Source organism: Magnolia sinica, chromosome 7 (assembly GCF_029962835.1).
Source record: "Magnolia sinica isolate HGM2019 chromosome 7, MsV1, whole genome shotgun sequence".
Lineage (NCBI taxonomy): Eukaryota > Viridiplantae > Streptophyta > Magnoliopsida > Magnoliales > Magnoliaceae > Magnolia > Magnolia sinica.
Window position 1 is genome coordinate 16,938,599 of NC_080579.1, and position 72,089 is coordinate 17,010,687.

General features: G+C 39.0%; 1 protein-coding gene and 2 long non-coding RNA genes across 3 annotated transcripts; 1 reads left to right on the top strand and 2 right to left on the bottom strand.

The window, feature by feature from the left end:
- Window positions 1–13,603: 13,603 nt before the first annotated feature.
- LOC131251144 (uncharacterized) lies at window positions 13,604–15,753 on the bottom strand. The gene is made up of 4 exons (XR_009173610.1): window positions 15,587–15,753; window positions 14,341–14,702; window positions 13,974–14,216; window positions 13,604–13,862 (listed from the first exon to the last, which is right to left on the bottom strand). It is a non-coding gene; the product is annotated as an uncharacterized LOC131251144 (long non-coding RNA).
- Window positions 15,754–41,330: 25,577 nt separating this feature from the next.
- On the top strand, window positions 41,331–44,031 carry LOC131251145 (glutathione S-transferase U8-like). Its single transcript, XM_058251678.1, has 2 exons — window positions 41,331–41,698; window positions 43,197–44,031. Exons 1-2 carry the CDS (start codon window positions 41,384–41,386, stop codon window positions 43,557–43,559), a joined length of 678 nt encoding a protein of 225 aa, XP_058107661.1. The 5' UTR covers window positions 41,331–41,383; the 3' UTR covers window positions 43,560–44,031.
- A 6,019-nt stretch (window positions 44,032–50,050) lies between these two features.
- Window positions 50,051–51,228, bottom strand: LOC131252004 (uncharacterized). The gene is made up of 4 exons (XR_009174094.1): window positions 50,755–51,228; window positions 50,433–50,651; window positions 50,257–50,331; window positions 50,051–50,157 (listed from the first exon to the last, which is right to left on the bottom strand). It is a non-coding gene; the product is annotated as an uncharacterized LOC131252004 (long non-coding RNA).
- Between the last annotated feature and the right edge of the window lie 20,861 nt (window positions 51,229–72,089).

Consider the following 72,089-nt stretch of genomic DNA (forward strand, 5'->3'; position numbering starts at 1 on the left):
GACCTGATCGAGATTCAGTGACCGTTGGATTGAGTGTGGTCCGCCACGGCTGATCTGAAGATCCGGTTGGTACGAAAACTCAGCTTGACCTAGATCCATGGTCAGTGAGCTTAAGTCCGACCTTTCGTGGTATTTGGCCCACCAGAAGTGCTTCGTTGGATCGTGAGAGGTTGGTTTTGGTTATACCCTAAGTATACCTTGGCCCTGGGGTTATTTTCATCAATAATAGGCCTATTTATAGTCCTTAAAACCCTAGCTCTCTTTTCCATACGAATTTCCTAACCTTACCTAAGAAAGAGAAAGGAAAAGAGAGAGAAAGTGAGAGAAGTTGGTGAATCATCTTAGATTCTTTCCGGTTCTTCTTCATCCTTGAACCTTCACTTTGAATCGTTATTCTGACGATTCTGAGTTCATCTTTAGGTAAGTTAACCTAACCCTAATCTGTGTTAGAGCTTAGAATAGTCTTGGTATTGTTGTATCTCATTTCTATTCTTGCTTTAGGGTATTCTATCGTCGTTGACGATGACAACTCGTCTGAAATCAATTCAGTGTTCTTTTCTGGCTTAAGGTGCAGACTTTAAGTGTATAAGTTATGGTTTTCAAGGCTTTCAATGCCAGTTAATGATTTATTCTTGCTATGGATGAGATTTTACATGCCAAATGTTATGTTTATGTTGCGTTCCTGATATGCATGTGTTATATTGAGATTTGTGTATTCTATGTGTATGTATAAAGTACCGTATGCGTATAAAATATGCACTTGTATTTGCCATGAGTATTTGTCATGTATGTATGCTAGATGTATGTATGACAATTTCTTGGTAAAAGGAATTGTCCAAATGTGTGTATTTCAACATACGTCATATATGTTGTATTGTGTATTCTAAGTGTTTGTAGAAATGTCTGAATGATCTAAAGTGTGATGTTTCAACCTAATATGGGCGTTGAGAAGCGATTCTCAACTCTCCCACTAGTGTGTATGATTTCCTTCTTGCTAGTTACATTCCTTGTTGTTTAAGTTCAAGCATTACTTATGCTTACATTTATTTTAAGTTGATATTCTTCAAATACTTGAGTACCTCATGATTTGAGTTGTTATTCCTTTACTGTTCTGCATTCAATCCGAATATCTGTTGTAGTGTAATGTGTGTGGGACTATGCATTAGTCCAGGAAATCGGTAATCGGCCTTAAGGTTGTGGCTGAGATTGCTTTCGACACAACGGACGTAATTAGACGAACCCAAGCCGTATTAGAGTTAGCGGCAGTGGTTTGACCACGCGGAGTGTTTGTGCACTCTATGTCGTTCTACTCAACGTGCGCTCGTGCTAGTCGAGTTCGTCAAGTAACCCGATTGTCCGATGTATGTTCACCATGTATGGACGCTACTGCTTGAATCTAGGGTACCGAACTTACTAATGAATTCATATTAACCATGGTACCTTGATCCGCTAAGACTCATTAGCCGGACATGGTGGTATGGGACACTGTGGTCGAGCTGTCGGCCTACGCTGGGGTGACGAGCCTCCCCGTAGTGACCAGTGAGCAACCAAACTCGTGAGCCGATTATGGTGGTATGGGACACTATATTCGTGCTGTCGGCCTACATTGATTGGTGACGAGCCCTTTGTAGTGACCTCGAGCATGCCTGGATACCGCATTGAGGTGACGAGCCTTGGTGTAATAATGATGGTATGATAGGTGTGCATTGATTGGTGACGAGCCCTTTGCTACGACCTGAAACCATATGATCGTATGAGATATCTAGGACTGACGACCCTAGAATGGATGACTGTTTGGATGGTTACATGAGGAAGGTATCTTAGCTTCCCAATTCTGCTATATGAAAAGGACTAATAACAACTTGGTAATCATATCCATGCACCGCATTTGCATGTGCTTTGTAGATGTGGCGCACTTTGAGGTGGTGTCATGCGTAACGTAAGATGAAGACGCTGAGGGTGTACGCGCGAGGGCACGCGTCATTCTGCATACATCCTTGCATTAACAAGAGTACTTAGGACTTGTTTAATTGTTCTGCTTTGTCATTACTGCTTGATTGAACTGATAACATGTTAACCTGCACCTTATTGTTCCACTGAGTTGATCACTCACTCCCACATTCTGGGGTGGTGTTAAACACCCACCAGACTCTGTCTTAGGTTCTGATGTTGCAGATGTTGATGCGACTTCTGAGGCAGAGCGGGAGATGGATGATGATGAGGTTGCTTTCTCTTTTATGCAGTTTTCAGACGGATTCTAGCGAGCCTTGTTCTGATGCGCGGGATTCTGGGATTATTTTTGGGAATTAAATGATGTAATCTAATACTTATAATTTTGATAGTAACACTTGTCAGAACAACCTGGTATGTATATGTACTTCAGGAATTTGCACTTGTACATATATATTTCTATAAGTCTTCCGCTTGCTTTCTTCACTTATCCCTGAATTATATCTGTGCTTTGGCTTAATCTATTCCATGTTTTATGCACTAATATAGACAACATACATCCATCATTAAATATGTTGCATAAGTGATGTTTTGGAACTCGGGAGCTGAGTTATGCTCGACCCCCGAATTTCAGGGCGTTACACCTTAATTGAGAATTAGGTCAATAGAAGTTCATATTTGGTTTTATTCTTACATTTTCCAATTCGATAGCATAAGACTCCAATTCTAATCGTGTTACTTGAATCAAGCAAGAGGGCTCCCTGATTACTACAAGTGGATCCTTGACACCCTAGTTCCCACCTTTAAATTTTTAGTTTTAATTACTCTATTCACAATTACTCTCTCAAATACTTCAGAATTAGTTTCACATCTTCTTCTAGTTCTACTGCTTATTAATTTCAGAAACATATAATTTTCAGTCCCTGTGGATTCGACCTTGGTCTTACTGAGATTATTACTACATCGCGACCCTACACTTGGGGTTGTGAACACTGAACATGTGAATGGTTGTTTCGTCACTAATTCAGCCACTACAACATATAATTAGGGTTATAATAATATGTTCTGGCTAATGACTTCTTTCGTCTCATTGATTCTTACGTTAAGGCCTCATACTGAGACACCTTCCTGGTAAAGTCATAAAGATCTATTAATTCCTTCCCCATAAGCTTCTTTTGAAGTTTGAATTCCAGTCCATCTTGAGCTAACTGGATAAATTATGCTTCGTCATGACTACATTGCATTGACTTTTTACCCTCTTAAACCAAGTAATATAATTTTCAATTGATTCTCCTAACAACTATTGAAAACAAGCAAGATTGGATATGAAAATTTCTCTGTCCTTATAAAAGAATTGAGTACTAAAATTTTCTTCCATTTCTTGCCAATTTTGTATGGAATTTGGTAGAAAATTGAAATAATAAGAAAAAGCTACTCCAGTGAGTGAATTACGAAATAGTTATAATTTATAATATTCATCATTAGCTAATTCTCCACATTGTACGGTAAACTAGTTTATGTGTACTACGGTCGATTGACCCATATCACCTATAAACAACTAAAGTTAGGTCGATAATTTCTCGACAATGGATATTGCTGATTGATCCAATCAGTATATGACTTATGATAAACTGGAGTAGTAGTACAACCATGAACTTGGGCCTACTACTTCCTGAACCAATTAAACAATTTGGTTACGCTCCTAGTATTGCTGTGCAACAATTGGAGGTACTTTTGGACCATCCCAATATTGTTCTTCATTGTATTGTTGATTTCTAGGCAAGGGTTGCCCATCGGGCATTCACTGATTCGCGGCTTCATGAATTACATTCATATTCTTACATTTAAGACAGCTAAAATCTATTAGTGGTAGTGAATTTCAAATGTCCTCAGCAGGAATATGTTTAGGATGTTTGAAATATACTAATATCGGTGAATTTCGCACATCTGAAATTAGACCAGGGTGGCGTATTTCACTGTAAAGAAAATATTTGTGGCACTGGCTGGACTGGTGGTATAAGTGCCCGATTCTCACTAGAACTTGTATTGGCCTGTTGATTGAAGTATAACATGTGTTGTTTCAATGAGCAAAGCCACTAATCGATTCATACTCTCGATGTAGTCGACTAACTACCTATTAAAGTCCTCGGCTTAGACTCGTTAGTGTTTAGCCTGAACTCGCGATAACTCTATAATGTGTTAAATCCACATTTGCATATAAACCACCCCGGTTGACATAATCTAAAGTGGTTCAACCCGATATGTTGATAGTCTATTTGAATTTAGTGTGACAAGAACCATACTGGGTGGTGGATTTCCTTATTCAAGCACCAATTGAACTTTCAATTCCTCATTGTGAGTAGAAGGTTTGTTAGCTACAATAATGGTTGTTGAAGTATTATGATCACCTCTTCAGCTAACGATTTCGTGAAATTACTACGCCAATAAGTATACTGGTGTCAAAAGTGTTTATTTTGCACAATTGGTGCAAATAGAATATTAATGAAGACCAAATGTTTTATCTTATCTCACCAGGCATGACAAAAAATGTTGACACTTTAGTTTTCCTTCTATCACGTGTAGTACACATGGGTGTGCCAAAATCAATATAGTGGCTCAATCCAAACTGATCAACTTCGACCCTAAGCGCCGAAATAAGTATATACGTCCAATATGAATGTATATGACCAGATTCTAAGAGGATTAGTTGCTTACTCAGCTACTTACAAAATTTGATAATGATTAGGTGATAATTAGAGGGTGGGGTTCTTCCTCCGAAGATGAGTTACTTTGTGTCTTTCACAAGGACTTTCAAAATACTAGTGCAATAAAAAAAGAAGAAAAACTTACAATCAATCATTAGGAGCAACTGCAAAAATGTGTTTCTTGAAAGAACTGCGTGATATATAATAAGGAATACATCCATTATATGAGCGTAGATTTTGATTACAACTAAAGAGTATAGCCAAGAATTACTGCTACTAGATTATTGTTATTCTTAAGATAAGTTAAGATGAAAGATAAATTGATATATTTGGTTTGATTAGTTATTGTGTTGGGTTGGTTGTTATTTTTTCTGTTGAATTCCTTTGCTATATATGGAGTTTTATTGCAACTTATTTTTTTGGATTATTCTTCTATTACTACAACGGTTATTGCAGTAAAAGAAAAATCTTTCTAGATCCTTCTTTTGTTACATTTCTTTTGAAGACAATTCCTCTTCTGTTGGTTAAGACTTTGTTTGACCGCCTTTGTATCTTGAACAGCTCGATCACATTTGTCTCTTTACTTAAAACTCGACTGCGACACTCCATTGACCATCCCCTAATGTGTAAAATTGGATTTCGTTGATTATAATTCTGCAAAAGCACTCAAAGTATCTTGAAGATCTTTCCATCAACTTCCTATTTTTCATGTGATGCCACATCTCACCCTCTTATTTGCTTTCCCAGAATGGCTAGAAATAAGGTACAACATAAATTCAACGTTGGTATCATTTGAACCGTCAATTAACAAGAGGAAAATAAATTATCTACAACCGTAGGAAATGATGGTTAGGGTCATATGTTCACTCTGAGCTTTAAATTATGCTCCATCCAAGGTAACAATGAGCAGATGGACAGTTCCCATCAATCCATTGTCTCTCCATGTGGGCCCATAGAGGCAATGCATGCTGATGGAACATGACTCAGAGCAAAAGCATATCCAAATATTCTAAAAGTTGGTGTTTCGGTTGGACTTGATGTTACCAAATCCCTTAATGAACCAACCAATACACTTTGTCTTGCTCCAACTGACAACAAGCTCGGTTTGTCCAGGCCTGCGGCCAGAGGGGCCCAACTTCTCATAAGCTGCGCAAGCTCCAGTTGTTTTCCAGGGAGGTCGATTGGTGCCACCAAAGTGTAAACTGATATGATATAAATGGCAACTGTGCACCAAAGAGGGCAGGGTCACTATCTAATACTCACTCAAAAGACGAATTCAAATTCTCAACTCGCCACAAGCAGAAAAATTATGCTTTCCTGTATCGTGACTGGTCTACATTATCACTGACATTGTCAGCACTACTGTATTAAATGTTGTGTGATGATGAGATCCAATTAGATTGCAACAAACAGGATTTTACTGCTTGTGACAAGCAGAGGATCCCAATTCGGTGCTTCTTGATCCGGTTTGGTACAATGAGTCACCTTACTTGGGATATTCAGCCGATGCTAACACAGGCAATTTGTGACTTGATTCTAAGCCAATCCAGTCCATCCAAGTTGCCAAATTTAAAAACTTTGATACCAATCTATATATGGATCCACAGAAGAGAAAAACATTACTTTAAAACTCATAATACTGATTCTATTTACAATTACTCTTCTTCTCACTTCACAGGGGAGTTCATTCAAGGATTGGAAAATGAAATTAGGGCGCACCCGCATTTCTGGTCTTAGCAATCCAATCCGCCACCTCATCACTTTCAATGTATAAGTGACCCATGTTCGAATTCAACTCCTGTCAGCTTTCAAAACACTGATTTCAGTCCAAAAAATCAATATACTAACATGAATTAATTAATCAACTGAGCCAACTTGGACTAAAAGCCAAACCATCCATCTCATGACTCAGACCGAGTTCAGGTCTGACTCAGTATGGCCACTATGGTACATGTGTTAAGGTATTTTCCTAGAAGACGATTGGGGTCTACTATGCACTGGAAAGTTAGCCAAACCTAGCTAAAAAGTAGCAAACCCAGCTAAATTTAGAGGTATCATAGATTTAAAAAAACATTGTAGTAAGGTGTCTGATTTGACGTCACGTGCCTAGTCACATGACTCCTATAAAGTAATACACGAGGTGTGCAAGGAAGTCAGGGAAATATAGGTTAGTCAAAGCAATATCACATGATCAGCTGCTTCCAAGTTCCAACCTCTTACTAAAATGGAAGATTAATGATATAATTTTCATTTTCCATCTTGGGATGGAGAAAACCATCAAAGAATATGATTATAATTAATCCAAGCGGGGTTTTGGACAATGTTTTGCTAAAAATATCGGTAATGCCACTGTGATGAGCATGTGGTGCACATATGCCTTGGATTAGCTGGACCCGGATCCAGCATTGTGGGTGCAACCTTGACTATGGGGCCCACCTTGATGTATGCATTATATATCCATGCCGTCTATCTGTTTTACCAGATTATTTTAGGGCATGGTGCAAGAAAATGAAGCAGATATAAATCTCAGGTGGACCGCACCATAGGAAAGAGTGGTCACTGAACATCCACCATTAAAAACTTCCTAGGGTCCACCATAATGCTTATTTTCTTTCGATGAGGTCACACAGACCTGGATGATGGGAAAATACAGATAGCGACTTGAACCATGACTTTTGTGGGCCCCAAGAAGCTTTTACCGTCGAGAATTCAATCCCTGCTGTGTGGTCCACCTGAGATTGCTTCATTTTTGGAGCATGCCTTAGAATAAGTTGTCCAAATGGATGGATGGCATGGATATACAATGCATACATATAGGTGGGTCCCACGGTTAGGGTTGCACCCACCTGGCTGGATTTGTGACACAGAGAGATAGAAATAGTATTGGAAATTAATTCAAAAATGTTTTTTTTTATTTCCCTTATTGAATGTATGTATAATTTTTGGGAGGTTTATTAGTCTATATGATGCATAAGGTGGGCCCCCACTATGAAGATGACCATATGCGAAAAATGGGGCTGGGTCCGATCACCAGACGAGCAACATGCATCCATCGAATGCGGACTGTCGGCACATATATATGCATAATGATCTGAACCACGCATCCCACAGGCTCAGTACTCTTCGATTGGCTGTTGATCGAAAGCTTCTTTCATACGATGATCTGACCATCTGGTCTTTCATGGTCTATTTGTGCACCCTCGATCAAAGGATTAGTGATCCGTTCGATTTTGTTCTGTGGACCATCCATCATTGGACCCATTGAATGATCGGTTCTGGTCCAGTCCATTCATGCCGCACGTGCAGCAATGACATGGAGGCATGGCCATCCTTCGAAGAAGTAACTTGCAAGGATTAATGGGACGCGGTTTGGCTAGTGACCGAACACAAGCCAGCTAGCTGATGTCAAAGCTCTGTGGGCCCCACCATGATGTTTGTGTTTTATCCACGCCGTCCATCCATTTTTCCTGCTCACTTTAGGCGTCGGATAAAAAGGTGGAATATATCCGTGGCTCAAGTAGACCACACCGCAGGAAACAGTGGAGAAAATGATGTCAACCGTTGAAACCTTCCTAGAACACACATTAATGCTTATTTGTCATCCAACCTGTTCATAAAGTCACAAAGACTAATGTTTATTTGTTGTTACTTGGATGAAGGGAAAACACAAATATCAGCTTGATCCAAAACTTTCGTGGGCCTAAGATGTTTTCAACAGTAAGCATTCACTACCGACTGTTTCCTGTAGTGTGGTGCACTTGAGCTTTAGATCTATTTATTTTCGTGATCATGCCCTTAAATTATCACTTAAAATGGATGGACGGCATGGATAAAATACATACATCATAGTAGGGCCCACAGAGCTTTGACACCAGCCAGGTGGCTGGCCATCAGTTCACCAGCCATACCCCATCCGGATTAATGGCATAACTGTATATATCAATAAAACAGTACCCAAAAAGGAAATCCTAGGTTAGCACATGACACACATACCATCCTTTTTAAAATATGACATCACATATACCCATGCACATATCTTACTAGTAAAACAACTTTCAAAGATCCCCATAAATATCAAACTCCACCACCCTTCTTTTTTACTATCTCTTTCTATTCCTTTTCACTCATAACAATGCAAACTTCTTCCAAAACTACAGCTTTTTCTCTTTTGGCTTTGATCGTAATACTCTTTCTTCTATTTTTTCAATCATCTCCACTCCATGAAAGAAGAGAAAGACGATCAATCCTACCAAGGAGATTGCTTTTGTCTCTGACTTCAACTTCTACAAGTCTCAGGAACTCTCATGGAAAGGCGAAAGAATCCAAGAAAGCCGTCGAATCCAGCTTCCGAAAGGTCCCACCGAGCGTGCGGAATCCGATCCAGAACAAATGAGATTGGTTTCTTCTTCTTGGCCATTTGAGATTTGTAGTGAGTGATTTTTTCTTTCTTTTTTTAAAAACTTTTTAGTCCATGGTAGGAGGATAAGAGAGAAATGTGTATTTATAACATTTTATAGAAAATAATGATATAATTACACTGGTTTTGTAGCAAGACTCAATTATCTTGAATTAATGGAGATGAGGTTATTTGCTTGGATTGTTTGATTGAGGTGCTTATGTATGTTGATCCAAACCGTTGATTTGTGTGGCCACCTTATGGGTGGGCCAAATCTCGTAAAGGAGTGGGATTGGACTCGGGATGAGTTCTGATCAGTGGCCATAAGAAGGAATGATCCACCCACTCGAAATGGGAGAACTCATAAGAATAAGATGGTCAGTGCATGCCCATACACTTGGTGGCCCAAAAGATCTATGGTCCTGATCAGCACAAATGGTTGCCACGTGTAGGGGCATAGAACTCTTCTTTAGTAGGTAGAGATGTGTCAACTGTTTGAATCATCCATCTCAATGGACTGCTCAGATGTTGGAGGCTTTTTTTTTTTTTTTTGTACACTGTGGTTCACTGGATGAGTCGAACAGTATGATTTTATGGAATATGAAACCTACATTGGGGGCACTACTTGATGGATGGTTCGGATGTTCCACACGTGCCACGTGGGCATGCAGGATTAGCAAACCTATTCTCTCTTTACTTCACGCGCGCGCCAGCATAAACAAAGCAGACGGTGCTGAGTTGCCAGTACATACATACAGTACGAAGCGCATTATTTCATTGACAAAAGCTTTGATACTCTTGCAGAGTGTAATGGATGATACACAGGTACTTTAGCAATTGCACACGTGGCATACTATTATTCAAATTAAACTGTCAAAATTATGGTAAATAGTGTATATGTATATAAGCCAAAATTTAAGCTTATTTAGCTATCTGAATATCTGATTGGTGGACAGTTACTGGATGTAAAAGTGAAAAATATCCAATGGTCCTATTTTCAAGAACAAGTGTCCGGGAATCAGAGGATAGGATTATTCAACTAATCTGATCTTAAGATTTTAAGTTTTTCCCAGTGCGCTGCACAATCTAGTCGGTTTTATTAGTAAATATACCCCAAGTATTCAATTTCGGAGTGCCTGCGTATCAAGATCCACACCACCCTGAGTATCATGCAACTCTCTATTTCATTCAAAACTGAACAGAACAGTTCCAACTCCACTCTGTCATTGGCATTTTGAATTGTCTCTCTGACGTGTACAATCTGGTTCCCACGTGCATTGCACGTGCATTCTGAATAAGCATGCTGCTCTTGTCACGTGAATTTCACGTGATTGCGCCCTCAAGGAATGGATGCATCCTTACGCGGGAGGGTGAGGAGTGACGACTGAGGATGGGTGCAATTTGGAAATTTAGTAATGAGTTGGGGAGCTCTCAAGTCCAACCGGTTGTACCATACGTTACTGTCCATGGCAGATAATTTCTAATCTTTAAAAGCGAGTCTAGCATCCAACCCGTCCGATAGGTTGGCCCCACAATTTTGATTATCTTGTGCAAAAATCAGCCCCATCCAACCATCTGGTGAGCCATAGCACAGAAAATAATTCTTAACCATTGATAATTAATAAAATACAAATGTAGTCCACAGGATGAGTGGATGTGAATGTTTTTTTCACGAAATATTCCTCATGATAGGCTAACCCATTGAGCGGGTTAGATGTCGCACGGATATGATACGTTGGATGTTGTCCACTGATTGGATGGGCTTATATCATCCAAACGGTTGAAATTTGGGCTGGACCATCCAAATTGTGGATTGCGTTGCGGATGGAGCGAACCTCAAAAATCATACTTACAGTTACTGGAAGATCTTAAATATCTAATTTTGACCGTTGAGTTTGAACCACTGAAAAATTTCTTTTTAACCGTCTTTTTCATGCTGACCAAACTGGTGATTGAAGCCCGATCGGTGTGATTTTTGGGCTATGCTCCATCCGCACTGGGTCTCATGATTTGGATGGTCCGGATTGGCATACACGTATGCCATGTGTGTGGTGGATGAGTGACCCTTATTTATAAAAGTTGGGTAAAACATATCCAGCATGACTCAAAAATCACTTGCTAGCGCTGCTCTTACGTGGCGACGACTTGTGCAGTGTTGCACATCTCTTTGCTATTTTGAGACATGTCCCGTGCATGTGATGACACATCTGATCAACGGTTTGGATTACGTATGCGGCCACCACATGCACGGTGGAGATTCTAGAGATGATGGATACATAAATTAAGTGCATTGTATAGCCCTGTCGATCTACATAAGAGTGCATGTGCCAATATCGTACACCTGCAAAATCCAAGCAGTCCATGAAGTGGGCCACACCATGCAAACTAGTGGCCCAAAAATTGGGCCAGCTCGCCCACTAGGTGGGGTCATAGTGTTTAGTAAACTTGCCTGACTTTAGGGCTAGACCATCTAACTGTGTGGCTCACCCAACAGACTCAGATCTTCCACGTGTGTTCTTTTAAGATTTTGCATCTTAGGTCATGAATTGAATAAGTATTGGATCTTACGGTTCTTTGAAGATCTGCCAAACTGAACCGAAATTACAACTGTTCTATAGCTCTTTTTTGAACCAAATAACTTGATATATGGGTCCAAAATAGTGTGAGGAAATATGTGGTGCCAGTTTGGGAGCTGGAGACAATTCTGTGGAAATGGGGACGCCGTTTGGCTAGTAACGCTAGCACTAGCCATCGATGCTATGTGGACCCACCATATTTTTTTTTATTGTTTGTTTGTTGCATGTATGCTATTCATCTATTTTTCCAGCTCATTTTATGGTATGAGCCTAAAAATGAGGTAATTTCAAATCTCAAATGGACAACATCACATGAATTAATGACTACTATTAAACTCTTCTCAGGGGCACAAAAGTTTTAGATCAAGCTGATATTTGTTTTTTACCTTACCTTAGGAGGTTTTTAATGATAGACATCCTGTGGTGTGGTCGACCTGAGATTTAAATCTATATCATTTTTGGGATCAAGCACTTAAATGATCTGGAAAAATGGATGGACGGCAATGATAAAACACATATATCATGGTGGGGCCAATAGAGCGCCGACCACTAGCCACCTGGACAGTGGCAGGGTAAGTAGCCAAACTGCTTCTTGGAAATGCATGCTTTCTAGAAATTAAAATGACTATGGAATTTTTGCATCCATTTCCTTAGAAATTATGGTTTTAACAAAAAATGTATGCTTTTTAGTAGTTAAAATGTCTTCGTTCACTTTTTCTTCCATAGAGCGGGGCAGTTCAGGACTGGGGGGGATCACGTGTTGTCGTTTGTGTGATATCCAACCCTTCTAACAGTTGGCCCCATCCATTATAATGATCAAATAAACAAAAAGTCAAGTATTGCTTGGGATGCAGGTGTAATTAAGGGCTGAAAATTCATCAAGCATGGGCTATGATTCGTAGGTCCTCATTGACATCGAATTTTAACCTTTACTGCCCTTCTTGTATTTTCTTTCTTCTCTCTTGTTCTTTCTATTTTCTACCTATTTGCCAGTTGTTAAGGTAAACCAACATTGGTTGATGATTCAGATTAGAGATGGGAGTTTTAGTTAGATCCGTAGCTGTAAATTTTAATAAGTGCAGATCTTAAGACAACGAATGAATTGAGTTTATGTTTTATATGCTTGAAGCGTTCCTACATTTTTCTAGGCATACGTGTTGAGGGAGCTCAATTACATCGTAATTAAGCCATCCGTTGATCACTTTGTTCATGACCTTTTGGATTCTGATTGCTTGAGTTGCTTACAAGGTGTTCAAGGATTATATATTACACATATTTCTTGAGATATCTTGTTGAGAATCATTATCTTGTTAAGAATTATTTCCAAGTTCTAATTTAACCAGGTACTTACTAAGCAAGCTTTGGTTGGGTCAATTTAGAAAAGTAGTTAGTTAAAAAGTTTTATTCTTAAAGTTGTAGTGTTAGTAGAATTAGAAAATAAGAAGTCATCTTATATAAAAGTGAGTTACAATGTACACATACATATGTAAGAATTCTACCTCTTCTCACTACAAGGAAAATAGGCATTACCGGCGGTCAAAACCGCCCCTAACAGTCCAAAAACCGCCGGTATAATAATTACCGGCGGTCGGGCGTCGCTGTATAAATTACCGGCGTTCGTTCAATTTTAACGGCGCTTTTGGCGGCCGCCGCTAGTAATTTACCAGCGCTTATTATCATTTGCCGGCGACTCTGCTGACTGCCGATAAACTTAAAAGCGCCGGTAGAAACCACGAAAGCGCCGCTAAAAAGGTATATAGAGCCAGAAAACTGTACGAAACGCCGCTAAAAACTTTAAAAAGCTGGTAAAGTTACGAGGAACAAAGGTAAATTTTGCAGCAAATGCCGCTAAAAATGTAACAAATGCTAATGAGAGATTAAAAACGCCGCTAAAATCTGTTTAAAACGCCGGTATATCATTTATGTTGTAAAAGAAAAAATAATAGAAACAATTAAAAATTCTGCTAGCTTGAATCTTTTAAATCAAAAGAGCTTTACAAGCTTAAATTAGCATTCAAACACAACCTATAAATCATTTACAACCAGCCTCATTTACAGGGGCCTGAGAATGAAAGGTTACATAATGGACAGAAAATTTACAGATTAAGACACAAGGAAAAGCAGAAGGAAAAAAATAAAAATCAACGGACTTCAACGACGCCCGAGGCGAGACTTCTCAAATGCACCCCAAGAACCAGAACTTATGTCATATAGAGGACCTTTGTCAGCACCACCCTGCCATGCATAGAGGTCAGGTAATAAAACAGTATGTACACTCATAATCTGAGTTACACTATCTAAAATTAAATTTTTAGTCATAAACATTTCCTGCAAAAATAACCATACCGAATGAAGTCCATATCAATCCCTATATGAAGCAGCAAAGCCCCCCTATGTTACCAATGCTCCACCTTCAGTTACCAATGCAAAGACAAAAGTTTACAAAATAAAATAACCAAAAAACAAATTTGATATAAAATAAAAGGAACCAATAAATACGTGTAACTAGTAGATGGAGGAGAATAGCTATAGAATTTTTTTTATAAATATGTGGATAGATTTTTCTTCCTTTTTTCTTCAAGGATAAAACTGCATCATAAGCATCATAGCATGCAACTCAATATGAGCCTTTTTATAGAAGCATTAACTAGCATGCAACTCAATATGGATGGAGCTGAATTCAGCACAAGGAAAGCCATATAGTGGCTTGTACCTGATGAGCAGCTTTGATCATGCATCCATGTAAGCATTGTGGACCCCTGAGTCTACACTCTATATAGTTACTTCCACTTTGAATAAACATCTTACAACCAAAGATAAATACATTATACAAGTCAAACATTATGGAAACCCTTCGTTATATTGAAACAATGAAGATTGGTAAGAAAAATAAAAATAATAATAATAAGCCAAGGGTGTGGGGCCCTTGCTTTTGGTGATCCTTACATGGAGTGGACTTGCCTGATTTTTGGACCTTGGCATCAAGAAGTGGGGAACCACTTGATGGAAAGCTTGGATATTGCACACCTTCTATCCAGGCCTGTGTTGGATTGTAAGAGAGCTAGGTTGCACAAGCTCGAAGCTTTCCGACTTTAATGCATCTGTGTAAGCATTCGATATAAAGATAATTAGTGGTTGAGGTCCATTTCTTGGCTCAAGCAATTATGGACAAGCCAAGCACACATGATTGTATATTTTGATGATCTAAAACATCCCTCTGATGGATCCTTATGTATCTGGACAGACTGAAAATTACTTTGGCAATTGCATTTTTATCATCAGAATAGTATCCCTCAAACAGGGTTAAAAGCAAAAATGGTTAAAGTTCATCAAATCTATAAGGTGTAAAAACACATAATGATGAAAGAAAAGTTTAAATGGTTAGACCAGCTCTACTTTTATCCAAAGGGGCATCAATGGTATAGTCTTCAACCATACATCCACGTGTGCCCATTCATCGATAGAGAAAGATGGTCCCACAAGTGAGATCCACACAAAACGTTCTTTATTGAGGTAATTCATCCAACAGTTGGTATGCATGATGTACAACATGTATTATACATTGTTCTATCTGAAGGATTACAGAGTACTATTTCGATTTTCAGTTTGTACAAGTGAGCCCATTGGTCAGTGACCAAAAATGTCACTAGCAAGATTTGGTATAACAGACAAATTCCCAACAAACAAAGGACAAAAAGGACAAAAGAAATTTGGACCATGCACGTGTGCCAACTCTACACATGTGAATGACCATGGATGCAAGTCCAAGAGTAGCATTCCTTCAGATAAAGTTGTCTAACACCCCTAGTGAAGTACTCCCAAGTACAAAACCTACTACAAGCACATGCATACACTCATAAAGGTAAAGGATTTATAGAACTTCGCTTGATCCACATCAAGAGATTTGTCAAAACCCCGTACAAATAAATAAATTATTGCTTTGCAATTGATATTTATACTCACCCTGTTTGGTAGACAGCTTTTTTTTTCTACTTTCGGAAATAGAATAGTACAACTCTATAGTCTTCAAAGGTTGGGCTAGCTTTGAGGACTTTTTACTGGGATTTGGCAATATGAAGCCTGGTCCCTTGACAGCCTATCCAATAGATCACCACCAGGCCATTCCTTATAGCCCATGGTGAGTTCACATGGCTCCAGCCTAGCTCATTGACAATATTTCTAGGGATGTCAAGAGACCAGACCTATTCAAAATTTTGATTTCACATGGCTCCAGCCTGGCTCATTGACAGCCCCAACCATTTCTAGCTCTCTCTTAAAAGTTAAAACTGGAGGTCACTTCAGAATTAACCAAGCAGTATGGTTTTCTTAGCTTTAACTTTTCAGAAAGCAAGGATCTTACAGTAGTTTTCGAAGAATGAAGAGGTTATTCATAAAATATTTTGGCTGTCTGGTTGTTGCCTGAAATGAGTTCATCTCATTTTTAATTAACTGTAAATTTTTTATTTTTTATTAGACATATGGTGCTCTAATACATAGTGAGTTCATGTTAACAATAATTCTGTATTAGAGTTCCTAATCTCTAAAATATAATTACTGTTAATGAAATGAGATGAAATCATTTTTAGGCATGTAGCAAACAGGGTTGAAACTGTTAACAGAATCCATGGCCATAGATCAATCGACTTAACAGCCACCAATCTCAAATTTTCAGATTTTAGAATTCATTAAACTACACGATAGTCCATTTCAAAAGCTTCAGGATTGATTCTTTTGAGTTCATGTTTGAATGCAATGAAACCATGATGACAGAACTTAATAAACGTAATCAACAAAGAATCACCTGAAAAGTATTCTAAACTACCATCTTTAATTTACCCAATTCATTTATCAGATCTCAAATACCCACACAAAAAATCTGTTGTGCCCGAATGATGAGCATGTGCCTATGTACAAGTTTCTACAGTTCAATCGAGCAGAAATGTGTACTGTGAATGGTGGAGATTGATTAAAATCTACAATGAAATACCAAGGAAACTCTTATTTTTCACTACATCAATGAAGTTTAAAGCATAACATATCATCCATAACTAACCGTCCTGACTGGGAATAGAAACAACCTGCCATTGGAAGCATAAAAACCTCAAATGTTTTTATGGATGGCGTCATAAAAGGTTCCTACTTACCTTGGCTGTCCAACATAAAAAATCCTTCTATGCACTTCAATTACGCCCTGCAAAAACCAAAACAAGCTTAATCAAAACAAGTATATTGTGCAGTTCACTACTGCCAAGTCACAATCCCAAGATTAGATTGGCTGAACAATCCTAATCTCTGATTCACAGACATTTGTTTGCCAAAATAGGACAGTTGGAGATTTTCCATTTTCACACCAATACTCCCTGGTCAGTCACTAATCTTTGTTTGAATTTCTTTTTCTTTATTTATTTACATCACCATCACCATCATCCTAGCCTCATCCCACCACAGAAATAACAGGAAAATAGATGAAATACCCCAAGCTTATGAACTCCGTAATGTTGACATCAGGTGCAAGAACAAGCTATCATGAGGTGGGTCCAATTGCACAGTTGCTCTAGCCTAAAATCAGGCTGGTCAGCTCATCAGGTGCGTCAAAATGTTAGAAACAGGTAGTCTTCTTGGGAATATATAGGCTTAGAGAAAAGAAACTCAAGGCTGGAGATTTTCTAGCCTTGAAGAGGTAAGGCTTACAAAGTTGAGCAAGAATACCAATGGCTACCAGAAAACATCCACCAACAAATGTAATAGATAGCATTCACAACAATGAAGAGCTCCTCTGCCACAAAATAAAACAGCCATCTAAAGATTAGATGCTGATGTTAACAATGCATATTTTTTCAATGTCATTATACAGGTTCCACTCATCACTCAATGCTCAGACCTTAAGAAGAAGAAGAAGAAGGGAACTTCAATACCTTACTCTTTGATAATTTTGAAATTTCTGAAACCAACCCAGATGAGAGTTGTTTGTTAGGGAGGGTGTACAGATCTTCATAATATAAATCCAGAATTTTAGCCAATCCAACCTGCAAAAATCATGAGTTAGCATTAAATCCAACAAACAACACATTAAGCTTTCATGAGACTTCAATCTTTTGAAATAGCATTTTATTTGCAAAAGAACCATGCAAAAGTTTATAAACTGAGCTGAAGTCTCTCATCAACACTTGTTCAAAATTCACAACATGATGCATAGCAGACAACAAATTTTCACCTTTGACCACTAAAAAGACAATGCTAGAATTCTTTTTTATAGGTTAAAAAAAATGCCAACATTCTCTTGAATAGTTGCACAGTGCATGAAGCAAAGCAACAACAGACTTAGGTGTGGGAGTCAGGAAGTGTCTACTTCAAAATGTTATCAAGTATCAGCATCTAGGAAGTGGGAGCAGGAGCAGGAATTTGAAGCGTGACTCAAAGTGGGAAGAGCACCTGGTTAGAACTCAGAAGAATTGTGTGGATGTGACCATACCAAAAGAAGAACAGAGTAAAGGGAACTGCAGAAATAATCAACCATGCTTTTGGAATGAGACGGCCCTTGGATTCATCCTTCATGTCAAATACAGACATCAAAATCCCTACTCATGATGGAAAAATAGATTATTATTATTTTTCAATAAAGATCGACACAAATTTGGTGCTACAGGCAGATTACAATACACATCAGATGACCCATTTCTTTTTGACAGTCCAACCTTTTTTTTTTCTTTTTAAAGTACATCAGGACAACAAACTCAACTGATTTTCTGCTCCCACTTAAAAGTTAGACAGTTCTTTAAAACTAGTAAAATCTGATAAGGATACAGAAAAACATATATGAAGTTACTAGTGCAAAAGTCTACCTAAAGAGAAAACCAATTCACTGAACGCAATAGCTAAGCTATTGCAGTTGCATCCACCAGTCTTGGGTTTGAGTCACTTGACCAGTACTAATGCCCATTTCAGAGTTATCTTAGTTTTCAATGTCTTTCTAAGAACTGAAATAGCACACTACAGAAAATGTGAATGTCACAATTTGGTGAATCCTGGAGGGAGAAACATCACAGTTGAATGCACTTACAGACTCGGTATTGATGATTTGAGTATTTTTATATTACTATTAGCTATTCTTGGTTAGGAGGAATGGATGTTTTGAAGACCAAGGATATTGCTAGATTGCACGAGTTAATCTAAGAGCCTAGCAAGTGACAAAAAGAGCTCCAGTAATGGGTTCTCTGATAAAATGGCAAATTCAACTCCTATAACAAGACTTGGAGAGATGTTTTGTTTTTTTTTGTTTGTTTTTCTTTTTCTTTCTTTCTTTCTTTTTTTTAAGGGGCTCCGTGCAAAGGAGTGAGTATTAGGTTTCCATTTAACAACCTCCATAAGGCCTCATGAGCCTTATGTAATCACAAAGAGAGAGACAGGAGACTTGGATTGAGTAGTGAAGCACAAAGTAGAGCAGAGATGTCGACAACATACGGTGTTGGAAAAGCTATGTGAACCCCACTAGGATGTATGTGTTTAATCCAATTTCATCATTTTGTCAGCTCATTTTAGAGGCATGGGCTAAAAAATAAAGGAAATTCAAATCTCAGATAGACTACGTTATAGGAAACAAATTTGAATGAAATAAAAACACAAATTTTAACTCGATCCAAAACTTTTGTAGCCCTTACGTTTTTAAGGACGGATGAACGGAAAAAACAAATATCAACTTGATCCAAAACTTTTGTAGGCCCAAGAGAAGTTTAATAGTGAGCTGCATTTACCATTGTTTCATATGGTGTGGTCTATTTGAGAATTGGACCTGCCTATATTTAGGTTATGTCCTAAAATGAGCTAGTAAAATGGATGAATGGAGTGGATAAAACATGTACATCATGGCCGGGCTACAGAACTTTTCCAGCACCGACCAGTGCCCAAATCAGTGCTGTGTTCCGTAGATAGGAAGAATAACATGTGGTATGAGCTGAAAAGCCATAGAAACTTTCAAACAACCCAATTAATTAATCTTTTACTTAAGAGTTGGGTATGAGCTGAAAAGCCATAGAAACTTTTGATCAAGCATTCTTTCTTACTCGGCTTCTGCAAGTCTTGCATGTATTGATTCTGGACTTGAAATCTTATTGACGCTGTCAACACAAACAACACAACCAAAAGATGATATTTATTACTATGAACAGTATATAACTAGATAGGACTGTAAATCAGTCATACTTGCTCAAAATGATTCAAGTCTTCACATAAATATTCTGGCATTATTTCGCAGTTATGTGGTTGAACACAGACACCAACTGGTAAAACTGGCAACTGCAATGCACATAGAGAGGGAGAAGTTGTGAAAGGTAGGTCTCTTTTGTTGGAAGGAAGACAATGATGCAGCTTTGTCATACAGTACCTAAATGCACTTTCAATTGCTTAAAGACCCATTTCATGCCCTTCCATATTACATGGTTTAATATTTAGTAATGTCTCAACCCTAACCAACCAGTAAGATAGCTTCCAAACTCCAGTGGATTGTTTCCAACCTGTAATCTGCATGTGACATCCAAACTGTACAATAGGTTGGCCACACCTCAGGATCCCCTTGTGAAAAAGAAAAAAAAAAAATCAGCCCCATCCGCTCATTAGGAGGTCCAGATTTGTATTGTTGCTATTTATCAACAGCTGTACTTTGCTTTCTATGGCATGGCCCGCCAAATGCTATTTCCAAGATGTTTCGATTCGTTTCACCAAATCCCTCTCAATCTTGGCTTTGATCCTCAAAATAGGCCCAGATCTAGTAAAAATTAGCTTCCAAGCTTCTTCCATTGTTGATATGAAGAAGGGTGGAGAGACAGATATTGAAAGTAAGAAGTTCCAAACACGACCTTTATGGCCATATTTTGGTACCAATACAGGCAGTGTCAGCTTGTATATATGGGCCATTTTCTCCCCTGTGACCAGTTTATCCATGTATCATGTGTTGGGACGAACGATACGAACACGATGCATCCATATTGTAACCATTTTTAATAAGCTCGATCATGGGTTAAAAGCATTTCTCGGTCAATGGCATATCATACCATTCTTTAGATAACCAAATAGGAGTAATTTTTTGTTTATGATACATCTAACCAGATTTGGACAGTTTAGTATGAATCACTTGTATGTCATGCATGCAATTTCTCAGTAATTTCTTAACTGCCTGCATATCATCCATCACTCTATGAGATAGTATCAAAGTATTTCTCAAAGCTATAATGATATATTGAGCGCACATCGAATTCATAACATGCAATCATAAGAATTAAAAATTCGAATAGATTGAGATACATTGTACTTCAATCCACATAAAACGCAGAGAAATTATAATTAAAAAGTACCTCAGGGTGTGCATTGCAGAAATCCAAAAGGCGGGCACGGAACATCTTCCTCAAAAAAGCGTAGCCACTTCCTGATTTACGGTTACCACCATTTTCGAATGCATCCAGTTGTAGGTTGATTTGAAGCTCGGGCTTCATACAAAGTGTCCTCTCATCATGCACAAGGATCTTCTTTATACTAATCGCCTTGGGTAAGATGTACTTCAATTGTGCTAAATGACGATGTGAAAACCTCCTAAACAACATTTAAAAATTAAAAAACATAAAAAATAAAAAAACCTCCTAAACAACATTTAAAAAAAAATATATAAATAAATAAAATAAGGGAAGGTGATTTATACACAATGCTTGGCCAATCAACTGGCCAGATGGATACCACCTTTGGGCAATGCAGACCATTTATCTGGTGATCCCAAATAACAGAACAGCAATGCCGAAAAACTTCCTCCATTGAACAATCATAACTGTGCAATTGGTAGCCTGCAGGATGATGATTTTGACAGCATACTGCATTTAAGAGGTAAGAAAGAGGCTTGAGACATGAACTTTCTAACAAAGATTGCTTATTTATCAAAGAAAAAAGATAGTATCATCAGCGAAATAGACTGTAACATGTCCAACTCCCCTAGTACAAATTAGCATGAATTTTACCAAAGACTTTTTTTCTAATGCCTCTACTCAGAACCTCTTCAGCTATGATGGAGAACAATGGGTATGATGCATCCGCTTGACAAATACCTTCAGTAAATTTGAAATATTCACATAGGTCACCATTCACCACCACTGAAAAGAAGCAGTTGACAACCACTTTATAGATTAGGCCAGCCAACTTGACAGAACCAAACTCCCTCATGATCGTAAAGTGCATCCAAACAGTCATAAGGTTTTGCCTTATCATGTTTAATAATGACATTTCCAATGCTAGAACGCTTATTCCAGACTTTAAAAAATAATAATAATAAATGTTTGTCCTATACTAGTTTGGAATACTTGCACCCAACATGTTAGTCAACAAAATTACAAAGACTAATAGTGTGAAATTTCCTAAAATCTGGCGAGCAATTATATTTTGGAATAAGAGCAACAAGAGGAGGTAAACACGAACCTCCATGGAAAATTTCCCAAACCATATTGAAAACATCCATTTTAATGATATTCCCACAACTCAGAAAAGAATCCGCCAGAATGATGGCCATCTGGACCCAGAGCACTATTCCTATCCAAACTAAAAACAACTTCATGAACTCATTCTTACACTAAGACATTCATAGATGAAGGCCAACCGCCAACAGTAAATAATTCTAGTTCATTTGCTAAATCTCATCTAGAGATTTCAAACAGATCTTTCCCATTAGCAACCAAATTATTGCATCACAAATATGCAACTCGACACAAGTAGTTTAGCCTCCAAATATCAAATCCCTGAAAGTCAAATAACATTGGAAACAGAAAGTGGCAAAAGTCCAAATTCAACCACAAAAGGGCCACATGCCCACCGATCAAATGGTTAGGACGGTACATACCTGGATCATGGTATGTCCATGGAGACCACCAGATCAATGGTCCAGGCCATTTAGCCGTGAAACAATATGTACAATGGTGAAGGACAGCAAACTTATCTCATCCTGTCTCATGTGAGACCCAAAACAAGCTCATGTTTTAAGTGTCACACACTAGCCTTCCCTTTCGGTTTACACATATGCATTCCTTACGCTTACAGAATTCTTTTTTTTTTTTCCAAGACAGTTGCATGGAACTCTAAAAATAGAAAATGTAAGGACACTGACACAGGTTTTGATCTGAAAAGTGTTGTTCGACTTCTCTTTCAGTTGACACAATCATACAGCCCCAATATTGTGACATTTTTTACAGATAAACCAAAAATCATTAAGAAAAACCAGGACAAAAAGAAAAGAAAAGAAAGATAATCCTAGCCCCTATGGCACTAAGGAGATCCTCTTTCGCCTGTCTTATATTACTCGATCGACCATGATAATCGAACCGTAATGCAACCAATTAAGGATAAGATAATATTTATGCCTTCGTCAAGGACGATTGAAAGATAATCCTGGCCCCTATGGCACCAAAGAACCACTCCGAAGCTTCTAAAGTGGAGGGGAGCTCTCTCTTAACCACTCAGGATTCTGTGGAGGAATTCAAGGAAACCAACGAGGTGTACATGTGGTAGTAAAGGGTGAGGAATCAGAGCCCTTAGACATTCCTCTGAGTTTAAGGCAGTTGCTGAACGAATTCAAAGAAATCTGGCACAGAGAGTTACCCGATGGATTTCTTCCCATGCAGGACATCTAACATCACATAAACATCATCCATGGGGCTAGCTTGCCCAACCGCCCTTACTATCAGATGAGTCCAGAAGAGTGTGAGATACTTCATAGGTAGGTGGAGGAATTGATCCATAAAGGCCTTTTGAGAAAGGGAACATGAGCCCATATGTTGTGCCAACGTTGTTAACGCATAATAAAGATGGGAGTCGGTGCATATGTGTCTACAGTTTGGCAATTAACAATATTACCATTAAATATTGGTTTCCAACTGTGTTCTCTAAAATAGATTTGATGAGCGGGAACCATCAGATTCGTATCTAGCCCAGTGATGTGTAAAAAACGACATTTAAGACCAAGAAAGGGTTGTATAGGTGGCTGGTATGCCCTTCGATCCATCGAATGCACCAAAAACTTTTTTGCGTCTGATTAATTACGTATTGAAGTTGTTCATTAGCCATTTTATGATAGTATATTTTAATGACATCCTGATATATAGCTAGAGTGAGACAGAGCACCTGGAACATCTCAGGTAGGTATTACAGGTCCTGGTAGTTAACAAGTTGTACCTCAATTTAAAAAAGTGCAGTTTCTTAATGGACAGCCTGTTGTTTTTAGGTTTATTGTGACATTCACGGGCATTCGTGTAGATGATGAAAATTTGCGACCCATTCCACAAGAATCGACAAACATTCATGAAATAAGGAGTTTCCATGAGTTGGCGACCTTCTATCGTTGATTCTTGCAGAATTTCAACACTATAGTCCCACATATTACAGATTGCATAAAAAATCAGTAGACTGATAAGGCTAACAAGAGTCTTGCTAAAATCAAGCATTGATTGTCCACAATACCGGTCTTGGTTCTTCCCAATTTCAACAAGTTGTTTGAGGTTGAGTGTAACGCCTTATATGTCATAATTGGAGGAATCTTATCACAGGAAGGCAGGACAGTAGCCTTTTATAGTGAAAAGTTCAATGAAGCCTAAAAGAAGTAGTCGATATATGAGCTTGAGCTGTACGCAGTTGTTCAAGCACTGCGACATTAACGGCATTATCTAATTCAAAGAGAATTTATTCTTTACACTGACCATCATCAAACCTTCAATTCTATTAATAGTCAGGTTAATGTGAATCATGTGCATGCTATATGGGTTACATTTTTGTAGGAATTCACATTTGTTTTAAAGCACAAATTAAGGAAGCAGAACAAGGTGGTTGATGCACCTAGTCGTCATGCATCACTACTTATTACAATGAACAATAAAGTAGTTGGCTTTGACTATTTCAAGGAACTGTATGCCAAAGACAAGGACTTCAAGGATGCATGGATGAGGTGCCAAGAGGGTCATCCTGGTGACCTATATATGAAAGATAGTTTTCTCTTCAAAGGGAATCAATTGTGTATCTCCTAAAGTTCTCTTAGGAAGAAGATTATTCAAGAGCTACATGGAGGTAGCCTTGATAAACACATTAAGAGAGATAAAATGCGGGCTCTTGTTAATGAGCGGTATTACTAGCTACAATTGGTATGTGACGTGGGTAAAGTAGTGTAGTGTTGTTGTGTTTGTCAGACCTCCATGGGTTAGTCACAAAATATGTACCTCTACACCTTGTTACCTGTGTCTGACGACCATTGGGAGGACGTATATATGGACTTCGTGCTTGGTCTCGCATGAACACAGCGCGGCATGAATTTGGTGTTCGTGGTTATAAACGTTTCTCAAAGATGTCGCACTTTATCCCATGTAAGAAGACCATCGATGCAATACACATAGCGAATCTATTCTTCTGAGAGGTCATACGACTACATGGGGTTCCCAAGACCATTACTTTTGACTGTGACATTAAGTTCATTAGCTACTTCTAGAAGACTTTATGAAATTGATTTAGAACACAACTTCAAGTTCAGTAGTGCCTACCACCCATATACTGATGGGCAAACCGAAGTTGTGAATCGCAAGTTAGGAAACCTCAGTCGATGTATTTTAGGTATCAAATTGAAGTAATGAGATTTGGTCTTGTCTCAAGCGAAGTTTACATTTAACAATATAGTGAACCGCTTGACAGAGAAGTCCCTGTTCTAGATTGTTTATGGTCGAGTGCCCCGCCACACACTTGACTTAGTTCCTTTACTAAAGCTCCCGGTCATAAGCATCACAGCAGAACATATGGTGGGCCAAATTATAAGCATTCATGCAGATGTACAAGCCAAGTTGCATGCCTCGAACAACAAGTACAATGAGCACGCCGACAAGCGTCGATGATAAAAAGTGTTCGAGGTGGGCAACCATGTTATGGTCCATCTATGTAAGGAAAGATTTCCAACCAAGACCTAAAACAAGTTGAAGAATAAGAAGATTGGACAGATAACGATCCTCGTAAAGATCAACGATAATGCTTAAGTTGTTGATCCTCTGGATGATATGAAGATCTTGCGTACTTTCAACGTCACGAATCTGACCGAGTATCATGAACCAAAGTGGGACAAGAACTCGAGGATGAGTTCTTTTGAAGTGTAGAGGATTGATGTAGAACAGGTCACAGATACTTTCATGGCCAAGATGGACCAAAGAAGGCATGATTGGAGGCGAAAGTGATCAGGACCATCATAACCTTAAAAAAATCGTATCTCGCAAATCAGAATGAGTTTTTTAATATGTCATATATGATTTTGTGGTAGGAGAGGCTACTTTAGCCAACCAACCTACTATGCCAGGTTGCACCATGCCAAATTTGTGAGATTCCATCGTATCAACAGTTGAAAGTCCCTTTTAATTTCATTTTTATTATAAATAGTTACTTTTAGTTCAATCATAACTCTTGATCCTTTGAGTTTTAGGAGTCATGCTCAACATGAAAAGGGCTTAGAAAAATTAGGAGAATAACATGGTTAGGCTAAATTGGACATTTACTATTTTTGGCCGAAAACCATGAAGTCTAGTGGAAATCATGACCGTCTAAAAATAATAAGTTTACTATTTATAGTAAGTTTATTATTTATAGTAAGTCACGTTTTCCGAGAGTTTGGGTCTAAAATTTCATGTTAAGTTTAAGTTTATTACATACAGGATTACAATTCATTTTTTTATATATCATCAACCAAATTATGTTAAATTATTAGAAATTACTTCTGTTTTCATCCCGGATGGATTCAAAGAATCTATGTGAAGAGTTCAGAGAATCCTTCGATTCAAAGTTGTTATCCTTGAGGATAACCGTGTTGGACCACCGCATCACGTCCTTCCCAATGTCACGGTGGGCCCATAAAGATCCTGACAGGACCGTCCATCTCTATCTAGGTCCTGGTGGAGTAGTATCCAATCCGCGTCCCTCGAATTGGATAGTGACCCCAACATCACCCAAATATGGATAAAGACACCCACTGTTCAAATGCTTTCTAGGCCACGATCATGATGTTAATTTATTTGCAATCCAACATATTTATAAAGTTCATATAGACTGAATGAAGGGAAAACATAAATATTAGGATACAAACTTGGACGAAGTAAAAACATAAATATTAGTTGGATCCAAAACTTCTGCACTCAAAAGAAGATTTCAACAGTAAGCCTTCAATCCCCACTGTTTCGTGTGGTGCGGTCCACCTGAACTTTTGATCTGCCTTAATCCTAAAATGGGCTGGAAAATGGATAGGCAGTGTGGATAAAATACGTATATCATGATCAGGCCCACGGAGTTAATTTTCTATCAGCGAGTCGGCTGATGTTGGTTTCACCACCTAATCTGAGTCCGTTGACTTCCTATAAGATCAACGACTCCAAAGAGCGGTTTACCAATTCCAGAATAGAAAATATTCAATAATGCTCTGGCAAAGCGTGATGGATAATACGCACGCTGTTTAGTATTTAGAAATTGCAAGCGGCGTATATAATTGAGCTTAGTTAAGTTGTCCACCTAAGAGTCCCAGTTAAGATTTGCAATTACCAAAATATATTCTTATAAGTTAACTATGGGATTGATGGACATTTAGTTGGACGGTTGAAAATGAAACACATGCATCATGATGGGCCCACAGAGCACCCCCAAAACAGATTGGCTACCCCCACCCCCAGCAGCAGCCAATGGCTGGTGGTTGGTGCTCTGTGGACCCTACCATGATGTATGTGTTTCATCCATGCCGTCCATTTATTTTTCTAGATCATTTTATGATGTGATACCAAAAATGAGGTATATCCTAATCTCAAATGTACCACATTACAGGAAAGAGTGTTGAATGAACGTCGACCATTAAAAACTTTTTGGGGGCGATAAAAGTTTTGGATCAAGCTGATATTTGTTTTTTCCCTTCCTCTGGGTCTGTATGACCTAATAAAAAGATTGGATATAAAATAAACGGTACAGTGGGCCTTGGGAGGATTTTAATGGTAGATATCCAATCAATATTGTTTTCCTGTGATGTGTTCCACCAGAGACTTATATACCTCTCATTTTTAGGATCAAACCCTAAAATGATCTTTTAAAAATGGATGAAACAAATAGATGAAACACATACATCATGGTGGGCCCACAGAGCACCGACCACCAGACACCGGCCTGGTGGCAGGGGGAGTAACCAATCCGTTTCCTCAGCCACGGGGCTGGTGGCAGGTGAGTAGCCAATCCGTTTCCGCGAAGACAACGCTGCCGTTCCCCGATCTCCTAGTTGTACGAACGGTTCAAAGGAGATCAAAGTTACATAGGCCCCAAAAATGATGTATTTATTATATCCACACTGTTCATCCATTTTCCAATATAATTTTACTCCATGATACCAAAAATGATTTATATCCAAATCTTAAGTGGACCACACCACAAATCAAAGTGGGAGAATGATTCTAACAGTTAAAACATTCATAGGCCCACCATATCGTTTATTTTCCATATATTCTACTCATAAGATCACCAAGACCTGGATGAAGAGGAAAAACAAATATCATATTGATCCAAAACTTCTGTGACCCCAAAAGGGTTTCAATGGTAGACGTTCAATCCCCCACTTCTTTTAACAAGTGTGGTCCATTTGATCATTGGATCTGTCTTATTTTTTGGCTCAAGCCTTATGACGAGATCAAAAAATAGAAGGATGGTTGGGATATAACACATACCTTATGATGGGACCCTCCGAACTTGGTGACGTCAACACACCTCAGGTGGGCAGTGCGTAGTACACCAGCCAATCCGCATCCGGAAACTCTAGTATGTTTGGACGCGTATTTCCCGTGAAAGCATTTATGCCGGAAGTTGCTGCGTCCAAATCCTAACTGGGTTTTTTAGAAATCAAATCCATCGATTGATTTTCTGAGCTCATTTAAAGACATGTGACTAAAAGTGAGCATATCCAAGACTCAAGAGGGCTTCAGTAAAGAAAAAAGTGAGAATAAAAAGTCAAACTTCCTTGGGTCGACAGTGATGTTTACATTCCATTCATACCGTTCATAACGCTATTCCTACTGGGATGGATAGAAGACACAAATATTATACTTATTCAAAACTTCTGTGGCCTCACAAATATTTCAACTGTGAACTATCAATACTCACGTTTTCAATTTCAGGTCACTTGAGGATTAGATCTGGGTCAGTTTAGCCTCTTATCCTAAAACGATCTCACAAAACGGGTGAACGGGGTTGATTCCTCACAAACATCACGGTGTGCCCCAGCCAAGTTTACAATGCAGTAACTTCTTACCCAGGAAACATCGCTTAACTTTCCCACCCACCTTTTCCAGTGCCGTCCACTTGAGTCTTGGATGCTGCTCCATTTTTGTTTTATGTCTTGAAATAATCTCAAAAAACGGATGTACAGGTTTGATTTCTCAAAAACATACGGTGGGCCCAATTAGGTTTTCAGCATAAGAACTTCTTGCGAAAGGCTTTTGCAAGGAATCCGCGTCCAGTAGTGGGCTTTATCTTGCATGACCAGAGAGAGAGAGAGGGAGAGAGAGAGAGAGAGAGAGAGAGAGAGAGAGAGAAATTCATTGATACTCTGATAGGTATGATGGAGGATACTCGCAAGCAGTTAGATACTGTCTAGAAATTAAATACTGTACTAATTAATTCAAACTAACCATCCAAATTAAGGGCAGACATTTAGATTCCCAAAAAAAAAAAAAAAAATTCTAATATCTTGCTATTTAACTTTACTAGATTGCAGGACATATATTGGACGGTTAAAAATGAAAAGTATCTAATGGTCTTATTTCAAACAACGTGTCCCTGAATAGAGTGGTTCGCCCAATATCATTTTTAGAATATAGCTTACCAACAGTGGGTTACACAATTTAGTCGGTTTAATTTCAGTTAATAGAGCGGTGTGCATCATTTCTATGTGCATGTGTGTCAAGCATCATCAGCAGCCAGAGTATTAATCAACTCCTCAAGATAAGTCGTCCACGAAACTTAGCATAGAAGAAACCCATTCCATGATATTTAATGACAAATGCTCCAGTGCTCTGTGAGACTTATAAGTTATAGTGCTACTAGTTCTACTGGGATAGTTGGACAGTACAAACCATTGATCCGGGCTGTTCATTAGGTCCACATCACATTTCATTAGCTATCATTCAAACGTTATAGTGATCAGACAAACCTAGCTAGCCATTTGATCAATTCTTTTAATGTGGACGTATGGTCAAGATCATTCACAATTCGATCCATCTATTTGTTAGGAACCATCATGGAATGCTTATAATTCTAAAGAATCACTTTCCTTAGGCAATTTTATCCATCCCAACCTTGGCTTGGAAAATAGATGGCTATAAAAGTAAGTCCAAATCAAGGATAGATTGGATCATTCAATCAGTGAGATTTTTTGCACTGTAACTTATGGAAAGAAGACACAAATATTATACTGATTCAAAACCTCTGTGGCTCCACAATATTTCAACTATGAACGTTCAATACTCAGGTTTTCAATTTCAGGTCACTTGAGGATTAGATCTGGGTCATTTTCGGCCTCCTGTCGTAAAATGATCTCACAAAATGGATGAATGGGGTTGATTCCTCACAAACATCACGGTGTGCCTCAGCCAAGTTTACAACGCAGTAACTTCCTTCCCAGGAAACACCACTTAACTTTCCCACCCACCTTTTCCAGTGCTACCCACTTGAGTCTTTGGATCCTCCTCATTTTTTGTTTCATGTCTTGAAATAATCTCAAAAAATGGTTGTATGGGTTTGATTTCTGAAAAATATCACGGTGGGCCCAATTAGGTTTTCAGCACAGGAACTTCCTGCGAAAGGCTTTTGCAAGGAATCCGCATCCAGTATTTGGCGGACACGGATTTCCTGTGAAAGGCTTCCTGCGCTGGAAACCTAGGTGGGGCTCAACATGATGTTTTTGAGAAATCCACCCCAGCCATCCATTTTCTGAGATATTTTTAAGATTACAGGCCAAAAATGAGCCATAACTAATACTCAAATGAACCTAAAATGTGAGTATTGAACGTACACAGTTGAAATATTCGTGGGCCACAGAAGTTTTGAATCAGGCTAATATTTGTGTTTTCAGTTCATCCAAGTAAGAATAACGTTATTAACGGTATGGATGTCATGTAAACATCACTTTCTACCATGGAAAGTTTTCAACGGTAAGAATTTTCCAACCCACCTTTTACTCTAATGCGCCCCACTTGAGTCTTGGATCCTTCTCCGTTTTGGTCCTTAGATCCTTCTCAGTTTTGGTCTCAAGTCCTAAAATGAGCTCATTTTATGGATGTACAGCGTGGATTTCTTAAAAATATCACATTGCCCCAACCAGTTTTCCAACGCAGGAACTTCCTGCGACAGGCTTTCGCAGGAAATCCGCGTACGTAGTTGGAATCCGCGTACGTAGTTGGCTTTATCTTGCATAGAGAGAGAGAGAGATTGATACTCTCATAGGTTTGATGGAAGATACACGCAAGCAGTTAGACACTATCTAGAAATTAAATACTGGCGTACTAATTAATTCAAACTAATATCTTGCTATTTACTTTACTAGATTGTTGGACATATATTGGACGGTTAAAAATGAAAAGTATCTAATGGTCTTATTTCAAACAACGTGTCCATGAATAGATTGGTTCGCCCAATATGATCATTTTTAGAATATAGCTTACCAACGGTGGGTTACACAATTTAGTCGGTTTAATTTCAGTTAATAGAGCCGTGTGTATCATTTCTATGTGCATGTGTGTCAAGCATCATAAGCAGCCAGAGTATTAATCAACTCCTCAAGATAAGTCTTCCACGAAACTTAGCATAGAAGAAACCCATTCCATGATATTTAATGACAAATGCTCCAGTGTTCTATGAGACTTACAAGTTATAGTGCTACTAGTTCTATTGGGATAGTTGGACAGTACAAACCATTGATCCGGGCTGTTCATTAGGTCCATATCACATTTCATTAGATTCAAACGTTATATGTATTGATCGGACAAACCTAGCCATTTGATCAATTCCTTTAATGTGGACATATGGTCAAGATCATTCACAATTCGATCCATCTATTTGTTAGGAACCATCATGGAATGCTTATAATTCTAAAGAATCACTTTCCTTAGGCAATTTTATCCATGCCAACCTTGGCTTGGAAAATGGATGGCTATAAAAGTAAGTCCAAATCAAGGATAGATTGGATCATTCAATCAGTGAGATTTTTTGTATCATAGCCCACGAAATGTGTTCTAGACTTAATTGATGGTTCAGATCGATTGATTGGACTTTCAAGCAAGAAATCCAACTAGGAGCACTATAACTTATGGTGCTCTCAGAACACCAGAGCCTTGCTCCTATCCAATGAGAAATTTACGACTGTGGACCCTACCTTTTATCCATCGGATATCTTGAAACACTACAAACTTAACATACGCAGTTGGACCTCTGCGTACGGACGACAAATTCCAGGACGAAAATACCCCTCCTTTTCACGGAAACGGATTGGGTACGCCTCCTGCCACCCGCCCATGGCGGATAGTCAGTGGTATATGGGCCTCTCCATGATGTTTTCTTTTCATCCATGCCGTTCATATATTTTTTCAGATCATTTTATGGTATGAGACCGAAAATGAGGTATATCCAAGTCTCAAGTGTACAACATTACAGGAAACAAGGTTGAATGAGCATCAACCATTAGAAACTCAGGTGGAGCCCACTACGATGTTTGCGAGAAATCCTCCCCATCTAAGTTCATTCATAGGGTCACAAAGACCTGGATGAAGAGGAAAAACCAATTTCATAATGATCAAAAACTTTTGTAACCCCTGAAAGGGTTTCAATGGTAGATGTTGAATTCCCCGCTGCCTTTTACAGTGTGGTCCACTTGATAGCTAGATCTATCTTATTTTTCGTCTCAAGCCTTAATATGAGCTCGCCAAATAGATGAACGGTTTGGATATAACACAAACCTCATGATAGGACCCACACATGCAATACAGTAAAAAAAAAAAAAAAAAAAAAAAAGCTACAGACTGCCGCGGCAGTCCAGCAGTTCTTTTTTTCTTTTTTTTAAAAAAAAAAAATTATTGAGAGAACTTTTTCTCCCTTGCATTTTTCTCTAATACATAATTATATAAATATGTATATATAAGCATATAAAAATATTTTTTATCTTTTAATTCATTTCTTTATTCATGTATTCAACAAGCATATCTCCTAAATTAAAATGATTTGTTTTTTTTTTTTTTACACACGCACACACACACCCACACACTCACACTAGTGGAATTTCACCACCTATGGATACTCAAACGCTTGACCGGGTGTTGAAACTCCTAAGAGTCTACCACCCGAGGGAGAGTAAGGATCCAAACTAGAATGATTTGCTTGGGCAAGCATGAAATTCAACGAGGCAAACATGAAATTCAACGGGGCAAACATGAAAATGAGAGAGCAAGCATGAAAATTAGCGGGGCAAAAATGAAAATGAGAGGGCCAAACATAAAAATGAGCGAGGCAAGCATGAAAAAGAGCAGGGCAAACATGAAAAAGAGCAGGGTAAACTAGAAAATCAGCGAGGAAAACATGAAAGCAGCGGGGCAAATTAGAAAAACAGCGGGGCAAACTAGAATATGAGCGGGGCAAACTAGAAAATCAGTGGGGAAAACATGAAAATCAGCGGGGGAAACATGAAATGCAACGGGGCAAACTAGAAAATCAGCGGGGGAAACATAAAAAGCAGCGGGGCAAACTAGAAAATCAATGGGAAAAAACAAAACAATGGGCAAACTAGAAAAGCAATGGGCAAACTAGAAAATCATGGGGAAACATGAAAAGTAGCGGGGCAAACTAGAAAATCAATGGGAAACATGAAAAGCAATGGGGCAAACTAGAAAAAATGGGCAAATGAAATATGAGCGAGGCAAACTAGAAAATCACGGGGAAACATGAAAATCTGGGGAAACATGAAAAGTAAGCGGGCAAACTAAAAATCAGGGGAAACATGAAAATCAATGGGAAACATAAAAAGCAATGGGCAACTAGAAAATCGAGGAAACATGAAACGCAATGGGCAAATCAAATATGAGCGGGCAAACTAGAAAATCAACGGGGGAAACATGAAAATCAGTGGGGGAAACATAAATAGTAGTGGGGCAAACTAAAAAATCAGCAGGGGAAACATGAAAATCAGCGGGGGAAACATAAAAAGCAGCGGGGCAACTAGAAAATCAGCGAGGGAAACATGAAACGCAGCGGGGCAAACTGAAATATGAGCGGGGCAAACTAGAAAATAAACGGGGAAAACATGAAAATCAGTGGGGGAAACATGAAAAGTAGCGGGGCAAACTAAAAAATCAGCAGGGGAAACATGAAAATCAGCGGGGGAAACATAAAAAGCAGCGGGGCAACTAGAAAATCAGCGAGGGAAACATGAAACGCAGCGGGGCAAACTGAAATATGAGCGGGGTAAACTAGAAAATCAGTGGATTGTTTGTGTAGAACGTATACTAGTGACGTTGAGTCTCATTTGTCCACATCATTTCCAAGGACTCAAGCTAACAAGATATGTCGGATTTCTCTCTCCCAAATAGAATGCGTGCTATGCTACATGACTTTTTAAAGGGGTAGTCCTATATTTTAGCTTGGTTTTTTAAAGAAAAAAAAATGAAGTTCTTTATGATGAATAATCACGTATATAATTAATAAAATCATAGATACAAAAAATAAGTCTTATATTGAAATATAATAAACTAATATAATAATGAAAATATTAGCATGCATACACCCGACCAACCCAATCAACCCGTCGAGCCCTCTTGTATTGGGCTTGGGTTGAGAATTCCCAACCTAAGATTGGGTTGGGTTAGGTCAAGGTTTAGGTATAGGAACCTTGGGTTGGGTTAGGGTTGAGCACCAACTGGAACCAACCGGCCTGACTTTCAGCCCTAATTTCATGTTTGCCCTACTCAATTTCATGTTTTACCCGCTAAATTTCTAGTTTTCATGTTTGCCTCACTTAATTTCATGTTTGCCCCGTTGAATTTCCAGTTTGACCGCGAAGTGATTGAAATTGACCACGAACTGAATGAAATGGATTTTCGACCATCGACCAGATGGAATTTTGGAAAATAACTAGGTTGGTTGGCTAAATTAGCTTCTCCTACCCCAAAATCATATGTGGTACGTTAAGTAAATCATTCTAGTTTAGGAGATATGCTTGTTAAATAAATAGACAAAGAAATGAATTGAAAGATAGAAAAATATTTTTATATACTTATATATACATATTTACTTAATTATGTATTAGAAAAAAATGTAAGGGAGAAAAAGTTCTCCATGTAAAAAAAAAAAAAAAAAAGGTCGGACTGTCGCGGCACTCCCCTGTCAAACTCTACGCATTGAATCGTGAGAAATTTACGACTGTGGACCCCACCTTTTAGGAAAACAACCTGTACACTACACATGAGAGGATCTAACAGAGCCTAGCCATCAACGTTTAACTTCAACATAGGCTCTCCATTGAAAAGGACTGAGAACCAGCAATTTTCTCAGCATGCCTCCATCAAGGAAATCCATCTGTCACTAAAACCAAATCACATCATTACCTTCTTGAGAAAAACCCAATCCACCCTATCATAGGCTTTCTCAAGGTCAAGCTTGAGAATGAGATTGCCGCCTCTAGCTTTCCTGTCAATGTTGCGCACTGCCTCAAGCGTCATTTTCATGTTTCCCCCGCTGATTTTCTAGTTTGCCTCGCTCATTTTTATGTTTCCCCCGTACGGACAAAAAATTCCAGGATGAAAATACCCCTCCTTTTCACAGAAATAAATTCGCTACTCCGCCTGCCACCCGCCAATGGCGGATCTTCGGTGGTCTGTGGGCCCCACCATGATGTATGCTTTTCATCCATGCCATCCATATATTTTTACGGATCATTTTATGGTATGAGACAAAAAATGAGTATATCCAAATCTTAGTGTACCACATTACTAGAAACAGTGTTGAATGAGCGTCAAACATTAGAAATCCTCCCCCGTCTAAGTTGGGGCCCACTGTGATGTTTGTGAGAAATCCTCCCCGTCTAAGTTCATTCATAGGGTCACAAAGACTTGGATGAAGAAGAAAAACAAATTTCATAATGATCCAAAACTTTTGTAACCCCTAAAAGGGTTTCAATGGTAAACGTTCAATTCCCCACTGCCTTTTAGAGTGTGGTCCACTGGATAGTTAGATCTATCTTATTTTTCGTCTTAATCCTTAATATGAGCTCGCCAAATAGATGGACGGTTTGGATATAACACAGACCTTATGATGGGACCCATAAAAGCATTAAAAAAAAAAAACAAACATATAGGCAGCCACGGCAGTGCCACCGAACCGACGGCAGTGCTGGAGAAGTCTGGCAAATTTATTTATTTTTTTGGAGGAGAACTTTTTCTCCTTTACATTTTTCTCTAATACATAATTATGTAAATATGTATATAAGTATATAAAAATATTTTTCTATCTTTTAATTCATTTCTTTATCTATGTATTTAACAAGCATATCTCCTAAATTAGAATGATTTTTTTTTACACATGCACACACACCCCCACACACTCACACTAGTGGAATTTCACCACCTATGGATACTCAAACGCTTGACCGGGTGTTGAAACTCGTAAGAGTCTACCACTTGAGCAAGAGTAAGGATCCAAACTAGAATGATTTACTTAACGTACCACATATGATTTTGGGGTAGGAGAAGCTAATTTAGCCAACCAACCTAGTTATTTTCCAAGATTTCCTCGGGTCGATGGTTGAAAATCTAGCGGGGCAAACTAGAAAAACAACGGGGCAAATAAGAAAAATAGCGGGGCAAACTGAAATATGAGCGGGGCAAAGTAGAAAAACAGTGGGGCAAACTAAAATATGAGCAGGGCAAACAAGAAAAACAGCAGGGTAAACTGAAATATGAGTGGGGCAAACTACAAAAACAGCGGGGCAAACTAAAATAGGCCTACACTCATGGGCTATATAGCCCACTATGCAGTATGTGTGAAACCACCTCCCTCTATCAGGTTAAAACACTTATTTTCACCATTAGTTATAGGGTCCCACTGACCCTAATTCACTAGCTTCTTTTTCTTTTTCTTTTTTCGTTATAATTCCTACGGCATTTTGTGGGTCCCATTATAAGGTATGTGTTATATCCAAACCGTCCATCTATTTGACGAGCTCGTATTAAGGCTTGAGACGAAAAATAAGACAGATCTAGCTATCACCTAGATCCATAGCTCAACTGGCAGACTGAGTGGAAATACCTCGTTTTAACGCTTGAGGTCTTGGTATCGATCCTAAGAGCGGGGCAAGCATGAAAAAGAGCGGGGTAAACATGAAAATGAGCAAGGTAAGCATGAAATATGAGTGGGGCAAGCTAGAAAAACAGCAGGGCAAACTGAAGTATGAGCGGGGCAAACTAGAAAAACAGTAGGGCAAACTAGAAAAGTAGCGGGGGAAACATGAAAAACAGCGGGGCAAACTAGAAAAACAGCGAGGGAAACATGAAAAACAGCGGGACAAACTAAAAAAATAGCGGGAGAAACATGAAAAACAGCGAGGCAAACTAGAAAAACAGCGGGGGAAACATGAAAAACAGCGGGAAAAACATAAAAAACATGAAAAATAGTGGGGGAAACATGAAAAACAACGGGGGAAACATGAAAAATAGCGGAGCTCATGTTTCCAACTCCTAGTAAAAATAAATCCTAGAAACTAGAACTATCAATAATAATAGTCCAACACTATCGTCTCCTTTCAAAATAATAACATCATTCTCAATAAATTCTTCTCCTAAAACCTAGGACCACAACTACCTACTTTATTGCTAATTAAGTTCTCAAAAAATTAAATTCTAAGCCTTATTTTTATGACTTGCCTAAGGCCCCCAAAAATGTTGAGCTGCACTTGTTTAAACCTGCATCACTTTCGTGCTCATACTCTAAAATGAGCTGGTAAAATGGACAGCCACCTAGCATGGATAAAACACATCTATCATGATGGGCCCATAGAGTTTTTCATGTTTCTCCCGCTGTTTTTCATGTTTCCCTTACTGTTTTTCTAGTTTCCCCCGCTGTTTTTCATATTTCCCCCATTATTTTTCTTATTTTTCATGTTTTTCATATTTTTTCCACTGTTTTTCATGTTTCCCTTGCTGTTTTTCTTATTTTTTCCGCTGTTTTTTATGTTTCCCCCGCTGTTTTTCTAGTTTGGCCCGCTGTTTTTCATGTTTCTCCCGCTGTTTTTCATGTTTTCCCCGCTGTTTTTCTAATTTGCCCCGCTGTTTTTTATGTTTCCCCCGTTGTTTTTTGCCTACTATTTTTAGAGATTTGATTGTTTTTCATGTTTGTTTTTTCTGCTGTTTTTCATGTTTGCCCCGCTATTTTTCATGTTTCCCCCACTACTTTTCTAGTTTGCCCCACTGTTTTTCTAGTTTGCCCCGCTCATACTTCAGTTTGCCCTGCTGTTTTTCTAGCTTGCCCCACTCATATTTCAGTTTGCCCCGCCATTTTTCTAGTTTGCCCCGCTGTTTTTCACGAAAATACCCCTCCTTTTCACAGAAACGGATTGGGTACTCCTCCTGCCACCCGCCAATGGCGGATCGTCGCTGGTTTATGGGCCCCATCATGATGTATGATTTTCATCCATGCCGTCCATATATTTTTCCAGATCATTTTATGGTATGATACCAAAAATGAGGTATATCCAAATCTCAACTATACCACATTACAGGAAACAGTGTTGAATGAGCGTCAACCATTAGAAACTCAGGTGGGGCCAACTGTGATGTTTGTGAGAAATCCTCCTCATCTGAGTTCATTCATAGGGTCGCAAAGACCTGACGAAGAGGAAAAACAAATTTCATAATGATACAAAACTTCTATAACCCCTAAAAGGGTTTCAATGGTAGATGTTCAATTCCCCACTGCATTGGGTTGGGCTTGGGTAGGATATATCGGGTTTGATCTTAAGCTTGGGCTATACAAACACCAACCCGATAAAACTTAGGTTGGGCTTGGGTTGAGGTCTCAGGTTATCCGACCTAACCCGAACTCGATCAATATATTAGTTACTTATAAATTATAATTGAGTGTGGATTGTTTGTGTAGAAGGTACACTAGTGATGTCGGGTCTCATTTGTCCACGTCATTTCCAAGGGATCACACCACGGGAAACAATGGGCATAATGATTTCCACCGTTGAAACCATAATGGGCCCAATAGTGATGTTTGTTTGTTATCAAACCTATTCATAAGATCATACAGACATGGATTAATAGAAAAAAACAATTATAAGCTTGATCCAAAACTTCTATAACCTTTAAGAAATGATCAACAATAGAAGTTCAATTAAAAATTTCATTTGGTGTGGTCCATTTGAACATTGAATAAGTTTAGATTTATCGGCTTAAGCAATGAAAATATCTATTAAGTTCGCCCTGCTAATTGTCTAGTTTGTCCCGTTGAATTTCATGTTTGCCCTGCTCAATTTCATGTTTGCCCCGTTGATTTCCTAGTTTGCCTCGCTGATTTTGTAGTTTGCCCCGCTGATTTTGTAGTTTGCCCTGCTGATTTTCTAGTTTACCTCGTTGATTTCATAGTTTGCCCCGCTGATTTTCTAGTTTGCCCCGCTGATTTTCATGTTTGCCTCGCTGATTTTCTAGTTTGCCCCGCTGATTTCATAGTTTGCCCCGCTGATTTTCTAGTTTGCGTCGCTAATTTCATAGTTTGCCCCGCTGATTTTCTAGTTTGCCCCGCTGATTTTCATGTTTGCTCGCTAATTTTCTAGTTTGTCCCGCTGATTTTCTAGTTTGCCCCGCTGATTTCATAGTTTGCCCCGCTGATTTTCTAGTTTGCCCCGCTGATTATATAGTTTCCTCCGCTCAATTTCATGTTTGCCCCCCTCAATTTCATCTACGACTGAAAGTTGGGCGGGTTCAACTCGAACGACCTGTGACCGACTCGACATTAGGTTAGGCTCAGGCAGGATATATCAGGTCCGATCTCAAGATTGGGCTATACAAACACCAACCCGATAAAACTTAGGTTGGGTTTGGGTTGAGGTCTCAGGTTGCCTGACCCAACTCGAACCCAATCAATATATTAGTTACTTATAAATTATAATTGAGTGTGGATTGTATGTGTAGAAGGTACACTAGTGATGTCGGGTCTTATTTGTCCACGTCATTTCCAAGGACTTAAGCTAATAAGATATATCGGATTTCTCTCTCCCAAATAGACATGTATACACTCGACCAACCTAATCAACCCGTCGAGCTCTCTTGGGTTCAGCTTGGGTTGAGAATTCCCAACCCAGTTAAGGTTTAGGTATAGGAACCTTGGGTTGGGTTAGGGTTGAGCACCAACCCGAACCAACCGGCCCAACTTTCAGCCCTAATTTCATGTTTGCCTTACTTAATTTCATATTTTACCCGCTAAATTTTTAGTTTTCCCCACTCAATTTCTTGTTTGCTTCACTTAATTTCATGTTTGCCCCGCTGAATTTCCAGTTTGACCGCAAAGTGATTGAAATTGACTACAAACTGAATGAAATGGATTTTCGACCATCGACCCGATGGAATCTTGGAAAGTAACTAAGTTGGTTGGCTTAATTAGCTTCTCCTACCCCAAAATCATATGTGGTACATTAAGTAAATCATTCTAGTTTAGGAGATATGCTTGTTAAATAAATAGACAAAGAAATGAATTGAAAGACAAAAAAAATATTTTTATACACTTATATATACATATTTACTTAATTATGTATTAGAGAAAAATGTAAGGGAGAAAAAGTTCTCCATGTAAAAAAAAAAAAAAAAAAAAAAGTCAAACTGCCGCGACACTACCGCCTATCCGGCGGCACTGCCGCCGATCCTGCCGCCAAACCGGCGGTAGTGCTGCCGGCCATCTGTGATGTTTTTTTTTTTTTTTTTTTTATACAATGTTACTTTTGTAGGTCCCATCATGAGGTCTGTGTTATATCCAAACCATCCATCTATTTGGCAAGCTCATATTAAAGCTTGAGATGAAAAATAAGATAGATCTAACTATCAAGTGGACCACACTGTAAAAAGCAGTGGGGAATTGAACGTCTACCATTGAAACACTTTTCAGGGTTACAGAATTTTGGATCATTATGAAATTTGTTTTAGCACTTCATAAAGACCTTTGTGGCCTTATGAATAGATTGGATGGAAAATAAATGTCATGGTGGGCCCTACAAAATTTTTAACGGTGAAAATCAATTTCCCCGCTGCTCTCTGTGGTGTGGAACAGTTGATCTTTGGATATGATTTTTTTTTTTTGGGATAATGCTCCGAAATGATCTCGAAATATGGATGAACGTTGTGGATATAATAAATACATGGCTGTGGGGCCATGTTACTTTGATCTCTTTTGAGCCGTTCGTACAACTCTCGGTTGGAGGAGCGTCAGCGCTCGTCTTCGAAAGGAAGGTGGGGGTATTTTCGTCCTGAAATTCCGACTCCGTACGAGGAGGTCCAACTGCGTATTCTAAGTTTGTATTGCTTCAAAAAAACCACTGGATAAAAGGTGGGGTCCACAGTCGTAAATTTCTCCTATCCAATTCCTCTATAAAATGCACCATCTTCTAGGAGAAAAAGAACACACTAAAATAACATCATTTTTTGAGTGAGTGCAAAGGAGCAATGGCTGAGGTAGCATTGAAGGTGTTTGGTAACTGGGGGAGCCCTTTTAGTCGTAGAGTAGTGCTAGCTCTCAAGTTCAAAGGCATTGAGTACGAGTACATTGAAGAAGATCTCTCGAACAAGAGCCCATTGCTTCTACAATACAACCCTGTGCACAAGAAGGTTCCCGTGCTCTTGCACAACGGAAAACCGATCGCTGAGTCGCTTGTGATCCTTGAATACATTGATGAAATATGGAAGGAGTATCCAATACTGCCGGAAAATCCTTTAGAGAGAGCGACGGCACGGTTTTGGGCCAAGTTCGTCGATGAGAAGGTACGAAGGATTTAACACCAATACTGGTAGTTTGTTGCTGGTGAATGTTAGCAGCGTCAGATCATTTCTAGACACTCATAATGTTCACCAACAACCAAGCTTCCCTGCTAGTTTCCAATTTATTTATGGTTTTTGTTTTTGGAGAAATGTTCACTTACAATGTTGTATGTGAACTTTCACATGCAATTCTTTATTTCCAGCTTATGTGGTAATTGGTGTAGAACATCTAATCCATGCTAAATATTAAACACATGGTAAAGATCACCTTAGGAATCGAATCAATACAATCATTATGTGGACAGTATGGTAGAACGAATCAGACCGTTGGCTATGTGTTGATTGGGACGAAGTACGCCACCTGATGATTGGACCATTTTCCAATTGGACCATTCTCCACACACACACATACGCACACCACAGTGGAATTTCACCACAATTGGCACTGGAACCCATGACTTCGAGTTGAAATTGTTGTGAGTCTGCTACTGAGGCATGAGTAAGGACCCAAGAATCCATAATCTAAAAATAAGTTATACGTAAGTCATGCATAATATATGATTGGATTGGTGAGTTCTATATATATGCTGCCCTGGACCTTTTGCTATGATACTATATCAAATAACCATTTGCTCTAAAAGCTCGAGCCAAATATTTTTGTTGGAGACAAACTGTTGCATGGTTTGGGTATTCCATATCAGTAAGTAGACGTGAAAATTCACATACAATGTTAAATGTTAATAACTTTTTATATCTAGGTTTTATTTGGGATTAGCGAAATGAGACTATGGATTTGATAAATTGGCCAACTTGCCACTGATTTTGCATTGAATATAGATTTGGCAAATTTCAATTTCTGTTGTTTAGTAACTAAGCTACAAATGCCTGGATTTCGAAGCCTTTGTAGTATGTCGGGATATTCATTGTAATGGAATAACTTTTCTTTTTTACTTTTAAGCTCCTTTGTGTATTTCCAAAGTCTTAGTTATTTGGGGAATTTAGATTTGCCCCAAATCCATGAATCTAAGGGCTGCGGATTTGGGATTTGTGAAATCCACAAATTTGACAAATGCTCAAAGAAAAAAGAAAAAGAAAAATGAGAAATGAAAATTAAATCTATGGATTTCACAAATTCCTGCCTCAAATCCTCACCCCAAACAACCCTTAGAAGTTAAGGGAAACAAACATAGTGATCCAATGTTCGATTGCATGGTATCAAAATGATTCTAATGATCCATGGTCGACCATAGGTGGGACCCCACAAATGAATGGTCAAGATACAATATACAGATAGGTGGACCATAAATTGGATGGTTATGATTGCCTAATTGTTGTGATTTTTAGCATGTAAGTAAGACCACAATATGGGGGTAGACAGTGCGTTTCAACAATGAGGTTATGGGTTCGACTGCCCATGTGGTTTAGGTGTATTTTAACAAATTCCATTATTTTATGTATTATCTACAATCTTCAAACACCATGTTTGTTATGATTCTGGCAGTGCATGTTGGCAACATGGATGGCTTGTTGGAGTGAAGGGAAGGAGCAAGAGAAGTTCATTGAAGAGTCCTTGGAGAACTTAAAGACCTTAGAGTCTGCTCTTAATGGGAAGTTTTTTGGAGGAGATTCAATAGGATTGGTTGACATTACTGCTTGCTACATAGCTCATTGGCTTGGAGTACTTCAAGAAGTAGTAGGACTCACATTGGTGGATGTAGAGAAGTTTCCCATCTTATGCAAATGGATTGAAGATTTCATGAGCGATAGTGTGGTGAAAGAAAGCATGCCCCCTAGAGAAAAGTTACTTGCATTCTTCAAAGCTCGTAAAGAAGCTATCTTTGCAGCCAAAGCACCTGTCTACTGATGTTGCCTACAATGGACGGTTGATGCATCATCCTAGTTAGTGATGTGTGAAATAAATAGAATAAAGGGGTAAGCTACAATGTAGGTATGTCAGAATTAAATTATGGTAAATCATACATGTAGACAGATCCAGGCCGTCTAAATCATGTGGACGTAGTGGATGGAGCATATATATATATATTATTTTATTTTTAAAATGTGGATTGGATAATCCTAATGTTCCGATTGGTGTCGGATGGGTTGTTAGTACGAAGATAGCCACTGATCCAAATTCAATGGGTGAAATTAGGGAGGAAAGATTGGATCATCATTATGGATTTTGGGCTATGCTCCGTCCACAATAGGGCCCACAATTTAGAAGGTCTGGATCAGCATGCCCTCTCTTTGTATTTTGTTGCTTGCATTTTTGCAATGAATGTAATGTGTTTCTTGGATTTTGTAATCTATTGAAGTCTTTGAAGACTGATGATGGATGACAGCTACCGACTTCTGATATTAAATTACTTAAATTATCTAGAAGTCTAAGTTGACTAGCAATAGGAAGTAGACCTCACAAGCTGATATAGTTTTAAATCAGAAATACTTTGATAATCTGGCCCAGTGTGATAGATGATAAGCAGGCAGTTGGAAATTACACGGAAAGCTCTTCCATGGTATACAAATAATTCAAATAAAACCTTCTAAACTATGGGCACACTTTTCTTTTTATCATGAACAAAAAATTAAACATTAGATTACTGGACATTTAACGAATGTTTAGAAATGAAAAAAATATCTAAGGGTCATATTTAAAAAACAAGCCAAATAGGGTTTAAGATCGTTCAACCAACCTTATTTTTATACTACAACTTAATAACTATGGGTTTGAAATTTTAAGCGGTTCTTGGCTTAGTATTTGCATTGCATACCATTTGCAAGTGCATGAGTATCAAGTGCCATAGGCAGCCAGAGTATGAAAAAAGCACCCCGTCAGCACATCGTAAATAGAGATTTTAGTCCGTTTGGTTGAAAGGAGAAATCAGAACTTTTAAATTTCGGATGTCTATATTCATAGAATAAACCGGCAAATTTTGGGTCTTTAACGCATTTGTCTTTTAAGATGAAATTCAGAAAAGGAGAATGATCACGTACCTGTTGTACCTTATTTTGTACGGTTTCGGAAAAAGCTAATAGAATAGTGACATATGGCATTAGACTAGAGATAAGTTTTTTAAAAGATTTTATAAGATATTTAGAGTAATTTCCGCAGAATCATAACTACATCAATTTAATGCTACATGTCATTAGGTGACCGGAAAATAGTGTAGCCAAGGCATCGAGGAGTGGAATGTAGTCAAAGAGCAAGAAGTGATTGAGAGGAACATCACTTGGTAGAGAGAAGAGAACAATAAAAAATAAAAATGTAACAAGAGAGAGATATGGATGTTACACCCGGTGAGACTCAAACAAGTACTTGGCTATCATAAATATTCATTTTGCACCGGCCGTACAAAAAGACAAATTTTGATACAATGGTAGGGCAATGATTATACTTACCAGTGTAAAAGTTATGTGGAATCATGTGCCGACAAGGTGGTCGAAATGCTTCTTTAGCAAGTAATGCTACAGCTAATGAATATCATGTTTGTAAGGTAGTCGTAGATTTAGCAAGCACTCGAGCAAGTGAATCCATCACCCAGTCTAGTGCTTATTCTACCAAATCCAGATAGATCATTGACATCTTGTGTTGAACCCTTTGAGATTCTGTCAGCCAAGATGGTCAACATGTAAAGGAGAATTCAGCACACCGCGGAATTCACATATTAAGAATGAAACCTTTAATAGATGGATGGGTAGCCATGCCAAAAGCATGAATCGATTGATGGCTATGTTTGCTAAAATAGCACTTATCGCACCTGACCAATAAGTTGACACTAGTTCAGTTGGAAATCTGGCACTACTACCTCCGGTATAGCCAATACTACAGGCACCTACTCTACAATGAAATGCACATCCTACCCTTATTTCAGTTCAAGACGTGCGAAATACACCACTACTTCTGGATTTCAGGCAATCTGAATATGATAATAAGAATTTTGTCCCCAATGCTAGGAATCAACGGATACTTGAGGAGCAACATTTGCCCAGAAATTAACCTTATAATGAGGAGCAGTACCCGATTAGTTTAAAGTCACCTCTAATGAGTGGGCAACAACATTAGAACCGTAATCAAATTGTGTAGCTGGTCTAGGAGGTTGCAGGCCAGGTTCTTTACTGAACTACTAATCCAATTTATCATAAGCCTTATCCTGATTGGGTCGACCAACAATATCCATTGTCGAGGAATTATCAATACGATTTTACACTATTTACATGTGATACTAGTCAGTCGATCATAGAACATATAGGTCACTTGACTATACAGTGTATGGAACTGGTAAATAATAGTTAATATAATTTACAATTATTCGACCATTCACTAACTAGGGTAACATTTACTTGGTATTCTAATTTATTACAAATTAGATCCAAACTTGGCAAGAAATGGAAGAAAAGTTTCATGCCCGATTCTTTTATAAGGACAGGAAAATTTTTATGCCTGAACTTGCACGATTTTGTCAATTTTCAGGAGAATCGATTGAAAATTATATTGTTCAGTTTAAAAGAGCAAAAATTCGATGCAAAGTAGTTACGACCGAGGTAGAATTTAATCAATTGGCCGAGGATAGTCTAGAGTTTAAACTTCGACAAAGAAGTTTATTAGAACATAATTCACAAATCTTTACGATCTAACTAAGAAAGTATCTCAATATGAGGCTCTACCTCAAGACACGACACAGAAAAAGAATTGTTTAGTAGGAACATGTGGACATAATGGATGGAGCATAGATTAAAAAAAATATATGTGGATTGGATAATCCTAATGTTCCGCTTGGTTGTCGTCGGATGGGTTATTAGTACGAAGATAGCCACTCATCTAAATTCGATGGGTGAGATCAAGTAGGAAAGATTGGATCATCATTATGGATTTTAGGCTATGCTCCGTCCACAATAGGGGCCACAAGTTGGAAGGTCGAGATCAACATGCCCTCTCTTCGTATTTCGTTGCTTGCATTTTTAATGAATGTAATGAGTTTCTTTCGTTTGATAATCTATTGAAGTCTTTGAAGGATGATGATGGATGACAAGTACCAACTTCTGATATTAAATGACTAAATTATCTAGAAGTCTAAGTTGACTAGCAATGGGAAGTTAACAAGCTAATATAGTTCTAAATCAGAAATACTTTGATAATCTGGCCGAGTGTGATAGATGATAAGCAAGTAGATTGAAATTACACGGAAATTTCTTCCATGGCATAGAAATAATTCAAATTAAACCTTCCAATTTCTTTTTATCATGAACAAAAAATTAAATATTAGATTACTGGACATTTACCAAATATTTATAAACAAAAAAAGTATCCAATGGTTATATTTTAAAAACAAGCTAGTTAGAGCTTAGGATTGTTCAACCAACCTTATTTTTATACTACAACTTAACAATTTAACAATTATAGGTTTGAAAATTTAGCCGGTTCATGGCTTAATATTTGAAATGCATACCATTTCTAAGTGCATGAGTATTAAGAGCCATAGCCAGCGAGTATGAATGTAACACCCTGGTTCTCATGGCTCGAGGGTGATCGCTCCTTGTTGAGAACCCGAGTATTACATTATGAAGTCTACTACAATACATCTTATTTATAGAAGGTCCCATGATATAATGTAAGACAATTACCATACAAGCCATAGATTTTAAGAGCATTAAAAAGGAAGTTTAACACATGTAAATGTTAGCAAATGAAATCCCTCAGTCGAGGAACTTAATTACAAATCGTGAAATTAAAAGTATAAAGTTTTAATGACGAAAGCATGTAAATCATAGACTACTAGTTGAGCTCAAACGGCTCAACCACATTGTCATAGTATCCTTCCTCGCCAAACTTCTCTCCAGTCTCGTCTGGGATCCCAACTGAGGGGTCTTCCTCCAACACTAAACCTGCATTTGTTTAGTGCAACCACACGATAAGGTGAGTGATAACTCGATGGGAATTTTGCTCTAAGATTTCGTGCATATCATAGCATTCCAAGATAGTTTTGAATCAAGTTAATAATTTATAAAGAGACCAATTTATTTATTCTGTATATGGATGTATGGGTGCATGGTCATGATCAGTCCGGGGGTAAGAGATCAACCCAAGTAGATTTGCTACTTGGAAGAAAGATCACATGGTGAGTGCGCCCAAGGTAATTTTAGTCCCCTGGAAAAGCATTCAAGATACACTTGAGGAGGACCAAAATACCTGGAAAAGCCTCATGCAATGAGAGTGGCCCATAGTGATATGAATGCACTTAAATCTGAGGGTTTGTTCACAACCCCAAGTGTAGAGTCGCGATGTAGTAATAACTCAATAAGACTAAGGTCGAATCTACAAGGACTAAACTTGTACGTATTTTGAAAATAACTAGAACTAGAACTAGAAAAAGATTTAAATTGAAATCTGAATAATTGAGAGTAATGATGAATAATGTTGATTAAAACTTATGAATTTAAAGGTGAGAACTAGGGTGCTAAGGATCCACTTGTAGCTATCAAGATGCTACCTTACTTGATTCAAGGAACACAATTGGAATTGGAGTCTTATCCTATCCAATTGAAAGATAAAGCAATTTAAATCTAATTTGAACTTTTCATTGACCTAATTCTCAATGGAGGAGAATTGTAATGATTGGAAGGGATTCCATCACCCTACCATGCCCAGGAGAATGGTGAATAACAGAATTTACCAATCTCACAATCTTAAAATAGAAAAAGAAAATATCCAAAGCTATCACAACATCTATTATAATTTGAGTCATAATAAATCATAGAAAACTGAAAATATTCCTTTAATATCAAACTAGAAATCAATGAGGTCCAATAAGAACATGAATCAAAGCAATATAATCATCCAAATACGCTACGAGCTTCACCTCTTAGCCCTAGCTAAGAGGTTTAGCCAACTACAGACATGATTGAAACCAAATCTCTTAAACAAAGCATGAAAAATTAACTAGAGAAGAAGAAAAACTCTTTGGCAGCTGCTCAACCCTTGTGTTATGCTCCTCGAGACCTTTCCAAACCCTAGAAGATGCTTTGGAGCATCTTAGGGAGTCCTATTTATAGTTGTGGAACTCCAACTTTCACACTGAGTTGGAAAAATCTAGAAACCGCTTCAAATTTACACACTCTGCACAGTTTTTCAAAATAGACTTTCAGAACTTTCCTTTTTTAGACTCGAAATTTCAGAATATGTTTTTTTCCAAGATAATTTTCAGGAATATGCTTTTTAAAGACAAATTTAAGGATTCATTTTCTTTTTCTTCACTTCAAATCTTCGATTCTCTTCATTCCTCACTTGGTTTCCTTGGATCTTTGACATTTGAATTCTTTATTAATGACTTCCAAATCTTCAAATCTTCATTTAGTAATCTTTTGAGCATAAATCTTTATTTTCGCATCAATTTCACTTTAAGCTCTCAAAATATCCTGGCACATAAAAACATGTATAATTAGATCAATTAAGCACTATCATGTTTATAAAACCAAGGTATAAATTAGAAAAAATATGCAATATTTCACACTCAATAGAGTTACATTAGAATAATTCTTCCAAATAAAGTTCTTAGTAGACCCAACAGGATGTGTCTTACATCAACCACCCGGTAAAGCTCAGATGTTATGTATGGATGTTATGAGTAATGACTCTTATGCACAAACATTAGATTTGTGTTAATGTTTCTTATTTAATGGTCATCATCCAATTGTAAAGTTCTTAGTAAGATCTTCAACATCCAGCCATAAGTCTTAATTCGGTTTCAATGTAACTCTTTACAATCCCCCATTCTTAGATTGGATAGGCACTTATAAGTAAAGAATGTCAATAATCTATGTAAAATTTATAAGACAGTTCCAAATTCCCTAAAAGGATGAGAATGTTACAATATTATCATTCTCACAAGATTGTCATATGGAGTAAGACTTTAGAAGAATAAGTATGTCTTCAAGACTCACTATCAAGAATATAAGAAGTAGATTTATGCTCACAAGGTTCATCAATAAGAAGAGAGGGTAATAAGAGCATAATCATGTTTACAAGATTCATCAACATGAATCAAGAGTAGTATGAGTATGTTCACAAGATTCATCAACATGAAGTTAGAATAGTAAGAATATAACTATGTTCACAAGATTCATCAACATGAAGTAAGATTGGTAAGAGTATAATCGTGTTCATAAGGTCTTATGGTTTGCTAAGTCTATACTAATTATATTCTAAAATTTAACTCACTTATCAGGTGAGGCTATAATGGAATTCAATGAATGTAGAAAGCAAAGAAGGCGACTCCTCACCTTGTGTGGATGTCCTCCTTCTATGAAAGTTCTTACGAAATGAGCTCAAGAGTCCTAGAATCAAAGTAATAGTCCTTAAACTCACATTTGGACCAGTGACTAGGTAGATTTTGTCAACTACTCACTTGATTCAATCTTGGTTGGGGGAAGGGTTATCCTTCAAGATAGACAGCGGTGGGTAATACCTGGATGAATCATTTCAACATTTCAGTGAGTTACAACTGAGTCAACTCAGTTGAGATTTCTATTCAATAGACTAACTTAATCAGAGTTGAGGAAAATACTTGTTGTGGTTATACAATTACTCGATTCTTGAATTCGATGTGGGTTCTCAAATTCCCTTCAAGTAATCCTTGACACTAGAATTTGGAGTAAAATAAGCCTAACTCAGTAGAGTATGGGCCGAGTTAACTCGCCAGGGTAGTGTAAATTGCTTGATGAACAGAGTTTAACGAAATACCTAAATGGGAGTTGTCCCTTGAGGAGGGTGATTCAAGCAAGGCTTTCACCAACTCTGACCAAGTCAGGAAGTTGGCTCCATGACTTAACTAAGCAGCTGAGTCAACTTTCAGTGACTCGGATTGAACCGAAATCGGCTGCATCGAGGGGAAAGTTGGGTGGAGACTTGGTGAGTCAGCCTCTGCGGTTTGTTGGTTGGTCGAGATGCCCTGACCCCAACCTGATGATGATGGAAATCGAGCCATTACCGAGTCTGGCTTGGGAACAAGTCAAGTGACTCAGATTCGAGCTCTTTTAAAAAAGAAAGGGGGTTATGGTATTACCTCCTGCTGATTAAGAGAAAGGAGTTCCAATTCTCTTTCTAATGACTCTGTTGCAAATAGAAAATCTGTTGCACATAAATCTATTGAGATCGTTCAACTCGGCAGGGGCACGTTGGCGAGTTAACATTGGTCAATCGAGTCGACTGATCTTGGCACAGAACGTTGAGGGAGTCGAGTCAGCGTCGAGTCTTCTCTACCAGAGGGAACGTTTCTGGACTCAGTAATGGCTGGGTCGATTCCTGGTGACCCGGATTGAGTTCGATCTAAATGGGGATGGTGGAAATGTGGTAGGGTAGTAGGTTATGGTCGAATGACAGAGCAGAAGTGGAGGATCTCTTTCTTCCTTTCTTCTCCGTTCTCTCAACTTCCTTTCTCTGCTAACGAGCAGAGCCAGTTTCAACCCTGACTCATTTAACTCGGTGATTTGAGCCAAGTCGGGGTGCAGTCGTTTTCTTCGTGAACATGGGACTCTCTCTCTCTCTCTCTCTCTCTCTCTCTCTCTCTATTCCTTACTTACACTTTCTTGAAAGTTTCCCTAAAAACAGGCTATATAAAGGCCCCAACCCGCTTCTAGATATTTCTAGACTAATCATGGATTAGCCATGTTATTAGTGGTGGAAGAATCGAGAATCCTAGCTTAGGAGTCTTTAAGTTAGGTTTGATGATTGCATGGGTTCTAATGATTGTTCTTAATGAATTTATGACTGGATAGGCCACGCGATGAACGACTCGGATTGGCGAATGGGTCGTTCTTAAGGGAAATGGGTTCTACGACTATCTTGGAGGAGATGACCCACTGGTCATGGCGTTTTTGCATTGGTCGTTTGATCCAATGATCCAGGACATTTAGATGGTCCGGATGCCGCTCAGGAGGCTCATGGGTCCCTATTTATGGTGAAGCAGGGACCGTTGATCACAACATTTCTTCTATAACGGGAACGACTCGCGCCGTGGCAAAATCTCACCAAAATCCCAGTTCGCCACGGTATTTTTGGGCAGCCCTAGACTCAGCGTTCCAGATTGCTTATGGGAGGCTTCTAGAAGATGGAGAATGGCTAGGATTTTACTAGCTCACGGAATGGAAAGATTCCTTCCGCGTTTCAGCTAATGGTGGAAGTATTTCCTAAAATGGGGGTGGTGATTCGGATTATACGATACATGTGGCCAGAATTTTGGAAAAGCCTGGCCGATTGGATTTGCCAACGAGGCAGGGAATCATGGAATCTTACATAGACTTGAATCGATGGGTGGTTTCTTATTTCGTGTGCATGTATGTGCTTTATAACATGAGACTGAATCTGAAATCTAAAGTCAAAAATCTTGTTTGATAATTATGGTTGAATTCTAAAAATTAAATACTGAATTTGAAACAGCATGTTTGTTAACAAACATGTTAATGTCTGAAATATATCAATTTGACGCATTTGTCCCCATCTCCCGTTTGGAAATGTTTTACATTGTAAAGAAATTATTTTTTATAAATAAAAATAAAATTATTATATTTAATTCAAATAAACTAAAATACTTAATAGAAAACTAAAATATCATTATTCATAAGACCCTTAATTCCTCTAAATAGGAAGATTGTTACTATGTGTCATGTAGGCTTGAGCACCATTACCAACAACAAAACCTTCAAATTGAACATGACCACCACTAACACTCTTGTATCTCATTGCACTTTGATATGTTGGGTATTGCGTGGTCCACTATAATGTATTTATTTTATATCCACTCCATCCATCCCCTTTGCCATCTCATTTTAATGCATAGGCCCAAAAATGAAGTAGACCCTAATCTCTGGTGGACCACACCATCAGAACTGGTGAAACAATGGTGCCCACCTCGGGTACATCCGGATGCATGCGGATTGGGTAGGAGGCGGATTTCCTGGGAAAGGCCTTCACGGGAAGCTCCTGCGTTGGGAACCTATGTGGGGCCCACCATGATGTTTTTGATAAATCCACCACATCCATCCGTTTTGTGAGTTCATTTTAGAAGAAGAGGCTAAAAATGAGCTAGATCCAATACTCAACTGGGCCAAAAATGTGAGAATTGAACGTCCATAGTTGAAATATTCATGGGCCATAGAAGTTTTAAATCATACTAGTATATTTGTTTTCAGTTCATCCCAATAGGTATGACGTTGTGAACGGTATGGATATCATGTAAGCATCATTGTCAACCCTGGGGAGGTTTCAACGGTAGGAATTTCCCTACCCACCTTTTCCTTTATTGTGGCCCACTTGAGTCTTGGATCTAGCTTATTTTTGGGCTTTTTCTTAAAATGAGCTCAAAAAATGGATGGACGTTGTGGATTTATTAAAAACATCTTAGTGGGCCCCATAATGGTTCCTAGCATAGGAACTTCCTGCGAAAGCCTGAAATCCGCGTCCAATTGGGTACTACTTAACAGAGGCGCCGGGGGGGGGGTGGACACGGATTTCCTGCGAGAGCCTTTAGCATGAAGTTCATGTGCTGGGAACCTAGGTGGGGCTCACCGTGATGTTAATGAGAGATCCACCAAGTCCATCCGTTTTTTGAGATCATTTTAGGACATAAGGCCAAAAATGATCCGAATCCAATACTCAAGTGGACCGTACTAAAGGAAAATATGAGTAGGGAAATTCTTACCGTTGAAATCTCTCCAGGGTCAACAGTGATGTTTTCATGCCATCCATACCATTCATAATGTCATTACTACTTGGATAAACTGAAAACACAAATATCACCTAATTCAAAACTTTTTTGGCCCCACAAATATTTCGAGTGTGGAAGTTAAATCCTCACTTTTGCTGTCCACTTGCGTATTGGACCCGGCTCATTTTTGGCCTTATGTCCTAAAATGATCTCAAAAAATATATGGACGTGATGGATCTCTCATAAACATCACGGTGGGCCTCACCTAGGTTCCCAGTGCAGGAACTTTCTGCTAAAGGCTATCGCAGGAAATCCGTGTACAGATTAGGTACTACTAGAGGTGGGCATGTTTGACCCGATCCGGTGGATCCGACCCAATCTGACCTGACTCGGTACCGTTCGGAACAGAACCGATGGCTTAAATCAACCTGATCGAGTTTATCCACCCAGATCCGATCGTCTTTCGGGTCGGATCCGGATAAGACCGATCCGACCCGAATACCTGAACCGAAAGGATCCAGCCCGAACTAACTCGACCCAGCTCGGAGCAGGTAGTATAAATATTGTTTTTAATTTTTTACCCTAGCTCGTTTACACCCCTCCCCTCTTTTCTTACCCTACCGAACGAACGAGCCTCTTCTTCTTCCTCCTCCTCTCCACTCTCCAGTCTCCAACCTTCCCTTCTCGATCTTCTTCCTCTCCAGTCTTCTCTTCTTCTTCAGCGCCCGACGCCCGTACTATCAGGCAGCCACGCGTCTCGCTCGCTCCGTGACGTTTGTTGGTTATTAAAAGTCGAGTGGCGTCCACATGCGCCTTCTTGCAAAAGCGCTCATCTCCAAAGCCTCTCTCTGTAGAAATTCTGCTTGGAGACGGCTTCCAGGAAAGGCTTCCAGCAACATTTCAAGGTATGCTCAATCTCCTCTCTCTCTCTCTCTCTCTCTCTCTCTCTCAACCCTAGATTTCTCTCTCAGTTTTCTATAGACTTTTGAATTCTGTTTTCGATGGGTTTGGGTGTTCTTGATTCAGAATTGTTAGGGTTTGTGTTTGGATTTTATTCTTGGATCCAACGTGGCTTTTGATTTCTTTTTTCTTTGGATTTTGAGTTTAATTGAGATTTTTATGTTGCACACATGTTAAATTGACACCCGTTTGAAATATCAGGGCCGTTCATAGGAAGGCTTTCTTATGTATGTGCCCTGGTTCGAATTCCGGTTTGTCTGCTATGCAGTAGACCATGGGTACTAAAAAAATGAACGGCTAGAAAATACCGACTGATGTTTCAGGTCTAACGTGCACGTATGGCCCTTGTGATGAGTAGAGTGACCTGAATTTTTGACCGAATAACATACTTGGTGTGGCCTTCCTGTAGAACAGTTCTGATCTGGCATGCTTGAGCTTTGTGGCATGTGTGGGGTGAGTCCTCATGTGAGAGCATCATTTGGATGTCCTTTTTTCTAAAGTATGAGAATCTAGCTTGGTTTCTACTTGCATTTGGTGTTCTTGATTTGGGATTATTGCTCTTAGAAGGATTTTTCGGGATCATATTGGCAATGTTAGATTCATGGTTGATGTAAAGGAGGAAAAGGGGGGAATATAATGGATTCTGAAAGTATTCGGCCATGATCGGCACAAGTTTATTGAAATTATCACTTGCTATTGATAAAGAACCGATCCGAACTTTGCCCAATCCGATCTGACTCGGTTTTCATGACCGAATCAGACTCGGATCGACTCAGGACAACAGGGGTTCGGGTCGGTCCGAGTCAGATGACCTGGACTCGGTCCTGGATTAGTCCGAGTTCAAGTTGGCCCATGTAGAATCCAAACCGAGTCAAGTTGGACCCAATCCGATCCGACTCTATCGGTCCGATGCCCAGCTCTAGGTACTACCCTACAGTATCGTACTGAGTAAACTCAATTTGGCCCACCTTAAATGTATGTGGTTTATCCACGCCATCCATCCATTTTTTCAACTCATTTAAGGGGTTGAGCCCAAAATCTAATCATAAAGCTTAAGTGGATCATACCACAGGAAACAGTGGGAATAATGATTTCCACCGTCGAAACATTTATGGCCCCACATTGATGTTTACTTATCATCCAACCTGTTAGAAAGATCATACAGATATGGATAAAGGAAAGCACAAATATAAGCTTGATCCAAAACTTTTGTGGCCCGAAGAATTTTTCAATGGTAGACATTCAATTCACACGGTTTACTGTGATGTGGTCCATTTAAGCTTTGGATATGATTAATTTTTCAGCTCAAGCACTAAAATTATTGATAAAATAGATGAAAATAGGGGATAAATTACATAAATCATGGTGGACCTCACAAAGTTTACTCAATACGGTAAGCGTACTGAGTTACTCAATACACAATCTGCTTCTAGCGGAAACGAATTGGCTACTCCCCTGCCACCAGCCAATGGCCAGTGGTTAGTGCTATGTCGGCCCACCATGATGTATTTATTTCATCCATGCGGTCCATTTATATTTCTAGATTACTTTATAGTATGAGACCAAAAATGAGGTATATCCCAATCTCAAGTGGACCACATTATAAGAAACAGTGTTGAATGAACATCGACCATTAAAAACTTTTTAAGGGCTATAAAATCTTTGGATCAAGCTGATCTTTGTTTTTTTCCATTCATCTGGGTCTATATGACCTAATCAACAGATTGGATGTCAAATAAACAGTACATTGGTCCTTAGGAGAATTTTAATGGTGGATATCCACTCACTATTATTTTCCTGTGGTGGCCACATAGTTGGGATTAAATCCCTACCATTGGAAAATTCTTAGGGACCATAGAAGTTTCGGATCAAGATGATATTTGTTTGTTCACTTCATCTGGGTTTATATGACCATATCAAGGTGTTGGATGGAAAATAAATTACACAATGAGCCCTAAGAAGGTTTTAACGGTGGGCATCCTTAGCACTGTTGCTTCCTATGGTGTGGTCCACTTGAGTTTTACATGTGCCTCATTTTTGGGCTCATGCTCTAGAATGATATGAAAAAGTTAATAGATGGTGTGGATCTAACAAATAAATCATGATGGGCTTAGAGAAGTGCCCCATGTTAAAAGTTGGGATGTGTATAACGCAAGGGAGAAAATCTCTCTCGTAAAGGACAATTTTGGATTAAAATAATAAAAAAATCACGGAGTGCATTCTTGATTCCCCATTAAGCTAGACTCCCATCATGGAAAAATTTCAACATAAAATGGTGGAGCATTTTCCTTCTTCCGCGTTAACAAACACCACTAAACATGGAACATTTTCCAAATTCCACGTTAACAAATAGGCCCTTCATATTGGGTGGGTTCAGGTCAAAGTCATTTGACCCCACTTACAGTCTTGGTGATCCGTGGCTAGATGTCACGTGTACACTCGGTCTTCCTGTGGGGTCCACCGTTGGTGATTGTGAGGATCCGGACCATTCATCAGTTGTACATTTCCTAGGACATGTTATTCCAAGGAATCGGTAGATCTAAAGACTAGGTGGGTCACATTTCGATGGTTAGTAAGACTAACTCCCAAAGTTTTAATGGTTACACGAAGTCAAAATCCGACTTCTACGGCCCTAAGGTTTTCTAGTAGGTTTGGTATTAATTATTCCTAAGGGTTTAGTCTAGTACAGTTAGTGAGTAGGGAAATTTCCAAGTGACTCATTCTAGGAGGTACACCATTGTTGGTGGCTTTTTTGATAATGGTTTATTAAGTGTTTGTGAGTCTAATTAAAGATTTTTGGGGTTTTATCATGCTTTATTTAATATAGGCCTCTTTGGGGAGTTATAATTGATGACGATAATGGGGGAAAGAAATGTGTTAATCTCATTTGGAATCTTAAATTTGGGGTTGAATTGACGGGGTGTTACATTATACCTCACTGCAATAGTCATTGATGCTATCAAACCATATTTAGTGTGCAGGAGGCATAGATGATACACATGCTGTGTTCATGTGGAATATGAGGAGTCAGATGACCTTACAACTCTAGATTGTAGATTTATTTATATTTAAATGTATTCTTATGTATTTGTAAAGACTTAAGACATTGGTTTATATAAGCTCTCGGGTAGCCACTTGATTATTTGGCTATGTATATTTAGACTCCCTCTTATACTTGATCTATTTCTATTCTGTTAAATTGCTTACTTTGATAAACAAAAAAAAAAAATGTACGTGAAATTTGGGCTATATTTAAAGGTTAACACTCAGGTTTTTGGAAAACGAATAGTGTACTCGAATTTCGGGAACCAGGGTGTTACAGATGATATCAGAGCGGAGTTCAGACAAACCAGGCCTTTGGGAAAGGAACTAATACAAACCATGAATGTCTCAACTAGGATATTAGAATTAGAAATTTAACCCTAAGCAAATTTCCCCTAGACTTAGAAAAATTTTGAGAATGTAGAGACACAGACTTAGGTCCCTATTATAAACTTTTAACTATTTAGACTTAGAAACCAAACCTAGGTTCCCTTGGGAATTATTAGGAATGCCATTCGAACTTGTATGGAATCCCCTTAGAATTAGGAGAAATTGAGAATATGAAGTATCAAGATTTTAGGTTCCCAAGAAAATTGTATGTATAATCGTAGAACTTCGTAACAAAACCTAGGTTCCCATTATAAACTATCAGGACAGTTGTTTGGACTTAGAAATAAACTTAGGCACCATGGGAGGAGAAATACCCACTATGATCAAACAAAAACATTCCTTAAACTAGACTCCCAATGAACATTTTTGAAATTTTAGGATTTGAACTTTATCCATAATCTTCCTCAGTTAAAAATAACATCGTCACAACACTCAGCAAGTAAAACGAACTCAATGATTGTAGGAAAATCCCTACCCATTATATTGTACAATAGATCGAACATAATCACTTCCTAAATTTAAGGAACTATACTAGGAGTTTCAATTTGAATTTCCTAATGCATCTCTTAAATTAGAATTTCTCACAAGTTCCAGCAATCAGAAATAATTAGGCGTGAAGTTACAAATTTGGGTAAATTTTCAACCCTATACGAGGTATATTGGGACTAGATTCAAGAATCTTAATGAAAGTAGTAACTTTCAAATTCAAATTCTGTGTAGAAATTCTATTCTTGGAATTGTCAAGTAGTGCACGAGGAAATTAGAAATGTATAGAAAAAATATAATGGTCATTTGAGTCTGTCTCTTAGAGGACTCAGACACTTTCTGTGAAAGTAGAAAATTTTATAATAATTCAGGGGTCTGGAATAATCGAGATCACTGACCGATGGAACCATATTTAAGTGAAGTGTATGTGATTTGCTCTAAATTCTAAATCCTAGCAAATTTCAATGATCTTAAGGCCCTGATCAAGCCAGAAGATCGAGAATTGTTAGGATTAGAAATTGATGTTAACAAATCCACTATTTCTGCAGACAGAGGATCGATGTATCAGGTTCAAACTCACTACGACCATCCGTTTGTGTTAGCTCAAACATGAAAACAAAAAATTGAATTGTATTTAGATAATGGGGAACTATCATATTATGGTTAGTTATCGCCTAAATGAACTTATAATCCTAATAAATACTATGTGATATTGCAGTGTGTTAGGTATCTAAATATGCCTCTAGTTTTGGAAGACCCTTAAAAAATAAAATTAAAAAAAAAAAAGAAACAAACAAAAAAAAAAGGAAATTCTAAATTTTTATAAGACCCATATACATTAGTCGATTGGTTAGCCTATTGACCTAAGGGTTGTGGTAGACTTGTATATGTCTTGTAAAGGACACAGGTGGTGATTTCGCAAGATAAGGTGCATCATTAGGATGATTTTATAACTTGTAATGTTATTAAACGAAAAATATGTCATCAAATCTCGAGGGCAAGATTTTCTTTAAGGGAAGTAGATAGTAACGACCCAAGTTTTGGTAGTCAGTTGTATGCGCCCGAACTTACGAGCATACTCCTTGGGGAAAGTAATGAGTGCATAGAAACACTGTAAAATAGGTTATCATTATTCCCATTAATGGTAAAAGCATTGAATTTCGAGGTCGAAATTCTCTTTAACGAGGGAAGATTGTAACACCCCATACTTTTTCGTACTCGGGTGTTACAATGGAAATCTAATGCAGTGTTCATGCGTGAGGGATTTCATTTACCTTATGATTAATAATTGAAAATGTACACGTGAAAGTAGATTTTTGTAGAATTTCAATCATCATGATATTTCATAGAACGCCTCATTAGGAAAATTAAACCACTCATGATCAATATCGGGACCCAATTCACCAATCCACGCCATATGTGGGATGACCTAACCGATAATTGTACAAATCTAATCATTTATTCGAAGGATTAGTCCTTATACATGACAGTTAAATGTCGTTCAATAGTCACAAGATTTCAAATCAAAATATCTAACCATAGGATGACCATTGGACATGGGAGAATTGGGTTGTTAAATGGAAACTCGGAACATTTGACCATTAAACCGACCATCAAGATCGTTCAGTGTGGACTATGGAAGGCCCTAACCTTGAACCATCTCAAAATTTGGGACCCAATACATCAGATCCACCATTTAATAGGCCCACAACACTCAAATTCACAATTCACTACGTGATCATCATTATCCCAGCTTTTGATAGTTGAATCTGCCATTGAAATTCACTTAAACAGGCCTAGGGACCTTTAGAAAGCCGCTGATCAAATGGAGTAACAATCTGACCATTAGATTGCTAATAATCAACACGTAAGACAAGATCACTTGGTGTGACCTACCTGAGTTTTAGATCAGCCCCATCCTTGGACCCATGGCCCAAAATGGGGGGAGTAAAGAGATGAAGGGAGTGGAGTTTTCCAACATCACGGTGGACCCCACTCTCGGGGTTGCATGTAGACACAATCAACATGCACCAGCTGGGTCACCAACCTGGGTCAAACCAGGATTAACCCGGCAAAAACCAAAAAAAGGGGGGGAAGAGAATCTCTCCTCTTTCCTCGCACGGCTGTAGTTTAAACGGAGGACGTCCGTTTGCAACAGTTATGACCTACCATCAGAGATCAAACCAATGATCTGAGCCATCCATATGATAGAACACCCAAGGCCTGCCAAAACCCTGTAAGTTTTACACGTTGGGATGCACGTACATGGACACCAGATCCAAAGCAGTCAAGTGTTGTGTGCACGACTCATTTTCAAAATGGAAATCCGTTTCAAACCTACTAGTTAGCAATCCACGTGTGCCTGTTTTCCTCGCAATCCTAGCCGTGCATTTGGAAAGATCCAGCCCTCCATTTTCGCACTGTTTTAGGGATTGCTTGGCAGTGTAAAAAGGCAGAGAGAATATTCAAATTTTATTAGGCTAGTGTAATCCCAACCATTCATTCTCTTTAAAGATATCTTGGGATCATCCCAGACATCGAGGTTAGGACTTTACAGAGCCCCTCTCGCATTCAAGTTTGAGATCTCACATGAGATCTCATTGTTTATGAGAAAATCGGCCGCAACTCATAGCCTCGAAACCCACCAAGATTTCAGAGTTTGATCACTTCCAAATGGTGGGTCCCACAAGGTCTTTATAACCCATCTGAACCATCCAAACATTGTTGATCATCAGATCAACCATCCGTAGGATATCCGCCATTAATAGCAGAGCCATCTTCACCGCTTATCCGAAAAACTCAACATCAAAAAGTGGGCCCCAATGGCCGATATGAGGCAGCCATCCCGTGGACCCTGTTGCCAGAAGTCTATCCCAAACATCGGATTTCCTCCATGCAAACAGATCTAAGATCCATCACCTCGATTATTGAACGGTTGAAAGGAAAAATACCATAACTAATCCTCTTATTAGTTGATACCGAAAGTTCTGGAAAGACTTTCGAGAGCTATAAAAGCTCTCCTTCTATTTTGGCAGGCCGGCCCTAAAAATCCAGAAAAGAGAAAGAGAGAGTGAATTGTGGGTGTGTGCGGGCGAGTCTCGAGTTGAGATACTGAGTTTTCTAAGTCGCAGGATGAGTCAGACAAGGTTCTATGCGAGTTAGACCATCCCTGACATACATGGCAAGATGTTGTAGCAGAGAGGAGGAAAAGAAGAAATGGGAGAGAGTTCGGAAGTCAGGGACGCGGTCTGAGATTGGTACGAGTTGTTGATGGTCTATGTTGCTGGTTGAGTTGTGGACTCAACTCGATGAGTCATGGTCCGAGTTTAAGTGCAAGTTGAATAGGGGTTTGGTCGAGTTCATAAGTGCCTAATAAGAGAAAGATATAGAAAGAGGAGATGCACAGTTGTTGACAAGTCGGGCGGGTCATTAACTCATTGAACCGAGTCAGGACCGAGTTCAGAGCCTACAAATGCCCAGAGAAAGGGGGAGAAAGAGAAGGGAAGTAAGTAGTTAGAGGTGGGCATGTCGGGTCCGATCGGGTGGATCCATCCCAATCAGGCTCGATCTGACCTGTTCCAAACTGAACCGACGGTCTAGATTTGTGCGAATCAAGTTCGTCCATCCAAATCCGATTGTATTTCAAGTCAGGTTCGAATAGTGGTCTATCCGGACCGATCCGATCCAAAAACCCGAACCGAAAGGATCTGGACCGATCTGACCCTGCCCGTTCCGGAGCGGGTAGTCGGGAAGTATAAATACCCTTTTTTTTAACCCTAAAACATTTACCCTCTTTTCTTACCCTACCAAACGAACACCGTTGCCTACCCAAATCCCAATCTTCTTCCTCTCTTATTCTTCTTGAAAGCTCGATCCGAAGATCCTGATTCCCAATCTTCTTCCTCTCCTATCCGATTTCCATCTCTTTTGTATGGAGAACGGTGTTTGTATGAGATTGATTGAGAGAAAAACAATTCTCATGATAGTGGGTTTTTGGTGGGAAGTGGTTTGGAGTGAGGCAGAAAAGAATTAGAGGATTTGGTGATGTAGATTCTGTTTGTCTTTTCCTTTTTTATCATTTTTATTTGGGGAAATGGAGATGGGTCCTGTTGTGCAGTAGAGAAGGGTACTTGTAACTATTTATATAGATAAGCATGTCTTCTGTTCAAGAGAACTGCGTTAAAAGCAGTGGCTTGAGAACTGGTGGAACTTTTCTTAAGGAGATGAAGATCTTGGGGGAGCTTCAGTCTTAGTCAGGTTAGTATTTACTTATTTATTTATTTTTTTAATTTAAATAGAGTTTGTGAAGTTTGTGCCTTTCAAAAAAAGAAAAAAAAGAAAAGATAAGATGCTTCTGATTGCAGTTGTTGATCTAGTAGAAGCGTTTTCCTTTGGATGGTGTAGATAAAACACAAACATCATGGTGTAGATGGACGGTGTAGATAAAACACAAAACACAAACATCATGGTGTAGATGGACGGTGTAGATAAAACACAAACATCATGGTGGGGGGCACATAGCTTTGACAGCAGCTAATTGGCTGGTGTTGGGGTCCTCAGCCAAACCACGTCCTGGAACCTGGCATATCTGTTGAATATAGGCCGTTGCTAACTATCCACCTTTATTGTAGGTTCGTGGCCCAGTTGATGAGTGGATCTGACTGATTTGTGTCATGGAATACTCGTCCGTGCATCACGTATGTTGCGATTCTCTCCTGTGCGAAGCGCGGTTGCATTCTCAATTGAGTTTGGATAAGTAGGGGCCATGCATCGTTGATCTAGGTTGTTGGTGTGATGGACCCAACCATGGATGGAGATTTTTTAAAAAAGGATCCTGATTTAAAAATCCTGACCAATCAATAGATGGCGTGTAAATTAAGAATAAAATATAGCAACAGTCCACATTTTCCTTTAAAATTCCATGTATTTAATGGTTGTGAGCCTTCGATCTAAAAATTTTTTGGTCTATAACCTATCTATGAATATACCCGTTGGATCAACGGTCTGGATCAACATATACGGGGCCTCCTTGCCTGTACTCGGGTCAAGAGGATATTATCGATGATACTCCGGTCGAGGTTCGTTTGATCCATCAACGTAACAATGGATTAGATGGAACGGCGGATTCAGTGCCTCTCGAGGCACGGTATTTTTCTTGCCTCCATGTCATTCTGAACACGTGGCAAACATGAATGAGATCCCGACTGTCAATTTCATGATTTCAATAGTTTTTGGTTCATGGTCTAAAAATAATAATGATTGGATGATTCTAAAATTTTACTTGGTTGAATACAAATGAACAGTAAAAGACAAAAATCAGCAACGGCACTCATTTAATCATATAAGGACCGTTTATCATACGGTTACGATGTTTCAATAAAATTAAAATTTACCAATATAGAAGAATAAATGATAGAATATTTTGAATGGTTCGGATCATCATAAACATGTGGCACGTGTGTGATATACGATTAGGCACGAACCTGATGTGCCTTCAGATGCAGGTAAGCGGAATTTGATGGGGTATTGAATGCTGATGGGCTAATAAAATTACAACCTGTCAACTATGTACGAATGGATTTAATTGATAAAATAGAAACATAGATACTCTGAGTATGAATATTTGTACTCGTGCAAGACGGCACTGTACACATAGCATTCATAAGCATTAACGTTGAACCTCCAAAAATATGGGCGCTAGCATAGATTTATCTACACCGTCCAGAAATGGGTGAGGCCAGGTGCACAACTGATCTGAACCTGGCCAAATCCGATCCCACTTGATTTTCCTGACCGAGTCGGACTCGGATCGGTTCATGCCTGTAAGTGTTAGGATCGGATCGAGTCAGATGACCCGGACTTGGTCCCGGATCGGACCGAGTTCGGGTTAGGCCATGCAAAACTCGGACCAAGTTCGGGTTGGACTCAATCCGATTTGACTCGATCCGATGCCCAACTCTATAAGTAGTAGAAGAAGAAGAAGATGATGATGGAGGAAGAAGGAGAAAGTGAAGAAGAGGAGAGGCGATGGCTATTTCTGTTCCACCGAGTCGACTCGGTTGGTCCAGCTGAGTCTAGCCTATTTTCTGGGTGGCCAGTAAGGAGAAGCATGGAGAAAAGCAAAAGGAATGAGGAAGAAGAAGAAAAAAAAAAAGGCTGAAGATAGAAAAAGAAGAAAAGAAAGGGAGAAAAGAGTGCTGTTGGCAAGTCCAAACGAGTTGACTCAATTACTCGCTGTGCTAAATTAGGTCAAGCATATCAGTTGCACTCGGGGTTGTTGCAGGCTCCTACACTTTTAACATACCATGGGGACTCAGTTTGGGGGCTAAGTAGTGTTGAGTCAATTTGGGTCAAGCTTCACAACCCGATTTGATCTTAAAGTTTGTGCACAAATTCTGACAAGCATTTAAAGGTGGACCCAACTTGAGAGGTGAGGATCACCCTTCAAGCTTTTCTACATCATGATAATTAGCATTGTTTATTTTTATTCATTCATGTTATTGATTTCTTAATACAAATCATATGGAAATGATGATAAATGTTAGTTCTAATTGAGTAATTTTTTATAAATAATTGATGAATGGATTAAATTCAATGATTGAACATGTTATAGATCGCAAATATCCTTATTTTGGTTTTAAGCGTACATTTTATATGTGTGGATGCTATTGATATTTCTTGTTTTACTACTTGTGATAACTCGACAGTGTTTATGGAGGTCCTCGAACTAGTGGTCATTCTGTCTAATAAATTAAATCGAAGTTTGTTGTGGACTTACCATATAATGAATTGTTGTGCCTTTGTCGCTTTTGAGGTTAATTCCTTTCACCATATCCTAGAATTGTTTACTATATATGGCTTCGATTGGATAGTTATCCTATGTGACTTTGATTGTATGTTTGCCCTTTGTGGCTTTGATGGAATAATTGCCTTAAGTAGCTTTTATGAATTATTTTCGTACAACCTTGCGATGGTAGGGTCCACTTGTTTAATTAGGACGGGCTATTAGTTAAAGAAGTTACTTTTAAACCATCATATTTGTTAGTTTCATGAACCAGGGATGATAGTATGGGACACTATGTCCGAGCTGTCGGCCTATGCTAGGTGATGAGCCCCCCATAGTGACCTTTGAACTTTCTTAAAATGACTATTTGAAATTGGAATAATAATGGTTGAACTAATCATGCATTTAATGGTATGTGGACTTTACCGGGTGGTCGATGTAAGACACGGGATTTGTTGGGTCATTATGGGTTGTACCATAAGATATTTTACCGAGTGATCAAAAGTTATTATCGCGTGCATTCGAACCACTATGGGTTGTCCTTGTCGCATGGACTTTTCCAGGTGCCTAGACCTCCTTAGGGTGTACCTTTGAGTACTTTTTGGAGAGACTAGTTTACCTTAGGTGTCCTTGTTGCATAGTCTTTTCTGGGTGGGTAGCTCTCCATAGAGCATACTTTTGTGTACTTTTCCAGGTGACTAGTTCTCCTTGGGCGACCTTTTTGCCAGCTGGATGTGCATCCCCAAGACTGTGAGCATGTGCATGCATCCATACATTTAAACAAGAATACAATTGTGAAATCTATTTTATGTTTGCGCATCTGATGGATGTTGTCTCATTATTATGATGGTTACTGTGAAATATTTATTATAGACTGTTCCTGATAAACTTTGCTTAATTATCTTGATGCTTCCATAAATCTTGGGGGTTATACCTCATCGTGATTTCCATTGATGCTATCAAACCATATTGAGTGTGCAGGAGACATAAATGATGCGCATGCTGGTGTTCATGTTGAATATGAGGAGTTAATAACCTTGCAACTCTAGATTGTAGATTCATTTATATTTAATTGTATTCTTATATATTTGTAAAGAATTAAGACATTGGTTTGTATAAGCTCTCGGGTAGCCACTCAAATATTTGGTTATGTATATTCGGACTCCCTCTTATACTTGATTTGTTTCTATTCGGCTAAATTGTTAATTCTGATAAAGAAAAAAAAAATGTACATGAAATATATATATATATATATATATATATATATATATATATATATATATGAGGCGTGACTCTTATTTTTTCCGGGGCCCACCGCGATGTTTATGTAATATCCACTATAACCATTAGCTATTAAGTCTCATATTGAGCCTAGAGATATGCACTAAAGGAAGTAGTTGGGAGAGAGATGTCTACCCTTTATTTTAAAGGGTCAAACATTATACTTACATCAAAATCCACTTCAACAACTGGATTATTAAAATTAAAATATAAAAAAAAATCATTTTGCCAAAAATCATACTGATACATGAATCACTTGGGCCAAACTAATAGAATCAATTTAGAAGGCAAAGATTGCGTATACACTGTTCACAATCATATGGTCAACCTGAATTATAGATAGAACTGATTTTTTCAACATGTGGCCTAAATTGGGGTGACACACCTAGTGGTCCAGGTTGATTTTCCAGAAAATATAAGAGTATGGCCCACCTGAGCCACTAACTATTTACTCATACAAGTGGCTTTAACAAAGGGGACATTGGTAGCATATACCACCAACTGTAGTATTTTGTGTTATTGGAAAAGCTCTATTAGCTCCACCATGATGTATGTATTCTATCCACGTCATCTATCAATTTTCACAAATCATCGTAGTTCATGAGCACAAAATTAAGGAAGATCCAAATCTCAGGTGGTCCACACCACAAGAAACATGGGCGATTAGAAGGTTAAAAACTTATTGGGAGCTATAAAAGTTTTGGATCAATCTGATATTTGTATTTTCTCTTCGTCCATGTCTTTGTGATGTTATCAATTGGTTGGATGGAAAGTAAACATTACATTGGGCTCTATGAAGTTTATAATGGTATGTGTTCAATCACCACTTTCCCTATAGTGTGGTCCACTTGAGATATCAATCTATCGATTATTAGACTCATGCCCCGATTTAAGAGGGCAAAATGGATAAACAGTGTGGATAAAAAAAAACCATCATGGTTAGAGGTGGGCATTGAGTCGATTCGGATCGAGTTAGGGCTAACCCGACTCGATTCGATTTTGAAATAGGCCTGACCCGAACTCAACCTAACTCGGTACCGAGTCCAGCATGCCTAACCCAATCTGAGTCTGGGTCTAGCCTGGATTAATCTGGACTAAGTCCGTCCCTATAACAAGTACCGATTCAGGTTGAGTCGAACCGAGTTGGGTCGGGTGCAGTGGGTATCCACGTGCTGAAATCACAAATCAAAATCGAGATTCACTTGCTAGAATTGCAGCCTCTCCATAGCTACATGGCATCTCAAATTTGAAACGTCATGTCTAAGTTTTTTTTAATATATATACGAGTCGAGTTTCAGATCAAGCCGAGTGAGTACCGAGTTAGATTTTGGGTCGAGTCAAGTCGAGTTACTAGGTGACTCGAACTCAACTCGTTTTGAGTTTGGATTGGACGAAATCAACTCGATTAGGATCGACTCACCCACTCCATTCGTATCGAGTCGGACGAGTCAATTTTACTGAGTCATTGCTTGCCCATCCCTAATCATGGTGAAGCCCATAGAGGTTTTTTAATTTTTAGTAGCACACAGTACCAACATTGGTGTTATGTATTATGCTTGACTATAAAAGAAAGAACCTGACAACTCTGAATCCCCCAATGTGAGTGGGATCCATCTAATTGTATACATTGAATATTTATGCCATCTATCCAATCTGCGAGCTCATTTTACAGAGTAGGCCAAAAAGTGAAACCTATTTAAATCTCAAGTTGACCACACTACAAGAAACTATAGTAATTGATTATTAAAACCTATTTGTGGGACACAAATGGTTTTAGATCAAGCTGCTATTTGTGTTTTTCCTTCATCTGAGTTGTGTGACCTTATCAACAACAGATTGGATGGCAACTAAACATTACAGTGGACAATGAAGTTTTTAATGGTCGGCATTCAATGACCACGGTTTCCTATAGTGTATGTTGAGACTCAAATATTGCATATTTAATCCTTCAATTACATTAGTTTTCCTAGCATTTAATTGATAATTTTATTTAATTATATACGGATTTGTCATGCGAAATGATTCGGAAACTTATGATGAATATGAGCTTAAAAGGATGGATTTAAACCTTAAAAGAAGATAAATAAATAATTGAAAATTTGGAAGTCATTAATGAAGAATTCACATGCCAAAGATCCAAGGAAACTAAGTGAAGAATGAAGAGAATCGAAGGTTTGAAGTGAAGAAAGGGAATCCTGAAAATTAGCCAGAAAAATGATATTCTGAAACTCTGAGCCTAAAAGAGAAATTCCTGAAATAATTTCCAAAATAAACTTCGATGGCATCGAATTGACTTTGATGACATCGACAATTTTATGAATTTTGGATCAACTCACTTGACAGTTCTAGACGATTTTTTATGACATCGAAGGTCTTCGACGACATCGAAGTTTATCATTGAAGATACGCAGAGTACGTAAATTTGAGGCAATTTGTGAACTTTTCTAAGGCAGTATAAAAGTTTGAGTTGCAAAATTATTTAATTGAGTCCTTAGGCTACTCCAAATAATCTTCTAGGGTTTGAAAAGGGAGAGAAGTCTTAGGCGGAGCACTGACAACGTTCTTATACTTCGATTTCTTCATTATTCTAGTAGATCTTTTAGTTTTTCTTTTATTTTTGAGTTAACTATGACTAGTTAATATCTTGGTTATGGCTAAGAGATAGAGTTGTAGTTTATTTTGATGTTTAGTTTACTTTGATTCAAGTTTATGGTTGAACTTCCATTGATTTATAGTTTGAATAAATGAATATTTCTAGTTTTTTGTGGTTTATTGTGACTCCAATTACAGTAGATTCTTAGAAAGCTTTTGATATATTCTGTAAAACCCTTAACCTTAGTATTCATTTTGTTCCGTTAGGTTCCGTGGTCCTACCGGTCAAATTCCGGCGACCTGCGACCTATAAATTTGGTTTGCGATCATCTTTAAGTCCCATCATGTAAACCCGACCCGGATCGAGCCGAGACCTATACCGTTGCAACCGCATCGACGCCGCAATTCCAACGCCGCGTCTCGTGCGTGAATCTAATGTGTACATCAAAAGATATAGGTCGCACCCTATTTGGACCATTAATTGTGTTTTGGTGGGACCCGCCTATCACAATGGCACTTTCCCCAAGGTTAGGGTGACATCAACCTAAGCCATCCATAATTACTAGTCAAAGCAATAATGACCCTAGCCCATAATTACTCCCTTTTCCCCAAAACACTTATTACCTAGCTAAGAGAGAGAGAGAGCTATCATCATTACTCTCTCTCCTTCATCTCTCTTCCCTTTTTCATTCTCCATTCCACCATTGTAGCAAGACTTGGGACGTCCCAAGCTCTCGAAGATTCCCAGCCCTCTTCCACCTTAGATCTTCACTGATCCCACCCTTGGATCCTCATCTCCACTATTGAAGGAGTGCTTTAGGAGCATTAGTAGAAGGCTAGAGAAGAAGAATAGGTGGGTGCCTCTCTCTCTTCTTCTCTTCCTTTCTATATCTACTCTTCCCCCTTTTTCCCTGATGAACGTGGTCCACCTGATGATGCATGTATTATATCTAGACTGTCCATCTAGTGGGACGCCTACCATCTAGTGAACAGCCCCATTACTGCCCGTTTGTGGGCTTGTGTGGCCAGTTGGTCACACAGGTTCGGATGGAGAGGAAAACACAAATATTAGCCTGATTTTCAAACGCAGTGGGCCACTGCGTGGACCCCACTTTGATATATATATATATTTCATCCACAAAGCCCAGCAAGTAGACTATGTTGCTGACCGTGTGGGCCTGCATGACCGGTTGGTCATGTAAGGCCGTTTGGATATACGAAAATCGCAAACATCAGTTTGATTTTCTTACTAGCGTGGGGTGGCCCACCCTCGTGGACCCCACCTTGATGTAAGTACTCTATACTCTCACCGTCCATTTGGAGAGATCATCTTAGGACGTGAGCCCAAGATGGGCCAGATCCAGCAGCAGGTTGCTCTCTTGCTACAGGCCACCATGATATATAAGTTTTATCCACTCCAGCCGTCCATTTTCAAGGCCTGCCTGGGCGTGTCCCACCATTATTGTGGGCCGTCTATGGATGGGGCCCACCATGAATATGTATTTTATCCATGCTGCTCGTCCAACAGGGGTACCCTGCTGTCCGTCCTGGGCAGGCCCTGTTTGAAAGTAAAACACAAATATCAGCTATATTCAAAACCGGTAGGTCCCACTGGCATGGACCCCACCTTGCTGTATAGGTATGGGGACGTAGCCACACCGTCCATCTGTTGATCGTCCTGACCGTGAGGCCTGGATAGGTACAGCTGGGCAGAAATCTGTCTAGCAGCATGCTCTGTTATTGAAGGCAAAACACAGATATTGGCCTTGATCTAAAGCTGGTGGGCTACGCTGACATGGACCCACCTTGATATGTCTGTTCCACCCTTACCGTCCATCTGCAACAGTGCAGATCCATTGTTGTCATGGGCCTCACCATAGTAGCAGCAGACTGTCTGTGCTGCTGCCGTGAATGAAAGGAAAACACAAACATCCTCTTGAACTAGACGCTGGTGGGCCATATGCGTGGACCCCACCTTGTTACCCCTTGATGTATGTGCATTATATTTACACCGTCCATCATCTGGCCATCCAACCATGGGCCAGATGGGTCATTAACAGTTGGACCTGTTGCTATCCAGTAGCAGGCGTTGATGAAGGAAAACACAAATAGCAGTTTGATTCAAACTGGTGGGTCACACTGACGTGGACTCCACCTGCTGTATGTACCTTGCCCACACCGTCTAGCCCAAACTGGGCCACCACGTGGACCCCATCCCTCACCGTCCAGCATGGGACGGTGAGGCCTGCCTTGGTATGAGGTGTATTCTCACCGTCCAGGGCAACTATGATGTAAGTGTGTATTCACACCTCTGTCCGTTTTGCTTAACGTAGGGCCCCACTTTGATGTTTATTATATCTTCATTGTCCATCCAATTTCTCAACTCATTTTAGGCATTGGGCCGAAAAATGAAGCTAAACCGAGTCTCTGACGGGTCACGCTATAGGAAACAATAGTTTTGGGTATATGAATTGTCAGGACCCACTGTGATGTTTCTATACACTAAAATACAACAAATATTGAGCTTTTATATCTGTCACGAGTCTGGGAACCCAGTAGACGGAGTAGATCGTCATGATGTAGGCCTAGGGATGTACACAAACCGGGCTAGCCTGGTTAACTCGCTCAACTCGGCCCGACCCGGAACTGAGTTCGGGTCAGGACGGGCTAGTTTCTGCAGCCCGAAACTGAGTTCGGGCTGAGTTCGGATACGTCCAAGTTCGGCCCGACCCATCCCGACTTGCCATATTATATATACCCCTTTTAAAAAGAAAACCCTAGGTCGCTTTCCCCTTTCCCTTTTGAGAAAACGCCCGACCCCAGCCGTCCCTACTAAACCCTCTCCCCTGCTCGCTCTCTCCCTGCCCGACCCCACCAAATCTCTCTCTCTCTCTCTCGTCCGACCAGCAGAGGCCGTCCGCCTCTCTCTGCTCGTCCGTCCGTCCAACCACCAGAGGTCGTCCGCCTCTCTCTGCTCATCCGTCCGTCCAACTATCAGAGGACCTCCGCCTCTCTCTGCTCATCCGTCCGTCCAACCACCAGAGGCGTCCGTCCGTCCAACCACCAGAGGACCTCCGCCTCTCTACTCTTCTGGTTGTCCGTCCAACAGAGCTTGCTCGTCTTTCCGTCCAACCGCAACGAGTATGATTTCTCTCTCTCT

Excerpts from the sequence above, each read along its gene's own strand:
- LOC131251145 (XM_058251678.1), top strand. The coding sequence starts at position 41,384 with ATGGCTGAGGTAGCATTGAAGGTGTTTGGTAACTGGGGGAGCCCTTTT. Across the intron at positions 41,699-43,196 it reads CCAAGTTCGTCGATGAGAAG|TGCATGTTGGCAACATGGAT; the intron begins GTACGAAGGATT and ends TGATTCTGGCAG.